The sequence below is a fragment of the Silurus aristotelis genome, assembly GCF_946808225.1.
Source record: "Silurus aristotelis genome assembly, chromosome: 29".
NCBI lineage: Eukaryota > Metazoa > Chordata > Actinopteri > Siluriformes > Siluridae > Silurus > Silurus aristotelis.
Window position 1 is genome coordinate 2,657,509 of NC_139602.1, and position 72,089 is coordinate 2,729,597.

Sequence of the window (72,089 nt, forward strand, 5' to 3'; positions counted from 1 at the left end):
GGACATGAGAATGTTTATGTTGTGAAAAGACGTTTTATATAATCATTATTATAATTATTAATATAATCTTTTTCCACTAGCTCACTTCTCAAAAGGTCATGAGTTCAAATTCCAGCAATGGCATTAGGTACGTATTGACAACATGCCATTGTACACCAATTTGTGTGTGTGTGTGTGTATGGATTGAGGGTCACCATGTGCCCTTCAGCCTCGAAAACAAGAAGACGCGACATGCAGTCCTGCCAAACCGAATACCGTATCAAAAATACAAAAGAGCTGCTGCACCTTTATACCCATATCATTCAATAGGCCTAATCCTTTCATCATTCCACACCTAATCCCCATTAAAGCCTGTTTTGTGTTGTAGCACCAGTAATACGCATCAGCGTGGCTCACTGCGTCTGCACAACGCACACCACGTACTGTACACCGTTCCCTGGCACACGCATCGCTGCGTCTGAACCTACGGCGGCTCGGTAAAGCGAACAGGAAGTGACATATGAGAGAGTATTTACACAGCCAGCATTTAGACCAAACCAAGGAGGTAAGACGGGTTCGCAACTGCCCGAATAACAGCCTGAACAATCATTGGATCATAAAAATTTCGAGACTAACCACCTCAAACCATCACACACCAGGACACAACACTGCAAACCACCAAGAATAGGTCAAAAAAGAAAAACGCCACAGAATGTAGGTCATATCCAAAAAAAAAAAAAAAAAAACTACAATCTGTTACAAACCACAATAAACCACCATAAACCACCACAAAGCATCCCACATCTCTGCAAACTATCCCACATCTCTACAAACCACTACAAGCCACCACAAACCTTTACAAGCCACCACAAAACACTAAAACCACCATAAACCATCAGACATTTCTACAAACTACCGCAAACCATCACAAACCACTAGAAACCAGGACACCACTACATACCAATACAAATCAGCATAGACCATCGCAAAATAACACAAACAACTGCAACGATATAAATTATTGCAAAAATCTACAAACCATCACACACCACTACAAACCATCACACACCATTACATACCAATACAAATCAGCATAAACAATAGCAAAATAACACCTACCACTGCAACCATATAAATGACTGCAGACATGTACAAACCATCACACAACACTACAAGCCACCACACACCACTACAAGCCATCTCACACCATTACAAAGCCATCACACACCACTACAAACCACCTTACACCACTACAAACCATCACACACCACTACAAACCACCTCACACCACAACAAACCATCACACAACACTACAAACCATGAAACACCACTACAAATCATCACACACCACTACAAAACACCTCACACCACTACAAACCATTGCACGCCACTACAAACCACCTCACACCATTATAAACCACCTCACACCACTACAAACCATCACTTACCACTACAAGCCATCACACGCCACTACAAACCATCACACACCACTACAAGCTATCAGACACCACTATAAACCACCTCACACCACTACAAACCATCACACACCACTACAAGCCACCACACATCGCTACAAACCACCTCACACCAATACAAATCATCACACACCACTACAAACCAACTCACAGCACCACAAACCAGCTCCATGAAGACATGCTTTACATGAGTGGAAGATCTTCTAATATAGAGTTCAAACCCTACTGAACACCTTTGGGCCTCCCCAGGCCTCCTCACCTCACCTACAGCTACATCAGTACCTGACTTGCATATTAGAGCTAGCATATCAGGACCCTTCTACAATAACAGTATGGCCGCTAGCTTAGCCTTGAGGCCCTAAAAATCAAAACGCCATGAACAAAAAATAATCACAGAGTTTAGACTAAAGCCTGGCATTCATTCAGGCTCGTTGAGCCCTGTGTCTGGCACCACACTCATTTCCGTGTCTCTCTCTGACATGCCAAACAAGAACACCACGTCCATGAGAATGGCCTTTGCTGTGAATGACCTGTCACTTTAGTTTGGGTGTGTGTTCCCAAAAGAGTGCATACACACAGATGTGATTAATAACATAATGCCCTGGGAATTTTTATTTTCATTGTTGGCATTCCAGAATGACTCGACCAAAAGTCTTCAATATGAACAGTTATAGCTTTAAGAGTAGCTTTAATAACCAAACATTATCATCATTATAACCTGCAGTACATTACATACACCTTTATATACAAAGAAATGTTTTCTATAGGGAGACGATCACAACCCGATGCAATCCACTATAAATGATTGCAAAGCAGACCATTACAACCCACCATAAACCACTATGATATACTGCAGACCACTACAGTCCATCACACACTCTTATAAACCACCACCTGTTGTGCTTATTCTTATGTTTATAGAAAAATTGTTGTATAATAAAATTTTGCATTTGCAACTTGGAAACCCAAATCTGTTCTAGCGTGATGATACCCCTTTGCTCGAAACGAGCTCCATGAAGATATGGATTACACGGTTTGGAAGGAAGATCTTAAATGGCCTGCTATTGAGCTCTGATCTCAACCCTACTGAACACCTTTGGGATGAATGTGAACGCTGAGTGAACCTCAAGCATCCTCACCTCACCTATAGCAGTACTTGAATTTACTAACATCCTTGTGGCTGATAAACACAAATGTCCACACTTCAAAATCTAGTGGAACATCACATCTTCTCAGAAGAGTGGAGGGAATTATAAGAGTAATTTTGACTAAATGTGGAATGCGATGCTCAAAAAAAACAGGTGTCCACAAGCATAGATCGTCAGCATTATAACTACCGTCTCTCTCTACCTTTTTTTTCTTTCTATCACTTAGTATTAAATCGAAAGCATGTGTTTTTGTGTGTCAGTGTATTTGCATGTTTCACGCAACCGCACTTTCACTCCGGGAGCGGATTTCCATCTCAAAGCCTTAATGGCGTAATCCACAGGTCCTTCCTGCTCTTCTAATGTACATTCGACACGGGGAAACACGATACTTCAAGGTTGATCTCCTGACGATGGTTAGCGTTGGAAGTGGGTCATAGAACTGAGCGATCATTTCAATTTCCTGGTTCTTGTCTTAGTTTAGTTGTCGTCGAATATGTTTATCCAGCAGATGCTAAGCATTCTGAAGAAGACCTTGAATGCTGTTACAATCCCTTGGTTGGTACGCCTGTTCTCATAACAATACGGGTGTAATGTACACTACGAGTGTGTACCAGCATGTACTCCCGATGTCCCAAATCCGTGCATGCATGAACATGGACGATGTTCTCCAAAACAAGCCTTACTTCTCCTCCCACACACACGTCTTACACCTGCATTTATAAACACACACACACACACACACACACACACACACACACACACACACACACACACACACACACACACACACACACATATATCCTGCTGTTCAGGCTGCAGCTTCAGTGTTGTTCTTGTACAGGTAAATACGGGTAAGACCGTATATCAACACGTGTTTGGAGGTGTTTAGGTGGAGATATTTCTCAGGGCATGTCCTGTCATTGATAGCCTACAGCAAAGGATGAGACACTGCTTTTTTTTTTTTTGTTTTTTTTTCTGTAACCAGTTTGTTGTCACCTGGAAAATATCAAAAAGTGACTTGAGATTTGTTGCTTTGGAGTGTTTCAGAAAAAGTCAAGTTCTTTATACCATCATAAGGATGTTATAAGGGCATTGGCAAAAGTCCAACAAAAAAATTAGTCTATATGGCTGAAAGTTTGTCTTTGTCCAAAAGTTTTTTTTCCCTTCCTGGGTTAAAAACAGGGCACTAAATACAATAGTTCTCATGTTCTCAGCTACTGTTTAAGAGGTTTGCAGAGAGCAAAATATTCCACTGCTGTATAAAAGAGAGAGATCATTTGAGAGGGTTTGAATAATTATGAAAAGTATTACATTATTTTTCTGGTATCAGTACTTTTTTATTAAATTTTTTGTACTTTTACACAAATGTTTTTTTCTACTTCTCATATTTTCAAACCAGGCTCGTTACTTCAGTTTTAATCTATTTGGTGACATTTATTTTTCAATCATATTTAATTTTTTTAAATTGTGTCATTTCCTGGCTCTCACACACCACTGTAAGCTAATTTACAACGCGGACAAGAAGCAAGAAAGAAGTCAACAAGAAGTATGAGGTTAACGTGGATGAGACAGAGGGAGTCAGTGATGTAAACGTGACTCAGAAACATTCCTGATCATCTGATCATCATCATCTTTCCTCTGCTTGTGTTCTATATGGTGGATGTTCAGTCTGGATACATTCATTAGGCAACACAATTTGAAATTCGTTTTGTATGAATCAATAACACAAAAAATAATAACAAATAAACGATTAAATAAAAATGTATTGACGCGTGAGTAGCGCATTTGTTATCAAAAAAATTGAAATAAATTCATATAAAGCGCAACACACGTTTTTTCATGACATCCTCTCCTTAATCAGAGTTTTGTTTATTTTTTAATCACTAAACATTTGTTTTTCTGATGCGTCAAGTCTTAAATCAGCACCAAAATCCACATGGATGCACACATTTTACCCTCTGGGGTCGACAAACTCGCAGGCGTGTTTTGTGGCATTTTTTCCTGATTACGCCGAAACAAACTTAAATTACTATTTTTTGATCGTACAGATAAGAGCAATACATCATTGGACTCTGTAAAGGGTCTAGTTTTATTTTGTATACACATAATAATAACAAAACGCTGTGCTTTTGTAATATAAAGAAAACAGACAGGGGGCGCTCTCTGCCATCTCGCTTTACAAACACATCAATAATAAGCAATCTGAATCTTAGTGAATATTTGCCTCACAGACATAATACATATATGTATAGAAAGCTCGAAATGTCTACTTTTAAATAAACCAATTTACCAAAACCAAATTATTTTCTGATTATGTAATCCATATGAAAGTTAGAATAGGTATAGTTTCTCCGGTATCACCTCATTACCCGTCCGTGTGGAAACAGCAAAAGTTCCGTTTGGTGTCCTGATGATTTAGGTTTAAGTTACGTTAAAACACAATAATTACTTTCAATTATTTACAAGAATATTTCGTTTTCATGCTCTACGTTGAGTTTGGTTTCAATAATAATTAACATACATTTGCATAAAGCGTCCATATTTGTCCATACCCATGTGTATTAGTGTGTTGAGTATTGAAAACACGAAACGTATTAACGTATTATTGTACGGGACACTAAAACAAGTAGTAGTAATGGTTACTTTTTTACTTAAGTACATGTCAAAGCCCAAACTTCTTTACTTTAACTTGAGTAAACAAGTGTAGTTAGTACCTTAACTATTACAAGAATATTTCAAAACATGAGTATCTGTACATCTACTTAAGTAAAGAACGTGTGAACTTTTGCCACCTCTGTCAAACACACACTCATAAACACACAGAAGCACTCGGAAATCTGTCTGACAGAACAGAATGTGTGTTTATGCTGGAAACACAATCAGGCTGATTATTAACCAAAACACAACGATCCTGACAGGGCTGTAAACTGTTATAGCCCAAAATAAGTAACATGTCGATCTTTTGCCAGCTTTTATGTTTTAAGTACTGTTTACACAAAACACAGGTCCATTCATTCAGAGTCAGGAAGCACCTTATTATATCTTTATCCTGGTTAGGGTTGGAGCTAGGGCAACACCAGAGGAACACAAGGTGGGAATACAACCTGGATGACAAGAATCTGTCTTGTCGTGTATATTTATCCTGGTCAAGGTTGTTCCAAAACCAGTGGACGCATGATGTGGGAATACAACCTAGACGGGATGCCAGATCATCAGATCATACCTTGAGAACTGTTAATACACTCCATAGACTCAAGTATCTGGCCACCTGACCATTAAATTCATGTAGTTTTTGAACATCCCATTCCACATTTAGTCCCATTTGCACTTATAATAACCTCCACTTATATCTGCCACTAGCTTTTGTGGTGCACATTCAGCTACAAGAGCTTAAGTAAAGTCTACAGTGATGTAGTTGAGGAAGTGATGAGGCCTGGGGCCTGAGATGGTGTTCCAATTCATCTTAAAGGTCTTCAATAGGGTTGGAGCTCTATAGCAGGAGATCTTTCATTCAAACCCATGTAAAGCATGTTTTCCAGGTATGGCTGGAAAAAGTCCAGTGGGGTTTGAAACAGCATATATATGTATTGACTGATAACTGCCTCTGTAGCCTAATGCTAACTTTTTTCATATAGCTAGCAAGCTCATGTTTATTCAAACATCTGGCCACATATTCAGCCAAAATTTTACACATGATCCTTAGGATAAATGTGACACACACATTCTAACCAACAGGTTTAAAATCCTCCAGGACTAAATGCTAATATTTGAGATCATAATATCAAGAGATCAATATATATATTAGCATTTCCTTATATCGTGTTCTGTATATCTGAATGTGCTGAGTGGCCGTTAGGGAAATTCAGTCATTCTTGCTCCATGCGGATCAATCGCAGGCATTTGGCCAATCTGTTCCGTCACCTTTGCGACCCAGAGAGATGACTGTGCCTTTGGGAGGTCCGAAATCGAGTTTCAGCACAACGTTCATGCGGTTATTCAAACAGATTATACACATGTAGCTTCTGACAACCCGATTTGCTTCCTATAGCCCTGGCAATCGGAATACAAAGGTTCATTGACTGATCTTTGAAACTAATTTATCTTGCATGTACCTGATAAGGGAAAGAACTGGAGCTGCGTTGGGCAAGAGCTTTATCTTCTTTACAAACCTTGAAGATTAGTTTTTTGCTTAGGATTTGGAGCACCTAGAGTATTAGATCTGAGTCTGTAATGTTCTCATTATGGAACACTCTTAGGAGTCTCCAGTAATCAGGAGATGATTGGAGCTGGAGCTTAGGTGTATTTTTACTAAACTTTGTAAAGATCCTTTATGTGGTTCTTCAAATGTTCTTCATGTGCCATCTCCATGAACATGAGAAAGTCAGGTAAAAAGTTTGGATTTTCAGAGAAGGACAATAAACCTCTGTGAATACAATCTGGAAAAACATTTTCTTTCCGAACGAATCTCTCTATCGTTGTATTTGTTTAGCTAAAAACCAGGTGGTATCAAAAAGTTTAAAGACTGGCTCTGTTTACAAGAAAGTACATTATTTATATGCCAAGGTTTACACACTATCACGTTCGAAATAGTCCTCTTGTACAGCAATATAGCGCTCCCAGCATTCCTGCCCCTTCTGGATTGCCTCCTGGAAGTCTTTATTCCGAAGCACCTTCGGAAATTTGCACTGGATCTCCGAAATGGTGTCAAAATGGCAATTTTTTTCGCTGGAGCTTCATCTTTGGGAAAAAGGTGAAGTCCAAAGGAGCTAAATCTAGAGAGTAGGGTAGGTGGGAAAGTGAGATTGTGTAGACACATCATCATGCACAAATTGCTGAAAGGTTTCGACATTTTTGGGGGTTGAGCTCGTCGAAAGTCTTCCTGATCCCTCCAGTGATGTTCTTTCGCTTTTAAAGCCCTCATTACTAACCTGTGTTCTCCTCCGCTTGCCTTAGGAGACAACTTTCAGCACTCTAAAGTTAAGATTCCCCATCCTCAATACAATGGATAGTGGATAATGGATTTCTCTATACAACAGAGCTCCATAAGAAGTCCTTGAGTGGAGGTGGGCAGTTTTGCCGCATCAAACCCACGGAAACAAATGTCTGAACGAACGCAAGCTGATCGAGTGACACCTATTCGCTATTGTAAATGATATTCTTAACAGTTTTCGAAAACGCTGTGCGTCAACGCAAAGCAAGGACTTTAAACAAAAACGAATCCAAAATAATACGTCTGGTAATGTGTCCTTGAGGAGATGTAGATGCTACGTTTTTAGATAATTAAATCAGACTTTTCAACGGAACACCTCGGTCCAAAATTGAGAACGTGTCCCCTGCTTCCATCCTCTCTTCACCAGACATCATTCTCTCCTCCCTGCTGTCAGACAGACGCATCCCGATGCGTTAGCATGACTGGATCAAGTAGCCATAGTGACAGATGTACTGCCTACTGCTTTGATTCATTTGATAACGACGAGCTGAGAAGGACGATGAATAATGGCGTCCGAGGCGACGGTATTAATAGAAGTATACACTCTATACATGCAATATGTTCTACGTGAACAGGTCTGCCCATGCAGATGAGAATGTAAATAAACAAACCGAGTTTCCTTGAAAGAAATGCGGCGTTCTTATCGAAATAGCCAGGAAACAGAAACCAGGAAACGGCGGTGCACTGTGCACTTTTTGCCGTCCGTTTGTCCCTCACTTTAAAACAATACTTTAAAGTGGACTATTAGACTGTATGTCTATACACTTTATGGACAAAAGATGTGACAATGTGTGGACACAAGATTGTGATATTTGAGCATCCCATTCCACATTTAGTGCCCATTCACTATTATAATAAGTTCAACTCTTCTGAGATGTCTCACTAGATTTAGTGAAGATTTGTGCTAATTATGAAACAGATGTTGAGCTCTAAAGGAGGAGATCTTCCATCTAAACCCATGGGAAGTATATCTTCATGGAGCTGGCTGAGTGCACATTGTCATGATGGAAAATGTTTGGGTCTTGTCAGATATATATATTTATATACATATACAAATAATGGGATACTTGTAGGAAAAATGTACAAAATATTAAGCAGAAAAAGAAGCAATGCTAGTCCTGGTTTCTTTCCAGCCCAGACTATCGATTCATGCAGCCTTTCCCTGACAGAACTTTTATCTATTATTAATTATTTTTATTTGTTTGCTATTAGAAACAAGACTGTAAAGTGTTACACACTTTAAACACGCTGTTTTTCGCACACATCGTTATTATTACACCATCACTTCGAGAGACAATGCACTGCTCGTGCTTATTAGATTTGTTGTCAAGCTAATGGTCGATATTAGATTATAGCCTCCGGGCTAGCTGAGCTGAGGACGTGTAAAACAGCCACTCAGACAGCTCATAAAGGTCATAGAGGAGGGCTTGCTTTCTCAACCAGCATTTCAAAGTCCAAATATTGGAAGTGTAAGCGTGGTAAAATGGAAAAAAAAAGTATTAAGAGGGAAACTATACTGGACAAGTCTCACGGATTAAAATAGCTGTAGGCCCACAGACTTCTGAATCTAAGTGGGTGTGGGTAAAATGATGATTATTATTATCATTAATTAAAAAAAATAATAAAATCTGAGATTTCGCCCATGGTTGTATGCCTGTTTTTTTTGTTTTTTTTTTATACCTGTCCACAATTTCTAATATCATTAGTACTATTTCCCCACAGCGTAACAAGATTAGTACTAAGACAAGTTACGAACGATGCTGTCAATGCATTATGCAGTGCTGTTAGCAAACTCAACGTATCCACGTACCTCGTCATTACGACACCAGAAAGCGGCTAAGGTAACCAAAGATCGAGCGACGCAGCAGTGTGTGTCGTGCCTAGTTCAGAGGGTACCTAATTCCCGCTAACTGAGAGATGACATTAGGTCATGGTGCCACACAACGCGCCAACAATCACACTTCCTTTCGTTGTGTTATTCTACAAAAGAGGATATAAAACAAAGCTCAGCGAAAACAAGGCAGCAGGACAATGGGAAGGCTCAGGGCTGACCCAGTTTGCTGAGTAATCACAGAAGAACGAGAGATAGAAAAGGGCAGGGAGTGCAAAGGAGAGTGAGGAAAGCTCAGAGGAACGATACGTTCATGAACATGTGATCAGGTCACAGGTTAAAAGAAAACACTTGTTTCACGCCTGACTAATAGGTTATATGGTGGTACATAGAGTACAGGATATGTTGACACTAAATGCTTGCGTCCCATGGGGATCTACACTACGTTAATAATAATAAAAATAATGCAAATACAAATATGGAGTGAAGTTAGTAAAGTTAAAGCAAAAAATTCTCTCCAAACGGAAATCCTTCAGTAATGTAAAACACAGTTAAGGGCCTTGCTCAAGGGCCCCAAGTGTGGCAGATTTCCAATACCAGAGCTCAAACCCCTGACTTACAGATCAGTAACCCAGAGCCTTAACCACTATTCTACCACCTCGATCACAAGTTTTCTAGCTTTGAATCCCAGCTAACAGCTAAACCTTTATACTAACATTTCAGCTGATGAGACAAAAATGGGTCAGCCACCAATCCTGTTAATCCGATTGCACCATCATGACTACAGGCAAAACAAAAGCATTAAATCCTGACTTGATTCTTAATCACACTTTATTTTTCTGCCAACTCACAGCCATCTGCGACTATAATAACCCACACGGTGATAACTCATTACTCCTCTACTGCGACGTTCTCAGGGGACTTTGTTAAAAAAACATGTTATTCACAGGCATTGGAACCGTTGGGAACGTGTACGGTGAATAGGAGCACCCTGGATGCGCACGGTACGGAATAGCAGCAGGTCCCGAGGTAACGACCAGGGCTGACTCGTTAACGAACACGACACGGAAAGCTTAACATCTTCAGTACGAGTATTAAGAATGAAAAAAACGACGACTCAGCGCTGACATGTTTTGTCTGGCACTTGGACAGACTTATTTCCTCGGTACATATCGTGCATTCATCGCAGCATGTGTGCATATCTGCACGTTAATGCAGCCTCTTATCTACCTTATATCGCCGCACTTATCACTCTTGCTTTGTGACACGGGTTTTATGTGTTGTGTTTGAATGGACGGGATCAAACGGGTGCAATAAGTATCGAGTCATACTAGTAAACAAGCCAACGGTAAACAACTTGCACAGTGGATCATTTTGTTTAATGTATTTAGCGTTTTCTTACCGATTTGGATAGAATTCCCATCTCATTTTTAAACATCATCCAACATGTTTCCTCTGAGACATGAGAAACCGGCCAATCACGTCTTTTTCTAACTTTTTTCATACTAGGAGAGTGGTAGCTCAGTGGTTAAGGGGATGGATTACTGATCGGAAGGTTGGGGGTTTAAGCCCTGGTATCGCCAAGCTGCCATTCTTGGGCCCTTGAGCAAGGCCCTTAACCCTCTTTGCTCCAGGGGTGCCGTATCATGGCGGACCCTATGCTCTGACCCCGGTTTCTGAGCAAGCTGGGATATGAGAAGAACAAATTTCACTGTGCTGTAATGAATATGTGACAAATAAAGGCTATTCATTTGAGCAAAGGTTTTTCTGTTACGTCACTCAAGCTCAAGAGATTCAATATCAGTGGGACTAAAGTTTGCATGGCTTTTTTTTCCGTCTACGTTCAAGCCCAAAGAATAATTGTGGCTTAAGGGTCTTGCTCCAGAAGCTAGCACAGAGACTAAGAAACGTTCCCAGCACGATCCTTTTGGAGCAAAATGCTCTGTTTTCTAGTCGGATATAGTGGATTATAACCAGAGGTGGAAAGTAACGAATTACATTTTCTTGCGTTACTGTAATTCAGTAGTTTTTTTTTTCTGCACTTGCACTTTTTAAAATCTGTAATTTGACTTTTACTTAAGTAGGTTTTGTATTGTACCTAACTACATTTGAAATTGTATCTGCTACTTGGTAAAAAGAAAAAAAAAGAAAAAAGAAGAACAAACACGTTAAACTCACAATAAAGAAAGATGGAGATGGACAACACAGATTCCAGTATCACCGTATGATAATAACCTCTTGTGTTTATCTTCACATTTGCACCTTACACAATATTACTGTAATATATATTGCACCTCGGCACTTGTTACGTTTATTGTATATTTGCATATTTATATTAATTTATATACATGGCTATATGCACTTCTGGTTAGATGCTAATTGCCTTTTATTGTCTGTGCAATGCAAATAAAGTTGAATCTAATCTAATCTAAAAATAAAAGGACTGTAAACAAAGAGGGTACTTGTAAACATGCTTGTACATTTTTGTATAGCGGCAGTTGGTGGCGATTTGAACCCCATATCCTCAACGTAATAATAACTGCTGTGATAAAGATTAAAGCTCATGTTCACCATCAGTATGTTTTCCACCATGAGGGAGTCTCCAGGAGAGACAACCATGTGCCTTTCTGCTTTCCGAGTACCATGAGGCTCATCACTGATTATTTTCTTTTAACTGCACTTCCTGTGACGGTATATTCCTTGCTTAATTCATTGGCTTGAACAGTGTGGGCAAAAAAAAGATAAATAATATACAATCAGTAACTCTTGTTATACCACAAGAGCATTAGTGAGGTCCAAATTGTTCTCTATTTCACTTCCACTCTGGCCTTGTCTTCTTGGAGCTCAATTTGTGCATGTTGGGAAATGTATAAAACATTGTCTATTTTGGGGGATGAACCACTTACAGTTGTGATGTGATGATCAGGTGTCCTCACACTTTGGGCCAGATATTGTATTTTTTTTCTAAAACAGAAAAAAACATTTTCATGTTCATGTTGCTGGTAAAAGGTTTCTGGATTCAGCTTCAGGTCAGCCTCTGGTTCCCTGTTTTTCGAAAATGGAAATACATGAACATATAGCAAATCATGGCTCATGTTTTGTGAAGAGAAAACGTGTTCAAGGTTTACGGTTCTTCTTGGTCACATACATGTGATACAAAGTAGTGAAAGGTTTTTTCTCCTCTTAGTTCCTCATCTCACAGACAGAAGCACACCTAATTTGGTATGATCACTGGTGGCAAAAGCTGCACTAATGTCAAGAGAAAAAAAAGAACAAGCAAGAAGACAAGATCTTGATTAGAGTCCAGCAGTGATCCTACCTAATTAAATGTGCTAGATCAGGAACCCTCTGATTCCCTGCTTCTGAACTGTTTACCTAAAGTATGGCAAATCGTGGTTTGCAAATTTGATGGATAGATGGATAGATAGATAGATGGACGGATGCGTTTTTAATCCCAAAGGTAATTTCCAATGTGTTCTCCACTAGTTAGAGATTTCTTTCTGACCTTGTGATCCAGTTCATCCCATAACAGTTTATGATTTAGGTGCAGTGACTGGGCGGGCTACTCCATGATAACACACCAGACGACTCTTTGCTCTCTGATAATGCTTACAGAGCTCAGACGTATGCTTCGTCCCATCGTCTGGTTGTTTGGTGAACCCGGTTACGATTAGCTGCAGTACAGATGGAATTGTATGGCGTTTGTTGAAATTGGTTCAGGATTCCTTTCACTTTATGGAATAAGTCCCCAACACATTTCAGGACTCATCTTGTCCATGTCCATTTTTTTTTTGCATTATAAAAGGGACATGCACGTGTCTAAAAAAAAGTATTTCCAGGTTTTTTCACACAGGCACATTGCATATATGTGTATACTAAATATGCAACGTATGAAGAAACAATGTGTTGCAAGGATTTTAATAGTGCAAAATGTTGCGAAACTTTTTGGTTTGGTCTTTTATGTCCCTACAAACATAAATCGGATGCAGGAGACACATTTGGGAACAATAGAAATCCAGGCAACGAGCAAAAACGCACTGAATATTCTGTCCTCCACGTGACCACGCCCCATACACATTCAACCCCTCCCTCCTTTCCTCAAACCACGCCCATATCCATTTTCACCCCTTCGCCCTCCCCCATTGCAGCCTGTACTTTTCCGCAGGCGGGGCTTGGGCAAGTGACGTCACCAACGGCTCTGGCTTCCTGTTAAAAAGCGCGCGCCTCGCCCCTTTCTCTAACCTCCACGAAAACGTGTCTCTCTATTTCGCGCGCGCACACGTTTTCTATCGCACGTCGGTCTCGCGGACACAGGAAGCGGAACCGGAGCAGAACCAAATCGGAACCGAATTGTCGCCCTCCTGTCAGTTCGACGTTTTCTCGTTTTGTCCGACAACCTCCGTGTTGAACCCAAATATGTCTACCATCGCCTGCTGGCAAACGGATCCGGTAAGAGCGCGCGCCGTGGATGAATCAGTTTTTTAAATTTTATTTAACATTTGATAAAACATTAATATCGATGCGTAATACGTATGTTTTGATGGTTTTTGTTAAAATAATTTTTTTTTAAATAAATAAAATCGTTGCTCAACGACGGAAAGCCTGGTGTGCGCGCGGGCTGGCACGGTCACGTGGTTTCCTCTCGAGTTTGCGTATTTGCATGTGGAGGATGAGGCAATAGTCAAAGAAGTCATTTCCCGCAAAACTTTCTAAATAGCCTTTTTTCCATAATTAAAAGATACTAAATTGAGGATGAAATCACGTATTACGCACTGTTTTCACTTTTTTTTTTTTTAAAGGAAACACGCGTTACAAACCGGTGTGATTACATGCATAATGTATGCAATTATTTTTTTTATCTAAAATTAAAATAAAAATTTTATTCTAGAGAACTTTTTTTTTTTTATAAATAATAAAACAAACAAAAAATACAACTAAATGAACTAAGCTTGAGAAGGCCGTACACGGTATACGAACTTGACGGATGATTGACAGTCGTTCTGACCAATAGGATTGCTTCTCGTTGACCAGCACTGGCCTATCAGCATTCAAGAAGGGGTTGCTATGCGGTCTGGAATGGGATTCTATTCTTGTTCTATACAAATCAGGGTGTCGAGGCAGTTTTCCTTTGTTTTTAGGCTTTGTAATATATTATTGAGAAATAATACGAGTTTAAGTCATTTGATATTTCGACAATTCGTACAATAGCAGAACAATAGCTAAGGGTCTCTGGTCTTCAGTGCGCATGCGTGCAACGCACGGCCAGACAAAGACTGGAGTATACTGCACCACTATGTAGCGTGTTGTGTAATGTGTGAGGATTGTTGTTGGGTACACTACATTCATGTGATCTGTTCATCAAATGGTCCCAGAATGAGGCATAAAGGTTTCTTTGAGATGAGATGCGTGGGTTTTTTTTTTTATTATTGGAAAATGGCAGGCTCATTAATTTCTATAGCAAGATCTACAGATGTTCTTGGAGGGTTATGTGTTTTTTAAATACCAATTCTTGCAGGTGAAGGGGCTGGAGAAGGAGAAATGCGAAGAGAAAAGTCGGACACGTTGGGGAACCCAAGACCTGAAATATATTTAAAGAAAAAAAAGTTGTGAATTGCTTTGCAGGAAATGACCCGGAAATGTTGCTTCAAGGTCAACCTTATATTAATGCACTCTTTCTGATACGTTATCATTTTTCCGACGTGTAATTCGAGTCGGCCGATAAGCCATAATACAATACAAATGGTGATCTAACAAAGAAAATGAGTTTATTTAACGTCCAGCAAACAAAGGAGCCTCTGTTATCAGTGTTTTGAGACGTTCCACCTCATTGGTTTGTCTTGAAGGGGAAGATAAATCGTGAGAACACCTGTTTATAGGTATTATATTGTGAATAATCGGTTTCACAGCCTTCCACAATGTTAAATCTAACTATGAATTGGATTTGTTTCTCTGGTATAAGGGGAATAGAACGCAAAATACACTAATGGTGTACGGTTATTGACAACAATGATCATCTCTTTTCCCCAGTTGCCTTTTATTTCGTACTTCATATCAAAGAAAGCGCTCTCTAACCATCCTGATCGATACCTCAAGGCGCTGTGAAAGCTACCCGGCGCTTCGCACTTCCCCAGCAGCACTTAATATAAGTAATCGAGGGTTAATAAAATGCTGATCCTGTATTTAAATCAAATGCTTCTTCTAGTAGTGCGCTACAGTAACAGGCGAAATTGTATTTGTTTTGGTTTTAAGGATGGAGCTGGTCCTGTGAGCGAATGGGGGGGGAGAAAATGCAAATATTGGCTCCTGGTGTGCAGAATTTTGTATTAAATTTATTTATATATATATATATATATATATATTTTTTTTTTCTCCCCTATTAAAGGGAAAAAAATCGTTTGCATGCTAACATCTATTTTTATTTAATTTAAATTTTTTAAAAAATTTTGTGGTTTATTTTAATCGTTCTGGAAACTTCTCGTTTAGGCAAGTGATAAAAGTCTACCCTGAAATCTGTTCTCTTGAATTTACTTATTTTGTGGAAGAAGAGAAAAATGTTGCAATTATTTTTTTTTTTGAGTAATAAATGATTCACTTCCACTACCTCATCTTTTTGCCCGCTCTGTACAGTCTGTCCTTGCTCTTTATTCCCCCCCTTTTTTCCTTTCTTTTGTGTTGGAGTTGCATAAGCCTGGCACGTATTTAAAAAAGCACATGCGATGCAGGCACGAATGTTTTTCCATGCTATCGCTCCAATATGAAAGCTTGCTCTTTGAGATCAGCCTCAATCCCCCCTGAAATGTTTCTTGAAGCAAACCTGTAAATAATATATTTTTTTTTTTCGCACGACAGCAAGCTAGGAAGGAGTTTTGAGAGAATTGGAAAAAAAAATCCTACGTGGGCGTACGAGTAGCCTGAGGAAGGGTCCCATGGTAGTGATTAGTATAATTACAATCACACGCGTGCGTCTGAGCGAGTTTTTTTTTTTTTTCGTTCGTTAGGACATAACGTTCCGCTCGTGCTCATCATTTCACTGTTTTTCTCCCACGTCGCGTTAGTCTTGACTAAATTCTTTCAGTCAGCAGAACAAGTTGCTCTTTATGTCCCTGTTCTCCACAATGCAACGCTTTTGAGGTCAAAACCACAATGCAGAAGGATGCACAGTGACTCTACTTCTCTAGAACTGATGTTTATTCTCCTGGTTTCCTGTGGCCTTACTGTGATCTCTTAAACAAAGAAAAGTTTAACAGCATTCTATACTGTATAGGTAAAAGTTTGTGGACACCTGAGCATGCTTCTTTCTGAACATCCCGTTCCATATGTTTTTGGGAAGATGATCCACTAGATGTTTTGTAGAGATTTGTGTAAAGTCAGGTGTCCCAGTACTTTTGTCTAGAGTGTATATGTACTGTATGGTGACTGATTCGAGACTTGAGTATTTTGTGCGTTCATGCCAATCGATGTCTTTAACACGTCTTGCGTGTGGGAGGAAATTATCTACTTGCTCAATAATGGCTTTTTCTACTCTCAATTTTGCTTGAGAATTATATAAAGTGCAGACTGGGTCTGAGGAAGCTTAAGACGTGATCACATAAATGCCCTTTTATTTTTTTCCCCCCTCTTTCCTTCCCCTTTGAGCGGTTGCACAATTTTGTAATTGCTTGTGGAAATTTTTCCGGCTAAGAAAAGAGTTGAAGGGTGTGTGCGGAGTGAGTAAGGTTGTTGCACGGCCAATCTAGATTATGGTGGTGTTAGTTTTGTATTAGGAGTAGGATCTTAATCCCGATTAGCGGCTTGTTTTGGTGTTTGAGGCACATGGAAAATGGCGTGTAGAAGCAAATTTAAAATTCCCTGTATGGACAAGTTTGTGGACACCCGAGTATGTGCTTCTGGGCCATGCCACTCAAATTCAGCCATGTGGTCTGAGATGCATCCTATATTCAGCCAATTTATCCCAAAGGTGTAGAATAGGGCGTGAGCTCTATAGCATGAGATCGTGCTTTGTGGGTCTCAAAGTTCAAGTCGAGGGGAAATTTCATAGTCCTTTAAAGGCACCATATATAATTGTGTGGCTATATTTCGGGGAGGAACCACAAATGTTTGGAAAAGTCGTCCCAGTCTATATAGTGAATATTAAAAAAGGATTAGGTTGCTACACAAGCAGCATCACGAGTTCACTTCAGGTATCTGCGACAAACAATTCGCCAGCGTTCTGTATAAACGTTCAACCACCAGGCTTGATGTGGAAACGCAACAAACCGATCGTATGAGGAGTCGTAAGGGAATAACAATTTTTTTTCTTTCCCTTTTCGCAGGTTATAATACACGACCAACCTAGAAAAGGTTCCATTCTATAGCCAACGGGATCCCGAGGACTTGATTACAGTCGCTCTAAGCCTGAGAGTTTGCGTTAGTGCGGCCGCCCGCCCTTCCGTTCGCTCGACGCTCGCTGGTCCCGTGGCATCACCTCTGCCAACTGCTCAGGAGGGGAAGGAAAGACCTGGTTGTTGGAGACATTTTCTACAAGGATTACAAAATTTCTGATTAGGTGAGAAAAATAAATGTGGTGCCAATCAAGACATTTAAATTTAAAGTATGGGTAGTTTTAATTTTTTTGGTAATTGAATGATTAAAAAAAAAAAATTCCCCCATTTTTAAAGGCGTACCATCCAAAATTGCAAAAATGATTCCGAACGGATATTTGATCTTCGAGGACGAGACGTTCCTGGATTCCACAGTCGCCAAGATGAACGCCCTTAGGAAAAGCGGACAGTTCTGTGACGTCAGACTGCAGGTAAAAAAATAAATAAATGGGAGAAAAATAATCGAGAATGGAAGCGTTTAAGTTCTCCTGATTTGCTTAGTTACCTTTTCCATAGCAGTTTTGTTACCGAGTTGTGTTGCTAGCCCAACGCCCACCCTCCTCCCTCCTCCTTCCCACAAGTCTAATTCCTTACCCACTAGGCTCCTCCATGTCTTTATTATAGAAGGCAATTACTCAAATTTAAGCGCTCATAAAAGCAGAAAAGGTGTTTGCTGTAAAAATAATAAATAAAAAAATTCTTCTCACAACCACATCAGATTCACGTGTAAATCTAGTCACTATTTGAATAACCAAATAATTCACTGGCTCCCAGGGTTACAATGCAAATGTGAAAATCTGGAGTAAGTGTTGGAACATTTACGAACAAACGCACATCTATTCAAAGAACGGAATTGTTCTATATGTAGCTGGATCTCTACAGATGTGGTGTATGCCCTTAGATTTTATTATTTAATTTTTTAATATAAACGCTGAACTCCATCGGTTGCTTAGTTTGTTGCAACCTGGGGTCATGTTTCGCTCGCAGCACGCCGCGTGTCTACAGGGTTAAGCCGAGTCGATCCTGAAATACGGAGCATTGTAACAAATGACACGAGGGACAAAAGACGAGCCTTTCTTTCAGTAGACCGGCTTCCCGGAACCCTCGGGTGGCTGTAACCCAAGTGCAGCATGCATTAGGTTGCTAATGAAGGGGAAACCTAGAAAGGCCTGCCCCAGTTCTTAGTAGAGCGGTTACACAAGCATGCTGGGAGGCACACTTTTTTTTTTTTTTGTATCCCAGACTGGTTGGCTAATTTTCTCATAACAATGGAGCTGCTGCTGGGAACTGCTCATATGTGATTGGCTTTTTGTTGACCGGAACAATCGTTGTGGGAATCTGGAACAATTAATAATTGCACATGTATTTTGAATTGACTCTCCTGAAGCCCCACCCCCTCCTTCCCAACTCCCTAATAGTAGCTGTGCATGATTTTAGTATGGACTCACTGTAAGCCCCACCCCTTTCTGTTGTCTATTAGTAAATGAGCGTTTATTTAGATTTTAAGCCCCGCCCTATCCTGCAGTTTCATATTAGTAACCACGGATGCTGATTTAAAAAAATAAAATGACAAATAAAAACCACCACTGTACCACTGAGTGTAACTCGTATCTAGCGGTAACCTTTTGACCCTTGTCCTCCTCCAGGTGTGCGGTCACGAGCTGATGGCGCACCGTGCAGTACTGGCTTGCTGCAGCCCGTACCTGTTTGAGATCTTTAACAGCGACCTGGAGCCTCATGGCATCTCCCATGTGAAGTTTGAGGATCTGAACCACGAGGCTGTGGAGATCCTTCTCAACTATGCCTATACTGCTCAGTAAGTATGGTTGGGAGATAAAGGGGGGCTGTCTATTACCCCAGGGTAGAGGAGGATGGAGGAAAAGCATGGGTATTTCTAATTACAACCATATAGTGACATTCCCCCCCCCCCTTCAGATTGAAAGCAGATAAGGAGTTGGTTAAGGAGGTTTACACTGCAGCCAAACGTCTTAAGATGGAAAGAGTGAAACAGGTAAAGAGCTAAAATTGGTCCTAGACCATGTAGTTTCTCATTGTTATTCCTATAAAAAAAGAGCAACAATTTCGTCTTTTTTTTTTTTTTTTTCTCCCTCAGATTTGTGGAGAATACCTGCTCTCTAAGATGGATTCCCAGAACGCCATTTCCTATCGCAGCTTCGCCAGCAGCATGAGGGATCCTCGTCTGCTCGCCAAGATCGATTGCTTCATCCAGGAACATCTTTTGGAGATCTCTGAGCAGGAAAATTTCCTCAAACTGCCTCGCCTGAAGGTGGGAGTTTAAATTTTTTTTTCTTCTCCCTCTTGTGCCCTTCCCCCATTCTTGAATGTATTTGTTATTGAATGTGTGCAGTTGGAGGTGATGCTCGAGGACCACCTGAGCTTGCCCAGCAATGGGAAGCTGTACTCGAAGGTGATCAGTTGGGTGCAGCGCAGCCTGTGGGAGAACGGGGAGCCGCTAGAGAGACTGATGGAAGAGGTCAGTACTGTGCTCCTCTTTAAGCGTTTCCTCTTCTCTCCGTTCCCCCGCCTTCTTCCAATCACCGATTCGATGTTCACGCGGTCTGTTCACTCATCCCACAGCAGGCTTTTCGATGCTTTGGTTCGATCTGTATTCCATGATTTTTTTCATTTTTCATTCCTCTTGATTTTTTTTTTTTTGTCTTTCACCACAACCCCAGATGTTTTTATTTTAGGAGTATATATTTTGCAATAGGTACAGTGCGGGGCTGTTACACACTCTGCAAAGTTCAGGTGAGCAGAAAAAAAAAACTAAGCCGCCTGTTCGGGCTCGGTGTCGTACAGTAAAAGCTCAAAGCGACCGAGAGCCTTTTGTTGTCTCAGATTTTTTCCCAGGTGTGTGTAAGAGTGAGTGTGTATGTGTACACTTCGAGGGCATCCAAACTAACAAATCTTCCTCCCCGTCGATTTCTTTTTTTTTTTCTTCTCTTTAGGTTTATTAGAGAAAGCAACTGCAGGACTCTGAGCTGATTGAAGAAACCACGGCTGGGGGCCTGTCCAGGGTAATGAGTCAGGAAAAAGAGAAAGAAAAGGCAGGGAGCCACAGCCAAAGGAGAGCTGAGCTCCTGTCCATTTGACGCAACACACTCAAGGGTCCTGTTTAGGACACAGCCCACTTAAATTGGGGGAAAATATTCAGCAAGTTCTTAACGATGCGCCTTCATTTTAGTCGGGTTCATGACGTCTGTGCATTTCCATTTCGTTTTCCTTTTAACGCCGCTACTATTTGGCTGTATTTCTTTTGTTTTTGACGATATCGCTCGAAGAACCACGTCCCTGCGGCTATACATGAGGCGGTCAGTTTCTGGATTGATGTATGATCTCAGTGTATTTAACCTCCTCAGTTGAGAAGAGCTGAAGGGTTTTCCACCTGGTGGCCATCCAGTCTACAGCCATCCCCCCCTCCCCCCCCTTTTTTTTTTCTTTTTTTTTTTCCTATCTGCAATCTTTAAGTACTTCATCGGTTGCAAAGATGCCAGCAGTGTGTGCGTGTAAGATTGTGTGTATCTGAGTGAGTCGACAAAAAAAATACCGCAGCGCGAGAACCTTGGAAGCGCCAAAGAAGAGCTTTTTTCTTTCCTCCTCGCACTTTTACGAACAAGCCTCCAAACAGAAGCCACATTGTGTACAGGCTTTAAAATGGATTTCTCAGCGTTCTGCAGACATCTTGCGACGTCCACCCCCCACCCCCTCTTCTCCCCCTACCCCTCCATCTACACAGCTCCCCCCTTTCTTCTCCCTTTCTTCTCCTCCGGGTGTGCTGTTGCCATGGAGACCGCCACATGGGTTCTTGTGTCGCTGTGTGTCTTGCAGGTGCAAACGCTGTACTATTCGGCCGATCACAAGCTGCTCGATGGGGGCCTGCTTGAGGGCCAGGCCGAGATGTTTGGCGCTGAGGATGACCGCGCTCAGTTTGTGCAGGTAAAAAAAAAAAAAAAAAGGCACCAGACCGGTTTAGCCCTGCCATACAAGTACAGCGAACGCTGATAAAAGATTTTGAATATATAGTCTTCATTTGTGGCAAAGATGAGGATCTAGACTGCCCTTTTTTTTTTTTTTTCTTCAGTCACCGTAGTACCTTCAGCCTGATTTGTGATCGTTAGTACAGAGATTTTGTCCTACGGTTGCGCTATTGTAGGGTTTTTTTTTTTGGGCCTCAAACGTAAATGTGACTGTCGGAAGGGTCTTGGGAAAGGGTATCTGTAGCTGCACTGTGCATTTTTTTAGAAAAAGACCCCGCGAGAGAACGTTCACAGGCAGCTGAGCAACAGCTCTTCCGGCAGCCTGTCGCCCGGTTCGGCCAAACAGGAGTGGAAGTACATTGCCTCCGAGAAGACCACCAGTAAGTGTCCTACTCCAGTAGAACAGATTTTATATGAAGCTCTATATTGATAAAAAATGACCAAGACAGACAAATTTTGTTTACGCTTACAGACAGCACGTACTTGTGCTTGGCGGTGCTCAACGGCGTGCTGTGCGTCATCTTCCTGCACGGCCGGAGCAGTCCCCAGGCCTCGCCCTCAGCCACACCCTGCCTGCAGAAAAGCTTGAGTTTTGAGGCTCCGCCCCTGGAGGAGGATCAGGAGCGGGTGATGGCGCCCATGCACTACGCCCGCTCTGGTCTTGGCACCGCCGCGCTAAACGGCCGACTGATCGCTGCGGGTAGGTGGATGTGAACTTCGCCGAGCACTTTATAAACAGGGTTTCTGCGGGGTCTTAAAGTCTAAAATCTAAAAATCTGGCTGTTCCCCTCTGACCTCTCCAAATAACAAGGCAATTACATGCCCCAAATTGCTCCTCACTTGTTTGTTTTTTTTGGTCGTAAAATCTGTGTAAATTCCAGAGTTTAAAACAGTTTTTGAAATGCTTTGCTCACATACCTGGCAGTCATGTCCCCAGTCTGATGTCTGAACTTTTGGCCTTTTCACGCATTATTCTGGTACCATTAGAATGCAGCATGAGCCATCTCAATGAAACTCTCCACCTCTGCATAAAATCTATTGATACAAAAAGTGATGGATGGAAGGAGTACAAGTTGTAGAACCCATTACAGTAAAAGTCTGTACTGCTTGTCAGGTGGTTATAACCGTGAGGAGTGCCTGAGGACTGTGGAATGTTATGACCTGAAGACCGACAGCTGGAATTTCATCGCGCCAATGAGGACACCTCGGGCCCGCTTTCAGATGGCTGTGCTTATGGTACGTATCACCAACACAAGGAATTGTGCCGATAGTGGCGTAGCGGTACACACAACTTATGTACCTCAGTTTTTAACTTCCAGTTCAGTACGTTATTAATTTTTAATTAACATTTATACAGTTTACATTTTAAATAAAATGCCTGCTTGGTTAAATATATAAAAAGTTTATAAAAATAAAATATCAAATGAATGCAAGAAACTTTATTGATTAAACTGACACTGACTAATAATTTATTTTTATTTTTAACCCCTGGCATTGTTGTGTATGCGTAAGTTTAATAATAATAAACAAAACAAAGTTAATCTGTGCTCAAAGAGCACGTCCGTCACTTAATACGTTCGTGAGGGAACTTTATGGACTGTATTCCATATATAAAAAGAAAAGATTGCATACGAAATGGTTTGGTATGAATGTGCAAGTCATCAATAAACACTTCTCCCCAATCAGGGTCAGCTGTATGTGATGGGTGGCTCTAACGGTCACTCGGATGAATTGAGCTGTGGGGAGATGTACAATCCAAATTTGGACGAGTGGACCCAAGTGCCAGAGCTCCGGACCAACCGCTGCAACGCAGGTATGTGAACAATGAGGGGTGCCCTGAAATCAGAGGGACCAAGAATCCTCTTGTTTTGAACAGCTGTTGACTTATTTTTTTGCCCCAAGGCGTCTGTTCTCTCAACAACAAGCTCTACGTTGTTGGTGGATCCGACCCCTGCGGACAGAAAGGTCTGAAGAACTGTGACACTTTTGACCCTGTGACCAAGGAGTGGACCAGCTGTGCCCCTTTAAACATCAGTGAGTGTGTTTCCTGGCTTCACGTATCTCGTGGTCCAGTCCAGCAGGCTAAAATCAGTGTTTATTTGCATAGGGAGGCACCAGGCAGCTGTTTGTGAGTTGGACGGTTATATGTACGTGATCGGAGGCGCAGAGTCCTGGAACTGTCTGAACAGCGTGGAGCGGTACAATCCCGAGAACAACACCTGGACCCTGGTTGCGCCGATGAACGTGGCTCGGAGGGGTGCCGGCGTGGGCATCTACGCAGGTAAATCTGTAAAAACTCACTACGACATAATTTGCGCCTCCTTGCCTAGCAGAAGTCCAACGTAGTGTTTGTCTTCTCTCACAGGAAAGCTGTTCGTCGTGGGGGGCTTTGATGGCTCCCACGCCCTGCGCTGCGTAGAAGTTTACGACCCAGCCCGCAACGAGTGGAGGATGCTGGGGAGCATGAACTCGGCGCGCAGCAACGCCGGCGTGGCCGTGCTCAACAACCTCATCTTCGCGGTGGGCGGATTCGACGGCAACGAGTTCCTCAACACGGTCGAAATGTACAACCCGGAGCTAGACGAGTGGAGCACGTCTGCCGAGGCTTTCAACAGCGCCTGATAGACGTGATCGAGCGTGGGGTGGGGGGGGTGTTGCTGGGGAAGGTCGCTCTCAAACTAACAGGCTTAGTGACGTAATCGTGCTTCGTGATGTATATGTTAATTGGGGGGGAGGGGAATGGGGTGGGGCTTTTGGAATTTGTGTAGGTTATCAGGGAGGATGTGGTCTTCAGTGAAGACTAGAGATCAGTAGGGTGGGGGTAAGTTCAGGGAAGGGGAAGAGGGCAGAAACAACTTGTGCTGTATATATTGTTTTCAATTTTTCCTCCTTTTTTTTTTTTTTATTTGCAGAGACTGCCAATCTATACTGCATCATACATTTGATTGTAACAAATGAATCTAGTGGATATTTAAGTTTTGAGGGGAAAAGAATTTACCAGGTACTGGTAGGAATGTTAAGTCTGTTTTTTGTGCGTTTTATTTTTCTAGCATATTAGCTTAAACATGGTTACTTTAAAAAAAGAAAAGCCTTATTCAACAAGAGAAAATCGCTTGGGTAGCTTTCGTTTTCGCATCAGCCGTTATGCAGGATCGTTTTATTCAGTCGCTAACGATGGCCTTTTTTAAATATATTTTTGATATACTGCTGATCGATTAGATGAGCTACACAGACTCACGAACCTTAAATCAGTGCCAGTTTGGTTGAATGAGTGTAAACACACACACACACACTTCAATGTTCCTGCTAACTTAAATCTGCAGTTAGACTAACTCATCTTTTATTTAGATTTTTTTTGTTAGATTTTTGAGGTACATTTGATATATTTTTTTTTTTTTTTACTGAAAACAATGAGCAAGATTCTGTACATCACTTGTTGCCATCCTATATTAACAAATAGACCATTTCAGCCTCAAACTTGTCTCGTCCTTTTATTACGAACCGGCTCATGGGGGATGTGGGAACACAAAAACTATTATGTGCACCGTAATGAATAGATTTTCTTTTCTTCCACGATGAAGCAGTCTTAATGCAAACCGTAGTTACGAGAGGATCTAATTTAATGAACGTGTCCTTTTCATGAAGGCGCACGTATTTATCAGCCAGGAAATGTGCGCTTGTACTGTTTATTTATTTTCAGAGTGGTGCTTATCAACCGCCCCCTCCTCAGTTGCACTCATTCAGTAGTATTATATCTCGCTAGGCAGAAGTGACGCACACACTGGTCGCTCTAGGGGGAATTAGGCCACAGTGTCAAAGCCGTGGGTTAAAGGGATTGAAAAGGATGTTTCCGAAAGGCCGTCCCAACGACCGAGAGGCACTCTGATGTAGCCACATACCCAGGGGATGAGTCATGAAAGCACTCGAGTTGCTTTGGGTCGTTTTAATGAACCCTTTTTTTTTTTTTTTTTTTAAATGACACCTTAACATGGGATTTAAGTGCTTCTAACATCGCATTCTCCAGCTATTAATATTAATCCTGCTTAGGGTTTTCCCAAAATCAATCATTGACACACTTTTTAGACATTTTACCACAAAGTAGGATTGCAAAATTCCTATTCTGCACCTTTATCAATCACATGCTGCAGGGCGACTGAGGCCATGCCCCCTACACACACTGCACATTCCCCCATAATGCAATACATAATTTCTTGAATCCTGTCCGTCTGGGTGGGAACTTACATAAATATACATTTCTGTTTAAAAGTGCTGTGAATACATTTGATCAATCAAGTCAACAAAATGTTTAGCTTTACTTGTATATGATAGTTTATATATCACCAAATGTTCTAATGAATTCCCATCAATTCCTAGTAAATTTCCAAAAATTCCCCTGATGAATTTCCCTTGGAAGGTTTCGAACAGTAGCAACATTTTTGGGAAGTGAAAGAAACCTGGTGGACCTTGAGAACTGGTAATAAGCTGCACAAACAAAAGTATGCGGACACCTGACTGATGTGTGTGTGTGTATATGTGTATATATATATATATATACATATATACACACACACACACACACACGTCATATTTATTCCTGATTTCCCCTGCATTTGTAATATTTCTAATTTCTGAATTTACACCCAAACATCGTCCACTAATGAGCCTCTCAGATTATTTACACCATAAACATTCCTGACGTTCTTTTCCTGCCTAAGTGTGAACACGACCCTGATGCCAATAAAGATCCTGATCTCGTCTCGCTCGTGTCAGAGATCTTACCGGTGTTCATGAGAGTCGGTGTAATCTCCAGCACCCCTCCTGATCCTTTCAGAGCAAGCGTTTCTAATACTCATTTCCTCAGGAAGCAAGTTTGATGACACACACACACACACACACACACACACACACACACACACACACACCATATAAAGCATAAATAAATAGATTTACTGGCAAAATTTTTCAACCAATACAAAATATATTGTAAAAAAAAAATAATGAAATTTTTTTTGACATTTTTTTAACTTTTTCCTCACGTCTGACGATCGGCGCTAACCTTTGAACGGATTTTTATGTAGTGCAAATGCAATTTAATTAAAGGCAAAAGTCTGACAATAAATAAACAATTAAAAGGCAACGTAAAAAGTGAATGGTTACTGAATGAACCCGAATTGACTGAATTGTCTTTAAGGCTTTAAAACATGGCTGCCTTTTTCTTTTAATTCTGAGGTAGTTTCCGGATACAAAAAGTCTAGGAACACAATCTAACAGTCGTATCAGGTGTAGATATCGGATTTGTTTTACAGTCTGGTCCTCAGACATGCAAAAAAAAACGAACACACAACACCTTGAATGATTAACTTTACCTCACACACTGACTGGAAAAAGACGTGCTGTAACGGCGGTCAGATCATGAGGTTTTTCTCAGAGCTCCTGTTATAAAGTCAGCAAATATTTACTTACAGTATTCATCAGATGAATATGAAGCAGCTGACTGGGAAAGAGCATGTGGGCTTATTTGTAATAAATCTGGGCTATAACAGAGAAGGTGTATTGCAGACGGTGGCTGCACACTGATGCAGTTTCCCTCGCAGTCCCATCAGCTGCGTTCCTCCTACAGACAGCTTCTCCCTGGATGGAAACACACATGGATAAAAAAATGTTCTCATGGTTGGACCCGCAATTTCATTGTCAAGTTGCTACGACACCATGAAAATGCACAAATGGGAGGACGGCTACCTCACAAACACCACTAACAAGTCCACCAAAACCATTACAATCAATCACTATCACCAAGAACACCTCTTTACAACCACTGTCACTGCTAACAACAATTACACCAACAGTACCAGCACCTCCACGATTACCACCACTAAGACCTCAACTCTACCACCAAAACCACCACCATTATCACTGGTATCATTACCAGCAAAACCTCCACAACCACCACCATAACCAACAACACATTAGTACCACTGCTAACAACTTCAAAACCAATACCATTACCAATACCACTTCCACTGCTGTCAACAACTCCACCTCCACCATTACCAACACCACCGCTAACAGCAGCTCCACCAACACCACTACCACCCTTTATTAAAAAAAAAAAAAAAAAAAAAAAAACACCACTCCAAAGTCTAAAGTTAAAAAGAGCAAAGCTCCACATCCACCCTGAAACAACACACGTTTCCGTTTCACACCAGGAAACTGGCGTACACAGGAAGTGTTAGAGTCCAAGGTTAGTCTGAAGATTCTTCTGTTTAAGATACACTACACGGTCGAGAGACGGTACAGAGATTTGTGGAAGATGTTAGACTAGATTTTGTGGAATATGTTCCAGTAGATTTTGCGGAGATTTGGGTTTAGGTCTCCTACTTTGACCTGCAGATCTTCTCTCTCCTGTTTCCTCTAAGCAATAAGCTTTCTGTTGAATGGTACATAAGACAAAAAAAAATATCGGAGGAGGAAGAATTCAGAGCAGTTAATTTTTTCCCCTCATGATCGTTTATATAACAGCTGTCTATAGAAAATAAAGGCAAACTGAACCTGGGTATGGTGCTGACCATGTTTTGTGCAAAAAACGAGGACTGGTTTGTGTTCTATATGTGTGTGTGTGTGTGTGTGTGTGTGTGTGTGTGAGTGTGTGTATGCAAAGACAAAACAAAGACACAACAAACCACCTACAAAGAGTACTGAACACAGATAGGGGCGGGACACGAGCTGGCAGGCCGGGTCACGATAAAAAAAACTTAGAGAAAGCACTTTCCGAAGTCAAACACAGTGAAGGGAATTTTACTTTTAAATTTTGATGCAAAACAAGCAAAAAGATGACACGGGTGGGGGATGCAAATTGGTGACATCAGTTTTGGAACTGGGCGGAGCCACCAAGACCCTCCCAAGACCAAAAAAAACCAGTAGATAGAGCACAATGGAATGTACCAATAGCTGACAAGAAAGTATGCAAGTAAGAAAGTATCCCGTCTTTACACCTCCTGTAGAGTTCTGTCCTATCGTCCATCCTTTAACCAATATTTATAGATTTATATATAAATATTAAGGCTGTCAATCAAAAATTTGAGTTGCAATTAATCGCACGATCGTCACGAGTTAATTCCTGATCAATCGCACATTTCAGATCTGTTCTAAATGTAGCTTAAATTAATACTTTAAAGGTTTTAATACTCTCATCACCAATGGAATAGACAAATATGGATGCTTTCGGGAAAATGAATGTTTATTGTTAGTAAAACCAAACGCAACATAGAGCATGTAGAGTAGACGTGTCCAAGGTCATAAATGTTTTTCGAAAAAATGTAACATAGAAAAATCGAAAGATCCTATTACTACTCTTCATATACACTGATCCAATTGTTTGCCAGAACATTTTCAAATGCTCGCAAAAATACGCTTGTAAATGTTTTGAGGTCATTTTGGCGTTTTTAAATGACGTAAATCATCAGGAACTTTTGTTTTGTTTCCACACGGACGGTTTTAATTGCCGGATGCCGGGTTTTGAGACTTGGTGCATTGGTAAAAGAAATGTTTAGTGATTGAAAGTAATTTTCCTGTGAATTTCTTACATTTATGTAATATCTGAATAAAGAATGTATGTTGTGAAGGTTTTTTATATTTACTTATTTAATCTTTTTTATAAAACTCGAGATTATCGCGAACGCTTATTCTCCACACGAAAGTCTTTCTAAGCGGAAAAGCTCCACGTTCCTCCGCTGACTAAAAGGTGCAGGCCGGACGCTCGAGCTGTGATCCGTGATGTAACCCTGCATTAGCCATGGTGACCACACGCCAGAATATCGCCACTGCACGCATCTACAGTCAGCTTCACTTTCTCACCTATAAGCTCCAACAATGCCCTCGATGTAGAGACTAAATTGCTCTTGTAGTAAAGAGCAAGAGGGGGAACGGCAGAATGCCTGTGCACTTTTTGTTAAACATCAAACGGTCTGCTCTCCTGTCGAGCGAAGCTTTGTGTGGACCTCCGGCTGCGATCTCCGGACACCGCTCTGTCATCTCCCACTGGGGGAAGGGGCTAAATATAACGTTTGCTAAATTATTGCTAGTGCGCTCGGGCTTCTGAAAACGCACCTGAGGCCAATGCTGTGCAGCAGATTTCTGAGAATCGCAAACCCGAACGCACTCAAGTTCTTATTTTAATACAATATATAATGACGATTCTTAAATGACGAGGAATTCTTTTGTTAGTAGCTCGGGTTTAAAGTTTTCACATAACTAATTTTAAGTTAAATAGACGAAATCGGTTGCTTGGAATACGTGTTTTAATACTTATTCTTTCAAATTATTTTTTTCAAATATATATATTTTTTTCCTTCTTTTTTCTTAAGTTATACAAACATAAAACTAAAGAATTTTTTTCCCCCCGAAAAACAGGAGTAAATTTGGATTAACTGGATTAAAAACCTTTTCAAAAGTATCAACAGAAAATTAAAAAAAAACATTTCTTAAAGGGGGTAAAAGTGTTATAGTTCAGCAAAATGCGTTTACTGGACATTGGATTCTGACAGGATGGACAATTTAAGGGATTTTTTTCCTGATGATAAAAAATCGTGTGTTAGTTTTGAGTGTCCATTCTGGCATTGTGTGTAAATAAGCTTGAATCCAGAGATTGCTAAAATGAAAATGATGTTTTTTATGTTGTTTCACCCACAATATCAAGATTTATTTTAGGTAGATATGTTTTCCTATTTTAAGAAATCTTACCAAGTAGAATTATCTTAATATTGTTTCTAGTCTGTATTTTCTTGCAATCTTTTTGCAGTGGACTTGTGAGACAATCGAATCCGTCTGCGACTTCACGTATGCAGGAAAACGCTTTTCGTGCCTGTATGCGCCACTTCCCCATTGCTCGGCATGTCTTAAAGGAAGCACGTGTTGTCCCTCATCCTAGTTGTTGTATCACTGTTTTTATTGGAAGGAGGCCAAACTGGGGGGAAAAAATGGGACTTGAACCAAGCTTTTAATCGCGGGTATGCTGATCTCTTTCCAAGGCCACCTGTGTGATAAGTGCTTTCCTGTGAATATCATGTTGTTGCCATGTGAGCGCTCTGGAATTGTTTGCTCTCTGGTAACAATGTACACCTGCGACAGCGATTCTCACAATGACAAAGCCGTGACCTCAGCAATCGCAGCAGACCGTGGTGGAGGGGGTGGGTGGGGTTATGTAACCGTCTACGAGCAGGTTAATGGTTACACAGGGAAAGAGAGAAACAGACAGAGGATACGACTAGCGGCTTTGCAGTGTGTGTTCGTTGGTGTTAAATATCAGTCAGCTCGGACAAAGCACATGACAAGGTCAAGACACGACGGGTGTCTCTTAGAGGTGTAGGTTTTCGTAGTGTGTTTGAAAGCAAAACGGCGTTTGGACGAGTTTATTGCAAAAACACCAGAAGATTCATATGTGCTTCTTTATTACTTTTAGAGTCAGTGGTGGACGAAGTAAACAAAATATGTACTGGAGTTGAAGCAGAGATACAATAGGTCGAATATTACTTCAGTAAAGCTGCTCTCTTTAAACTTTCACTTGAGTAAATGTACAAAAGTATTTGCCTTCAAATGTAATCAAAGTACTATTTAGTACCCTGAATGGAAATACTTCAGAAAAGTACAGATATGCAATTATATTTACTTCATTACTGTCCACCAGTGTCCACTCCAACCCATGGAAAGCATATCTTCATGGAGGAATAAGTGAAAGAAATTTTATCATGGTTGGGGTGGAGCTAGAGGAAGGAGGGAGGTTCCTGTTCACCCGAGGTCGTCTGAAATGAAGGTGAACGACGTCTCGTTTAGTGTTTGTGTTTTGGTAACACAAGGAATCGACCCCCTGCGGTTCTACAGCAACCAAAAACAAAACAGTGCAGCCTGGTTGAAGAATTCCTCCGGTCAAGACGGCAGATCTCGGCTGTCGAAGGTCATACCGAGGTTGCTGTACTTTCAGCGCAATGTTTCCAGCCTACGCTACGCATCATAAAACGTCTACTCTTATCACCTCTTCTCACATTCTTTCTGTAATTATGGGAAAAAAACATAAAAAACAAGGTGGCTTTTCAAGATTAGGAATTCCAAACTACTACACTTCTTTCGAAACTAAAGTTGCCCAGTTCCAAGGAAACACAAGAAAATATACACTGTAAAGACGGAAGCACTGGGACACCTGACTTTTCCAGCCGTACGTGCTTTTTACGCAAACTTTTACCGCAAAGATGGAGGCACGCAATTGTACAGGATTTCCCATAGAATTTTCCCTACGCTTGAACTACAAGAGCCAAATCTGTTCCAGCATGCCAATGCCCCTGTGCACAAAGCCAAATCAATGAGAAATGCTTTACATGGGTTGCACTGAAATGTTTTCAGTGGTCTGCTTTAGTGGATTCAAGTCTCAAATCAGAACGGAGCGTATCCTGATGTCATTATCTAGGCAAAATGCGTACTACAGCCCTGTAGATCTGTTTAGAAGAAGTCAAGACATTTAGAATCATGGAAATAAAATCTTCCCAAGGTAGCATGGACTCTTAGTTCAAAAAGAAGCAAATACGAATCTTATGGTCAGGTGTCCACAAACCGTATATTTTCCCTGAACTGGGCTGACGCTCATGGGAAATAACATACAGGAAATGAGGACTTATTCTACGCCCACATGCTTTAGAAAGAAACGCATTCATATTAGCCCTTGGATGCATCAATGTCCTGTGAAAAGAATAGTGGGAAATATTCTCCTGTTATATTTGGAAACCTTGACTGTGGAAGGAAAGTATCTACCAGTGGTGGACATTAATGAAGTAAATGTATTTTGTTTCTGTACTCAAGTAGTTTTTGTACTTTACTTAAGTATTTCTATTTGGGGAGACTTTTGCTTTACTAAATTTTAAAAGTCAAATATCTTATATTTTAACTCAACTACATTTTGCAAAATTAGTCGTCCCTTTTAAATTATGAGTGGATAAAAACTTAACTGGTCAAAATAGCAAGCCACCAATCAGGGCTCTAAAACCTATAGACCTGGATCTATTCAAATCCAACTTTTATCCAGCTTGGTTGATTCTAATGCACATTATTAAACTGTTCAGCTAGAAATCTTCATTTCAGGTGTCCAATTTTATTATTACCATGTTTAATCCTGAAATTTACCTAATAATCAAATTTATTTTTGACCCATTGACATTTGGCTTCAACCCAATGCAAATTGAATGGATGCATAACTGTGTGCTCACTCATCTAACCTGTACTCCTGGTGAGACAGGCACTCAAACAGGTCCTCGGCAGTGAAGCGTGGTTCCACGGCAGTGATCTGAAACACAAAGGGTTTTTTTTTCCACTGTTATAAACCGCACGCTGTTTGTCAGCTTCACCAATAATATATTAATCCTGCTTTTGGCACGAGGCTAACTGCAGAGACTTCCGAACACCTTTTCCCCCCAATTAGTGGTGTACTGTGTAAACAGTAGGTCTTTTGGGAAAGCTATAATGCATGGTCATTGAAATGGCACAACCCAAATTGCACTGGATTTTGCACGTGTATTTTGAATCGGATTTAAACGCAAAGGCGGATATCGAAAAAACACATACTTGGACCTCGTGATGTTTTTTACTGTTTATTCGGGTTTTTTATAGTAAAATATAGTGAAGTGTAGGGTTGCAAAATGCCAGGAATTTCCAAGACTGGAAACTTTCCATGGGAATTAACCGGGAATTTACAACATTGCCTATAAAAGAGAACTTAAGTATAGTCTTGCAGGATAATTTTGGTTAAAACAACCAGATTGAGTGCAATTTCAGTTGGATTTCTACCCCTCTACATGCACTCTGCATTCCTCCATAACATAACACACATTTCTTGAATCCTGCACGTCAAAAAATGCCCATCTTGGCGAGTATTTACTTAAATGTCAAATGTTACATACATTTATGTTTAAAACTTCTTTGTGCTGTGTGTAAGATATTGTGCAACAAAATTATACTAACAAACAAAATGTCAATTTTTAAAATCTGTATGTTTACCTGCATGTCAGCTTATGACCAAACAAAATGATTTATGTTTTTATATAATACAGTTTATATTTCCCAAAATTTCTAATGAATTCCCAACAATTCCTGGTTTCCAACTTGGAATATTTCCAAAATTCCCCAGATGAAGTTTGTGGAAATTTACTTGAAATGTTCCACCCCATTGCAACCCTAGTAAAGTGGCATAATCTCCAATCAGGTTTAGCGCTACACTATATAGGCAAAAGGATTGGGGCACCTGATTTTCTAGCCATATGTGGTTCTCGAAAACAAAATTTAAATCACACAGTTCTACAAAAAGTCATTAGATGTAGTTTCATGAAACTTTCCCTTCACTTAAACCATGAAGATATGCTTCAGATGGGTTGGAGTGGAAGCTCTCCTGCTTTAGAGCTCCAACCCTATTGAACACCTGGTGGATGAATTGGAACACCATCCCAGGCCTCATCCTCCCCTCACACTACATCAGTATCTGACTTTACAAACACCCTTGTGTCTGAATGAGTACAAATTACCACAAAATCTCCAGGAACATCATCTCATTTGGGGACTGAATGTGCAATGATGCCCAAAAACTTTTGTCCTTATAGTGTATTTACATTTTTTATAACTAGCTTGATTATGTAATTGTATTTTACCATTGTATTTTAATGTAAGGCATAATTCAAATAATGTGAAGCAAACTATTACACACACACACACACACACACACACACACACACACACACACACACACACACACACACACACACACACACACACACACACACACACACTTAAACAGGCATTCTTTACCTCTTAAGGTGCTCTCAACTTACCTTTAAACCCCAGAGGAGGCTTAAACTAGATGCCCTTATTACACTGGGACATGCATTCTTGATAAAGTTCTCAGTTGGTTGCTTAATGTTACTAAAGTCTTATATTTAGAATCTATTTCACAGAGATTTACAGCATGCAATACCAGACAGCTCAAACTATTTTATATATAAAGATGTGTGTATACTAAATATATAAATCTGCTCTACAATGGGTCCATCCTTCATTTCTTTCTAGGTCTTTCCATCTCCAGCTCATGTCTTTGAATTTTTACCTCAGAAAGCAACTCAAAAGTTGATGGACACCTGACTAAAAGATTTCTGTTTGCTTTTTTTTTAACATTCCGTTTCACAATTAGTCTTCATTTGCTGGTATAAGATGCAACTCATGTCTATGAATTTTTACCTCAGAAAGTAACTCCAGAGAGTTTTGACACCAACTTCAGGAAACAAGAAAGGATTTGAACAGTTTTTACTTGCTGCCCTACATTCACATTAACGAGTTTCAACTGAGAAATTTTGGCTTTGTCTCCACCCCACTGTCAATCATAATGATACTAAACAGTTTTGTGAGATTATATCACATCATATTCATATAAACACAAGGTAGCACCTCAGAGACTTACAAACTGCTCCTTTACCTGTGAATCTTACCTTACTAGTGTGAATGAAGGTAAGTAGAGCCTGAGCATCTTCTACAGTGCTGCCCACAGACAATAACCTGTAAGAGAAAAATTTATTTAAACTTCATAATCGAAAACACTTGGTGTTTGTACAGTAATACCTGAGCATTTGTAGGCAAGGTTCTGGAACTCGTGGCGAGGACTGAGCAAGTAGGGGGTACCACTTTAGGACCCATGATTTGGGTTTAAAATGCACAGAAAGCAGAAAAGAAAACACTATGGGACTGTTTGAGAGCTAAAATGAGACTCTTCGTGCATCTGTTTTACCGCGAAGACCAAGTGCCATCGTGAGAGTAGGTGTGCGAAACAGTCAGTCGCCATAACGTGACGAGTACCAAATTCGACAAGTTCCGCAGCTGACGAGTACTGAGCTATTACTGTATTAGACATGTTTGTGCAGGATGAATAGGACAGTGATGGAAAAGGAAGTGGGTTGGAAAGGAAGTGGTTTGACTGTGCACAATACGGACCAAAGTATTGGGACACGTGACTTTTCCAACCATATGCGGTTTTTCCTCAAAATGGTACCACAAAGATGTTTAGGATATCTTTGGCAAAGGCAGTTCCATGAAGATATGCTTTATAAGGATTGGAGTGGCCTGCTATAGAGTTTAAACCCTATTAAAGACCTTTGGGATGAATTGGAATGGCACCTCAGGCCTCTTCACCTCACCTACATAAGTACCTGAAACACCCTTGTGGCTAAAAGAATGAGCACTAATCTCCCCAAAATCCTGTGGAACATCTTCCTAGAAGAGTGGAGGTTATTATAACAGCAAATAGGGACTCAATTTCAAAATGGACCTTAATCTAGCTACCATTTTATAAAATACGCACATAATACTGAACCGTGAGACGGACGAACTCGAAAAATCAAATTGAAATTTACGCCTGTGAGCCAAAAACAGAAGTTTGAGGCGACATTGGACACAGAGTGGCTAAAAAAAACCCTGTTTTCTGTATCACAAAAAGAACCAACAATTGAAAAACGAGCGCAATAAAAAAGGTGTTTTAGCGGGGAAAAAACGATAAAAAAGAGTGAAGGAATACATGAAGACGAGGCGAAGGAGAAGTGGAGAGGCATTTGGACTGCGCTTTGTTGTTTTTCGAGAGGACGGTAAAACCGAACAAGGTGTTTGTGCGCCTGTCTGATGAGTCATCTCTGCTTCCAGCACATGAACATGAGTCGAACCATATCCATGGTAACAGCAACACCCTTTGCTCTTTTTTTGCCAGCTTGCAACTGTAACAAACACCGAAATCCGAACAAATACAATGCTGTGAAAAAGTATCAGTAGAAAAATCAAATTTTTTTTTTTGCATGTCATAAATGAATCAGCGAATTTTATATACGTTTTTATTAATGAGGAAAAAATAAGCTCTCCAAACCTGCCTGGCCCTATGTGGAAAAAGTAATTGCCCCCTACACCTAATAATAACCACTGCATAAATGAGTCTTTCATATCATTTTGGAGTAATTTTAGCCCACTCTTCTATTGCAGAATTGATGTCCAGACATGGACTAATGGCTGGACATTCTCCTTTTGGTAAAGCGTAGAAATTCATGGTTCCATCAACTATGGCAAGTTGTCCAAGTCCTGAAGCCACAAAGCAGCCCCAGAACATCACACTACCCCCACCATGTTTGGCTGTCAGCATTCATTTAGCAGTTTTTGTCTCATCAGTCTACAGAATATTTGCCAAAAAGTCTTGGGGATAATCAAGATGTTTTTTGTGGTAAATGTATTCTTGTGTTCTTTTTGGTCAGCAGTGTCTTGGAACTCTCCAATTGAGAGTACCATTTTTGCCCGATCTCTTTCTTATTGTTGAAACATGACATTTACTGATGCAAGTGAGTGCTGCAGTTCTTTAGATGATGTACTGGGTTGTTGTATGAGCTCATGGATGAGTTGTCATTGTGATCTTGAAGCAATTTTGGTTGGCCTGGCACTTCTCTGAAAGTTCACCACCTTTCCAAGTTTTCTTCATTTGTGGATAATGCTCTCGCCGTGGTTCGCTGGTGAGACCTTGGAAATAATGTAATGTAACGAATGTAATGAAATTGAACCATTTAGGGCAGGCAGGTTTGTACAGCAACAGTTTTTTCCTCATTAATAAAAGAAATCATCATTTAAAAACTGCACTTTGTATTTACTCGGGTTATCTTTATGTAATATTAAAATTTACTTGATCTAAATAATGTAACTGTGACAAACATGCAAAGAATATAAAGAAAAATCAGAAAAGGGGGCAAACATTTTCCCACAGCACTGTAACTCATTGATGGGCATCAGCTTATACTGTATGTATACAGAAAATCTAGAAATCGACACAGAAATTTGGTCCAATTCAGTCAAATTCCGACTCTCGGGAATAGGTGATCTCGACGGAACGCTGACATTTCTTTTCAAATTTGTGCCTCCTTTTGTCAAAATGAGATTAGATAACGATGTGAAATTTGTTATGAGCAGCACTTCCCAAGAAATTGCACAACATCCCGCTAACTGCTTAACGCTCGCAAACACGCCGAGGCATGCAGAGACTCAACTAGAGCATCCTGACTTTTATAACATTCAGCATAGTCATCGAATTCCGGTTTTTGCTACAGCTCTCAACGTCGAGGTGGATTATTAACTCCTTTTTAATCCCACATTAGCAGGTGTGGATTCATTTTCCTGTAACATAAATAACGTTTCTATTATTACACTCAAATTTGTATACAATATCAGCAAAAGTTTGTGGACACCTGACCATAATAATGGTATAATGGTCATTTTACATTAACTTCCTGTTATAATAATCTCCACTCTTCTGGGAAGATGTTTCACTAGACTTTGTACTGCCAGGTACTGATGTAGGTGAGGTGAGGAGGCCTAGGGCTTCCACTTTAATTCATTCCAAATAGGATGTTCAATAGAATTTAAGCTCTATTGCAGGCCACTCAAGATCTTCCACACACTTTGTCATGCAGGAACAGGTTTGGATCTCCTAGTTTAGAGCTACCACCTCCAAAGACATACAATTGTGTGCCTCCATCTTTGTCGAAACATTTTGAGGATGAACTACATATTGCTTGAAAAGTCCCAATATGTTTGCCCATGCAGTGAATGCCATCATTGTAGAAATCAATGTCTAATTATAAACAAAAGTTGTTTATAATTGTTGTTTAAAGTATGAAAGGATGTTTGGGTACCGTTGAAAAGCTTCGAGCAGTTGCTCAACAGCAGCATGGAGCCTGTGGAGGCAGCTGAGGGGGTCCTGGGGGGGCGACATGGAGCATGGCTCTACTGGACCCACTGAGTCTGGAGAGTAGCCAAGTGCTTTGAAAACAGCCGAGCTAATGGAGAAATTGAGCGAGAAACACAAGAGCAATATTTTTATCAGCGCCCTGCTACTTTTAAAGATGCTATAATTCATGTCGCTTTACAAATTAGATTTATGAAATTTCCAGGAAAAGTTAAACCTCCAGACTAAACTTGAAGACGTCATCGGACATCCGATTCACCTGAAGTTGCATAAGTTATGCCAGATGCTCTCGAACAAAGCCCACACTTCCTGTGGAGAAATTTGAGGAGGGGGAGCTACATCTTCAACAGCATCAGCCATCACAATGTCACTGTCTCGATCATCGTCTGGGGATTTCTGAGTGTGCAATCCAGTACATACACACACACACACACACACACACACACACACACACACACACACACACACACACACACACACACACACACAGTTACTTCTCTTTAAATAATCAACAACAGGATCCAGCCGTGTTACTGTTACCAACACAAACATTCATTTCTAGAAAAATCTTAACAAGAACTAAAACTTCTCATCCTTATTTTGATTTGCCTTGTTTGAGATCGGTGCCAACTACTCCTCCATACAGCCTGCATTTTCTTTGCTTTCTTTCAGGACAGACCAGCACACATTTCTGATAAGCCCTTATGTGCTAAATACATTGCTCATATATTTATTTCAAGATATACTATATTGATCCATGTGCAATCAGAGAAAAACGCTATCAGGGGCTCTATTATGGATAGTTAAAGAATTGAAAAAAGGTGAATTCAAACCTTAGCCACATCTGCTACTCCTGGGCCCCTGAGCAAGGCCCCTAACCCTATAGCTGCTCAGTTGTAGAAATGAGATACTAAATGTAAGTCACTCTGGATAAATGTAAATGAATAAGCCTCACCCTGGCTTGCAGTCTGTTCCTTAAGTTCTTCAGACAACTGAGGGAAGAGTCTACATGGCCACTGTATGGAGACCTGTGGCGCAGCGCAGTAAGAAGCTCCTCGGCTGTAGACACTGCATTTAGAAAGGAGCTGCACTTCACGGACACATCTACATGAAAAAGAAAGACGTGCACATTATGGTTTGAAATGTAGAGTTGATCTTATAATTTTATTTTTTTTTATTTTTTTTTTTACCAAAAATTTGATTTCTTTCATTATATCAAAGATCATTTGAAAATAACGTTGCTTTCGTTTTGTTTATTTATACTACTTGAATCTTCCAATATTGTTATCTATATATATATATATATCTATATATATATATATATATATATATATATATATATATATATATATATATATATATATATAAATGAAGGTCAGTCAATCCAAAAAATCTCAAGGACTTTAAATGCATCACCAAGTGCACTTTTCAAAACCATCAAACACTATGATGAAACAGGGAAACAGGCTCTCATGAGGACCGTTCCAGTAAAGGGTGCCCAAGAGCTACCTCTGCTGCAGTGGATAAGTGTATTAGAATTACCAGCCTCAAGTGGCAGACATAGCAGTGGAGACTGCATGAGTCAGGCCTTCATGGATGAACTGCAGCAAAAAAATACTTTGGAGGAGCAACAAGCAGAAAACACTTGCTTGGACCAAGAAACACAATTTCTACCTGCAAGAGTTAAAACATGAAGACAATAAACACTGAAAGAACGAAATAACTCCCCCGTAATGAAAGCCTTTTATATCCGACACACACACACACACACACACACACACACACAGTCGTTAGAGATCATTCAAAGATACATTCCCCACCCACTAACTCACACACGCAAATGCTAGGCACGCAAAAGACAGACCAGTACTTTTCCACTCCGCTTACAAACTCTTACAATGCCCCTTTTTCTTTTTTCTTTTTCACTTTGCCCACTTTCCCTCCCTCGCTCGCTCATTCTTTCTCTCCCTCTCACTCGCTTCGTCAGAAATGGCTCCCAGCCAAAGGAAACTGAGGAAGGAAAGCAGAGTCATGCTTGCACAAACTAGATGAACAAAACCAGGTCTTATACACAAGTCAGTCCACACAGACAAACACACACACACACACACAGACAAACACACACACACAGACAAACACACACACAGACAAACACACACACACAGACAAACACACACACACAGACAAACACACACACACACACACACATACCTGCACATTATCACTCAGTGTTAAATCTTAAGCTAAAACTCAAGACCTAAATCGGTTGATTTCTCCGTTTGATGCGAGTGGTTATGAAATGGGGCTAAGCACCAAGAATGGCTCATGGTGCATTAAGCCTTCTGGAAACTTCTATTCAAAATATATACATACAAAATCATCATCATCACCACCACCACAACATTTATGCCTTCATTCGCAAGAAGCATCAACATACGATGTTCCTTGCACCAACACTGTTGTTTGGCATCTTGATTAACGGCCTCTGGACCCGGACCGCAACATGTGCGGCACCTATCAGTAATAGGACGCGCTAGCCGCTTAGTATTGCGTGTAGTACTGCCGGGCTAGCATCCATTAAATACCTGTAACATTCAAAGACTCGGTTTGATGTAAACGCACCAGGTAGTAAATAAGCAGACTTAAAAAAACTAAAAAACTAAGAAAAAAACATGGACACAGTACACAGACACACACAGACACACATATACGCACTTGTGCGGAAAAAACTGCTAAGCGTCTTCACGCAATTGATCAGACTTCTTCTGAGAATGGCTCCAAACACAGCGATCCAGTGCTTCTCGAAACACTGAAACAAAGCCTCGAGACTCCAGGGAGGCTTCACGTAGACTATCTACAAAAAAAAAAAGAACACAATTTTTATGTAATAAAACATACAAATATTTCAGCTATTAATATTAGAAATAAACTGAGAGCAATGTATGAGATAAATAGCACCAAGTCCACTCTATGAAGAAGAGTATTGGGACACCTGATGTTTCCAGGCTTATGTGAATAAAATCTTTTATTGTTGGAATAGAAGCTCTCCTGCTATAGAGTTCTAACCCTAATAAACGCCTTTTGGATGAATTGGAACGGCACCCCAGGCCTCCTCACCTCACCTACACCAGTACATGACTTTACTGATACCCTTGTGCCTGAGCAATTAAATCCAGTGGAGCTGATTATAAAGGAGACTAAATGTGAAATATGTTCAAAAAACCCTATTGTCCACAAACTTTTGTTCATAGTGTATATTTTAAAACGATAGAACGACGGGGACAGAATAAAAATCTGTCATTGCTCCAATCAAAAAAATAAAAATAAATAAATAATGGTATAAAGGGTGTAAATATATATGTTTTCCTGTATATCTCTATTATAAAAACGACAAACAGCCTTCACACTTCCCACGCAGAATAATCGTCTCGTTTCGGTCGATTTTACACGGTAATTAACATTCGAGTGTTTCCGTGCAGGAAGGGCGGTGCTTTAGAAAGTGGTTATTGCCTGCAGGGGGAAAAAACCAAAAAACCAATCATTCGGTTTCTTGGAAGGTTTACGGTTCCGATGAACGGGGAAATTATTACCTTCCTTGGTGAGTCAACCATACAAGAAGAAAAAGTGTTCAAGATTGCAATCTGCATCTATATAGAAATATGGAATATATCTTAAAAAAAATTATAAAAAATAAAAATAAGGCCACCATTAATATATTCTAGTGTAATATTCATAATAATGTTACTAACAAAAATAAATAAATAAATAAATAAATAAGTATTTGGCAGTTAATTATTAATGTCAGAACTGGTACAACAAACCGATAGGGTGTGTGTGTATGTGTGTGTGTGTGTGTGTGTGTGTGTGTTTGAACCAAGGTCACCTCTAGCCACAGCTCTTCATACGCAGCCTCCATCTCCTCCTCCAGGACGGCCGACAGGGCGCTCTGCAGGCTGCTCTCCAGCAAAGACACGCACTCGCTCAGTTCCTTCTCCGTCTCCTTTCTCCTGCTCTCCTCTACCTCTCCGCATGACCTTTCTGCCTTTTCCGCTTCGACGACTGCGGAAAAGAAAATCGTTACCTACTCGTGAAGAGAGTGTAAGAAATAGAGAGCGCATGTATACTGGAAATAGTGATGCATGTCACCTTCCTGAGGTGACTTAAAGGGTGCTGAGTGATGTGGAGAAGCAGAAGTGTGGCCGTAGCGCTGATGTAGGAGCTCGGGGTTCACTTCCGCTTGCTCCTGTAGATCGGCTTTACTCGAGGCCTGAATTCCGCTCAGCAGCGCTTTACTACATAGGTTCTTATCGTTCCTACATGGAGTGGAAACGATGAAGGAAGTGGTGTCAGAGAACCAACTTATGATGAAGATGTGTTCCGATGACCCCATTGTAGCTTGAATTTGTTAATAATGAAACAAATTACGGCAAATAATTTAGCACACACACACACACACACACACACACAAAGACCCTTGTTTGAACGAGCACCAATCTCCACAAAATAGAGTGGAACATCTTCCCAGAAGATGATTCATAACAGCGCTATCCGACGGCAAGGCTGCCAAGGTCAATTCACACCAGATGTTTTGATAAAATACCTCAGTCAGGCCCGATAAGATTATTTATTTCATTATTTAACATTAAACTAATTGCTGCCGATTGAGACATTTTTATACAAACAGCAAGTTCCAGATGTTCTACAACAAGAACAGACACGTCCTCTTAAAGATGCCTGAACATTTCTATGTCTGGGATGCACAGCTTACGTGCACAGCATGATAGTGCCCTCTGGATACAACATCTTGTACTGCAGGCAGCACTGCAGCACTCGGTCATCGTTATTCTCGGCCTTCAGGCCGCCTGTAACAGGGTTAACAAACAGCGCCATCAGCTGGTGAGCTGCTGCATGAATTCTTACAGAAAAAAAATAAAAAATAAAATACAACAGCTCACAGGCAGCTTGAGATACTTCCTGCATGGATTGGCCCCAGAGACGCGGCTCTTGATTCTTCAGCGAGGTGTAGATGTAGTCAACAGCTGGCCGGGCTTTTCTTTCAACGTTCTTAGACAGTTTACCGCTTTTCAACGAGTCGAGCTCCTGAAGAACCACCCAGGGAACCAGGAGTGTTGGGAATCCCAGAGCTGTATCACAAAAAAAGGAAAATCTTCTCAAATGTGACAACAGGTCAGTAGGATGACTGAGTGTAAATAGTGTAGCTTAGAGTAACAGAGTCTCTCAGAAGTTAAGATGGGCAGAGCTTCACCAATCTGTGAAAAACTACAAATTGTGGAAAAATGTCAGAATAAGGTTTTTCAATAGCTCATCATTTATTGTACAAAATATAATTAAAAGATTCCAAGGATCTGGAAAAAATCTGTGTACGCAAGGTATAAGGGTTAAAATCAATATCAGATGCTTGTGATCTTCAGGCCCTCAGGCAGCACTGCATTTAAAACAGCCATGATTGGAAATGGAAATGCAAATCACAGCATGCGCTCATTAACACTTCCAGAAGTCATTCTCTGTAAACACACTTTGCCTTGTCATCCACAAATGCAAGTTAAAACTCTATCATGCACGAAGAAGGCATTCGTAAACATCATCCAGAAACATCCTCTGTAAGCCAAAGCTCATTTAAAATGTACTGAAGCAAAGTGGAAAACTGTTCTGTGATTTTGGAAACCATGGACACCACGTCCTCCGGACTAAAGAGGAGCGGGACCGACTTGTTTTCAGCTTTTAGTTCTACTCAGTATCTTTCTAGAAGAATCTGACACCAGACATACTCCCACCCATACATACTTCCCACACTCACTGACCACTTTATCAGAAACATGTGCTCATTCATGCAATGATCCAATCAGCCAATCATGCGGCATCATTCAGTAAATTGAATCGCACAGATACAGCTTCATGTTACTGTAACCATTTAGACAGTGATTTGGACACTCCGACGTCCATCTAGCAGGTGTCCAATAACCGACATTTTCACATCCTTTGATTGGATGGTCAGAGAGCTCAAATATATTCGTGTGGATTTAATAGCTGTTTTTTTATTCCACAACAGCTGACGGAGAAGCCATTGATTTTTTCAAATACTTTTTAAGAGAAAAGGTCGTCCAAAACTGTCTGTACTGCGTTTCTCTTTTATATTGATGGTGTCTATAGTCGTGGTTTAATAATGACACCATTAAGAGGTGGATTCATTCATTCAGGACACCCCCTAAAGGCCTGGTTGTGAAATGCATGACCCGATATCGGTAACCACTGTATCTTACCTCCAAGCCCATGGGATCGAATCTTCTTCACAAAGTCGAGGTGGCTGAGGAGAACATTGGTGTCGAGCACGATGAGCAGGTCCTGGTATTGCTTCTGACCTGGAGATCATACACACGAACATATCACAGACACACATTTTACTCATAAAGTACTTATTTTATAAAAGCTTGATTTTTGCTACATTTTTATTCAAGGAAGATTATTATTTATTGAATTGTATTATTTACTTATTCGAGACACAAAACCGAGTGCGATGGTGGAGCTCTCGGTTGCTGGGTCGACGTCCATGCTGGTCAGCTCTCCGTAACTTTTCTCCACATTCGTATGCAGTTGTTTGTTAGAGCGGGCCAGGTGCAACTCTTCAGCTATCTGCATCTATAGATGTCAAATAGCAACGGAAACCTCAAAGTGACTCTTTAAGACACACATTATAGCCTGAAGAACGGATAATTCCTTAAAACCTACCTCGAAATCGTCATTGGTGGTTCCCGTGCTCTCTGTAGAAACATCAGGACAGCTAGACTGGAGAAGAACATGCATTAACTACATTGCTAATTAAATGTGATGTACACAAAAGTATTGGGAGGTCAGACTTTTCCAGCCATAGGTGGTTCTTCCTCAAACTTTTCCCACAGACTTGGAGGTAAACAATTGATTTTCTTTTTTCTCACAGTCTAGATAACAACTCTCTTATTTGTCAATAGTTACCTCATCTCATTTTTTTTTTATTTGACAACAGGCATCATCTGCCACGCTTATCTCCAAAATGTACAATGCTTTCTCGTTATAATGATTTTATGGTGGCAAATCACTTTCATCGTTAGTTTTAAAAAAGAATCAACACATCGCAACACAACATATCAAAAAGTATTTAATAAACAAAAAGAAATAATGTGAATGTGATACAAAAAGTACCATATAGGATGAATTGGAACATCACCCCAGGCCTCCTCACCTCACTTCCATCAGTAATTGACATTACTAATGACCTTACTAATGAAATGTCAGAAATCTCCACAAAATCTAGTGGAACATCTTCCCAGAAGAGTGGAATCAAATGGCATGACTTACATGTTCTACCGAAGCGTTACTGCTGCTCCGGGTCTCGTTCATTCTGCTCGACTGCTCTAGCTGGACTGGAGAAGAAGCATAGCAAGGAACCGGAGAAGGAACCGGAGCAGGAACCGGAGAAGGAACCGGAGAAGGAACCGGAGAAGGAACCGGAGAAGGAACCTCTAGGAACCTTGTAGACCTCAATCTAGTGTGTTCCGGGGTAACCTTCATAGCTGGAGAGTCTATAATTTTCGAAGTCTTGCTGGTGATGGGAGACTTTGCAGCATTTTTCCAACTCGTCTCTACTTTTACAAGGCTAGACTTCTTCGGGATCTTGAAAGAGATTTTAAGAGAAGAAGAAGAGGAAGAAGACGGTGTTAATGGCTTGTCACTGGAGGATGAGGGTGACTCAGGGAGACCTTTGTCCTCTGTTTTCAGTCTGATATCTGGTATAAGTGAAGACGTTATGTGTTTAGACGTGTGTTGGCTCTGAATTTTCTCACGACCGCTGCTTTTCCATTCTGCGACACGTTCTTCATTTGGCCTCCTGCACCCCTTCTCCACTATCTCAAGTCTCTCTGGCTTGCCATCATCTGCTGGTTCTTTGAGAACATTTGCTGGTTCTTTGCGAACATCTGCTGGTTCTTTGCGAACATCTGCTGGTTCTTTGCTGGATCTTCGCTTGTCGACTGGGTGATCGTCTTCCTTTGATGCCCTTCGTTTCTTTCTCTTTTCTTCTGACTCAGCTGCACTCTTTCCAGGCTCACTTAAAGTAGACCTTCTCCTACCAAAGTCTTTGGCTGGTGCTTTAGGGATTTGGCTTCTGGAGCTCGTTCTTGAGGTAGATGTAGAAGCTTCTGAGGAAGAGTCCTTCACTGAGCTGCGCTCTCGGCCACGAGAGTCTTTGTTTACTTCCGATTTCGCCTTTCTGCTTTCTCCCTCTGAAATTTTGTACTTTCCACTTCTTGTCATGATGTCTTTAGATGATCTTGGACAGTCTGGTCTTGTGCTATGGAAAAAAGAAAGACATATTCTGGGTCAAGACCTATTGACAGTTAGGTCTGAAGACACATTCCAGAAAGTATTAAACACAGGATTTCTGCAGGTTTCACAAAGTCAAATTTGAGACACTTTTTAAGACCATTAAGAATGAAATTTAAGACCACTAATTTTAGGTTCGGTTCATACTGTATGTGTACCAAATGCATTCCTTTTTACATGCAGGACATAGTAAATATCCGAGTTCCCTTTAGGAACATACTAAGTGGCGGACCGCAAGTTTGTTTAGTTTCCGTCTCGCACTTTTATTCATTATTATTTTTACTAATAAAGATACACAACAATGCCATGGGTATAAAGAAACTAGAGTTAGCGCAGTGTCATTGTGGCCACTCGCTCTGTACCGGAAATAAGATTTGTTTAGCGCATGCATAAAAACGCTATAGCACTAGCCCCTAACCAGGAAGTGGCTAGCGGCTAACGCTAGCGCTATGGATTCTTTCGAGTTTTATGTCCAGCTTCAAGAATTTCTCTTAAAAGAAGAAAATCATGACAATTTCACGTATCGAGGAAGCGAATTAATGAAAGATAAAAGGAATGAAGACATTTGTAGACGAGTATGCTGAAATAAGCTCTTACATACACGTCTGTATTACCAAAATAGGGTCTAATAAACTATTTAATTTAATGTTTTTATTTATTATCAATTTGATATATCAAAATATATTATCAATTTAATCAATCAAATTAAAAGTGTATTGCATTCATTAGATTTATAATTATATATAGATATATTTAATTATATATTTATATACTTTTTTTTTCCTCCCCCTATTTGTATTTATACATTGTAACTGTGTATATACTGTTATTGTAGTACATGTATATTTCTCTTTTTCATATATTTGCATTTATTTTTATTTCTTTGTCTTGCTGCTGTAACATAGAAATTTCCCCACTGTGGGACGAATAAAGCTTTATCTTATCTTATCTTATCTTATCTTATTTTATATGTATATCTCACCTTCTCACATGCTTGCTCTTGTCCCTGGTACTGCCTCTGTGTCTCTCCATGTCCTCTTTTCTCTAAAGCAACATAATCACAATATAACAAATAAAACTTTTGGTAAAAATAAACTGTACCAATGTAATGAATTAGGAATCTCGCCATCGTTACCTGATCCTCGCTGGACGACGGCGATGATCTGCGTTTCTTTCGCTCTTTCTTATGCTTCTTGGATTTGCTCCTTTTTCTGGACATTGCTGCTGCCTGTGAGGGAAAAAAAAGACAACAGTGTGTGTATGGATCTAAATAAAATCTATAGTTGTGGGACAAATTAGAGGGGACCAGGTTTTAAACATGAAAATATAGATTTGATTTAGTGGGCAGATGTAACATATGAGAGAGAGAGAGAGAGAGAGAGAGAGAGAGAGAGAGAGAGAGAGAGAGAGAGAGAGAGAGAGAGAGAGAGAGAGAGAGAGAGAGAGAGAGAGAGAGAGAGAGAGAGAGAGAGAGAGAGAGAGAGAGAGAGAGAGATACTGTAGATGGATGGATAGATGGATGGATGAATGTGCAATGTATGTTGTTGACAGTGTGAAGTGTTGAATGGGGAGGCAATAATGGACAAGCAACTCTCCATTGTTTGTAATGTTTTTATGATCACACTTATTGTGTCACCCAGATGAACATGGGTTTCCCTTTTAAGTTGAGTTCCTCTAAAGGTGTCTTCCTCAAACCATCTAAGGGAGTTGTTCTTTGCCATAGCTACCCCAGGTTTGCGCTTTGGCATGCCCAAATCAAAAAAAAATCAACCTACTGTTGTTGCTATAGCCTCAAAATTCCACATTTACACCAGGAGAAAGCACTAAACCACCTAATTTGCTTGTTTCCATGGTCCATACTTTCATAGTGATACTTAAAGGTGGTTTACAGCAGGTCCCGTAAAGTCCTGAGATCCTTGACACTCGCCGGACTCACAATAAACCCAAGAAAGTGCACAGTTTTGTATCGATTGACGTTCAGGCTTCCAGAAGCGTCAATAACACAGCGGTGATTGGAGACTAGTTCCAGGAGGTAGAAATGAATCTTGCTTGGTGGATCGGGAGCCTATTCTTGGAATCCCAGGTGCATCTTCACCATACACACGTGATCACACACACCTTGGAGTACGTAACTGACCATAATCCACGTACCTGCATGTTTTCAGTAGTTGAAGCCACTGGAGAAGTGAAGAAGTTCTAATAAGCAATAATCGTGGAGCTGTGAAGAGGCAGAGTGCATGTTACTGTGCATGTAGGTGTACGAACAATGTAGGTCGTATATGTAATTTATAGAAATGATGGTATGGACCATAGATAATGTGGAGGCTTCATAGGAAGCTTCTGGAGCTGGTTTATAAATTGGTAAGGAAGTTATGGTGGGTGTAAAGTGATATTCTATGGTTTTAGGGTGTTTTTCTGCATTTTTATAAGGTGTTATGGATAAAATAACATCTGAGTGGACGACAGATTGTCGTCTTTCTACAATTTCAAGGTTTGTTTTGGGGGTATGAATGAAAGTGAGATGATTCACACCCATACTCTGGTCACCCCATAACTTCGTTTCCTTCTTCTTCTTCTTCTTCTTCTTCTTTCGGCTGCTCCCATTAGGGGTCGCCACAGCGGATCATCCGTCTCCATACCACCCTGTCCTCTACATCTGCCTCTTTTACACCAACTACCTGCATGTCTTCCCTCACCACATCCATGAACCTCCTCCTTGGCCTTCCTCTTTTCCTCCTACCTGGTGGCTCCATCTTCAGCATTTTTCTACCAATATAATTCATGTCCCTTCTCTGCACATGTCCAAACCATCTCAATCTCGCCTCCCTCACCTTGTCACCACAACATCCTACATGTGCTGTCCCTCTAATAAACTCATTTCTAATCTTGTCCATCCTCGTCACTCCCAACGAAAACCTCAACATCTTCAGCTCTGCTACCTCCAGCTCCACCTCCTGTCTTTTACTCAATGCCACTGTCTCTAATCCATACAACATCGCAGGTCTCACCACAGTCCTATAAACTTTCCCTTTCATTCTTGCAGATACTCTTCTACTCTTCTATCACAAATCACCATAACTTCGTTTCCATCTTGCTAAAATGAAATCTTGAACATATAAGTACTCAAATGTGCTCATCGTTTTACCCAAACTTTCAATTATAAACGTTTTCTACGCCACTTGGATTTAAAACAGAAAGAAAATATCACTTGCCAGACTTTGAATCTCTTTCAGCTTCTCCAATGTTACTCTCCTGCAAGCCACTCGTACACAGGATTGCGATGTAGCCCTAACAGCCAATGAGAGCGCCGCAAAATTCTGCGCTAACCAATTACAGCGGTAAGGGCGGGATTATCTCAATGTGGGTGGGAGTTAAATAACAAAAAACCTGTTTCGTTTTCAAGATTGTGATTGAGCAACTCTGATGTCACGTGTCATACAAGGAGGCGTAAGATTGGCTAGGTTGAGATAGAAGCGTGAACAAGGAGGATTGTGATTGGAGGCATTTTTTTGTAAGTGAAAAAGTCAGTGTTTCGTTTATTTTTAAAATATTATTTTTTTTATTCATGATCATATATTTCCAAACAACAGCATATATATTTTTGTAAAAAAAAAAAAAAAAGGATGAAATATAAATGAAATTCGAATTCGAATACTACTACTACTACTACTACTACTACTACTACTAATAATAATAATAATAGATAAAATGTAAAGAAAATAGATTAAAAAAAAAATCAAGAATAAATTCAACAATAATAAAACAAATACAATAGCAATTGTATTTAAGTGGAAAAAAGAAAAATAATAAGATATAAGATATATATAATAAAACTTAAACATTGTACGTTGCTACTGAAGAAATTCAAAATAAAAAAAAATGGATATGGAATTATGGAATTAAAAGCGTGTTAAATTACCCAGAAAATGTTTCATATTTTCGAATCTTTAAAGTAACCACATTTTGATTTGAAAGCACAAATCAAATGAAAGCATCAAATGAAAGCATTTACACATTCTTGGCATTCTCTCGGTCACCTGGAATGGTTTTCCAACACTCTTAAGAAGTTCCCACAGGTGTTAAGTGCTTGTTGGCTGCTTTTCCTTCACTCCTCAGTCCAACTCATTCCCAAACAATTTGAACTGGTTTTAGAATTTTGATTGGGTGATTACGGAGGCCAGGTCATATGATGCAGCACTCAATCACTATGCACAAAGTAAATAAATAGCTTTTATGCTGTATAACCCAGAGGTGTGTTTGGAAACCTTTGCTTGTTGAAAAATAAATGATGGTCCCACTAAGTGCAAACCAGATGTGACGACTTGTCGTTGTATTAACAGTGTCTTTAATATTAATGTACAATGTTAAAAATAATAAGCATAAAAAAAAATGAAGGAGAAGGTGTGTCCAAACAACTTTTTCATAATATTGAGATGAAACACATTTCTGCAGCTGGAGATATCAGACATCCTTGTTTAATACATCTACCGGCCTGGAAATTGTGCGAGGTTCCTTGTAGTAAACAAAATTAACCTTCTAAAACATTTGTAACCATAAACTAATGTTTCATTTGTTTAAAATTATAAAGCATTTACTATCAAATTTTTGTCATGAAGCCTGATTCCTCTTTTACAGATAAATGCGTTGGCTTGTATTATATAAATGCAATTATTTACAGCAAGCAAAAAAATGTAAATGATTATATAAACGAAATTCCACAGCTACTTGTGGCTACTTGTGGCTTCTTCTGGATTGTGCCAAACTCTGAGGAAATCTGGTGGTGCTTCAAAGTTCTATGAAGTTACTGAGCAACTCATGAACTATAAGAATGGATTTATAATGGCATTATAATATTTTTTATTTTTTATTTTCTCATGATCATGACCTAATTTTCTCATGATTTCGATATAAACCGCACCGGGGCTCCACCACAAGCCCACACCCACTGCCATTAATGTATTGGTTATCACCCATGATGGTGCTTCTAGAACATGCTCTTATGCCGAATACACAAAAAGTTGTGATCACGAGAAAACAAGAAACACTGGAGGAAATAAGAAGACATTTTTGTGCCTAACATACTGTGAGTTTTCAGCATTATTTTATATACAGACGGTCCCCACTTTACAAACAACTTACAAACAATTCATAGTACGAACAGTCGTTCAGAACGTAACTCGTTCGTAACTTGGGGAGCGTCTGTATTCACTGTGGATTATTTTGTCATAATGCGGGCGTATTCAGTTTCCTCTCCATCGATGATCTGGACCCGTGTTGCTTCAGCTGTGTTTACATGGGATACAGTAGAGTAAGTAACATCAGGCACATTCTGAGGAAAAACAGAACATGAAAATTATACATAACAAAATATAAATTCTGTGTCTTTTACTGTTGACTCATGAAGATAAAAATGCAGCTGAACCCAAGCCCACATGTGCACCAACCTGATCTTTCTGATTTCCTTTACGATCTGGACGTCCTTCAGTAATCATGTTCTCTTCACTTCTTCCTGCTAAAGAAAAAACACTCAAATCACACCTCTTGTAGGAACTATAGAATTTCACTATGTGAAGTAATCAGGTAAAGTGTGGAAGCTGCTGTTCTGCTTCAACTCACATACATTAATGTTTCATTTAGCAGTAAAAACATCTTATTGTATGACAGTGACTTATTTAGTCACTGACCAACCTGCCCCGATCTAATTCCCAAAAGAACACACAAAAACCTCCACAATAATATTTTGTGTGTGTGTGCATGTGTGTGTGTGTGTGTGTGTCTTTTGTACCTTTGCGTCTCCAACAAATAAACGCCACTACACCGGGTATCACCAACAGTAAAACTGCCACAATGCCAAAAACTGTAATAAAACACAACAAAAATTTTTATTAAGTTATAAATGTAATACAGTTTTATTTGTTAATTGTTGATGAAAAGCTTTGGCACCTAGAAGGAAGCTGCTGGACTGGTTAACTTGTTCTGGTGTTTTTGAGGATGCTGCAGGTTGAGACTTTGTTGTTGTACTCTGGGGCTGTACTGATTTACATGTTGTGTCTGTTGTCCTCGATGTGGTTGAAGTTTTTTGTGTTCCTACAGAAAAGAATGAAAAAACCTGATTAAGTTTCAGATTAGTTGACTCACGTCTCATTATTATCACGTATCATTAAGAAATTTCCCCACTGTGGGACGAATAAAGGTTTATCTTATTATGTTTATGAAAATGGCTTGAGAAACCTTTAAAACACTATGCTTGGTGTGTGTGTGTGTGTGTGTGTGTGTGTGTGTGTGTTTTATGCTTCTGCGCCCCAAAATAAATGCCACTACACAGCAGAAACAAAACCATATGAATGCACAAAACTGTTTAATAAACACATAATATAATGTAAATCTTATAGTAGTGATTAGTTTTTTATTTGTGATTAAAAATTGAAATTATGTCAGAGGGAAACTGAGTGTTTGTTCTTTTTCTGTATTTTTACCTTGTGTTGTTGAGGATGATGAAGGTGGTGAGGTTGTTGTTTTACTCTCAGGCTGTACTGATGAAGGTGTTTTTTCAGTTTTTCTCGATTGTGTTGAAGTTTCTCTTCTTCCTACTGAACAGAATCACAAAAATTAATGAAACTAATAACTGTTTGTATCACTGTTAGTAATATGACACATGACACTGGAGTAAAACATGCTCACAGTCATTAATGACAAAAATGTACCTTTAACAGACAGACTCAGATCTCTGTGATCAGCCTGTGCAGAACATCTGTAGTCTCCCTGATCCTCTTCAGTCAGGTCTGATATGAGTAGAGAGAGGTTTCCTGGAGAGTTTTTACTGACCAGTTTCACTCTGTTACTGTGATGTCCAGTCTGTTTAGGGTAAATTTCCTGAAAGTTGTTTTTATTAAACGTCCATGTTACCATCTTCGGGTCGTTCTGTAGGTCAGTGCAGACGCAGGGCAGCACTACAGACTCTCCTATGAACCCAGTCACCTCCTCTACCCCTGTCTTCTTCACCAGCTCACAGCCTGTAAACAAAACATTTACAGGTAATAATAGAAATACTGCAATTATTAATATTCCCTGTTTGTAAATCACAACATTTTCTGCTGCAAACCAGAAGAGATTTTTAAATAATGTGACAATCAGCTGTTTAAATTCTCTACATGAATACAATATCAGGACTCTGATACCCAACACTGAACTTATACTGGGTTCTTTATATTTAAATAACTGCTGAATCTACAATTATCTTTAACATCAGTTTGTACAGTAATAATAATAATAATAATAATAATAATAATAATAATAATAATAATAATCCAATATAAGATGTACAGACTGTGTTTCTCAGTGTGAATGTTAAGTTATAACACCTCGTCTAGTGACAGATTTCTGTAGACATTAAAAGGTGTTATGACGTTTTTCAGGTCGACTTTCTTTAGATCATTATGTAAAGTGTGTTATGTAGATTTTCTCTGACTGTAAATTACAGTGAGTTTGGGGTTTAATGTTTTGTCACATAACATATAATTCTGATGTATCAGATATTTACATAAACTTTAACTTTTATAGATTTACATTCAAATTCACAAAACAATGTGACAGTGACATCGACTGAAGACTTTATTAATGTTTATGTAGGTTTATGTCTGTTATAATGAAGGGATTATACAGGTGTCATGGAGCTCTATAAACACTACAGTGTTACCAAAATAAATCATAGATTAGACTGAGAAATCTGTCACATCCAATCTGATAGCAGTCCACAGTTTCAGGTCAGTCTGATTTTCATAATCAGTATTTATTGTTATTTATAACTTGATATTCACAATATGAATTTAAATTCCCCTTTAGTTATGATAAATGGAGTAAATATTTTATTACATTTGTAACTATAATTCATTTGAAGGATCATCAAGTCTGCTTTCACAATAAATATCAACTTTTATTGTGTATTTAAATGTTTTACCTTTAACATAAAGCTTAAAGTCTCTGTGTTCCTGTAATCCTGTGCTGCACCTGTAGTCTCCCTGATCTTCTTCTCTCAGGTCAGATATGAGTAGTGACAGATTAGCAGGAGAAGTGTTATTAAACAGCTGATATCTGCCACTGTAGTGTTCATCATTTAACACAGTCCAGTGTCCTGTTCTGAAGGTCTCCCAGGTGAATTTCTGAGGTTTGGAGTGCAGGTCAGAGCAGGAGCAGGGTAACAGCACTGAACCACCTTTGTGTTGTGTGATTTCTTTGTGATATTTAACAGAAAGAGCACAGCCTACAGAAACAAACACACAAAACATCACAATCTACTAAATAAAATACGCAATACAATATTATAAAATGTTTTTTAAAACACAACATGCAAAAAATTGGAAGAAGAAATAAAACAATTTCTGTACATTTAAATCTCAGATCTCGTTTCTCAGCCCAGTTCCTACAGTAACTACTGTGTGTGTTACACTTTCCTGTGCTCATGTGTGTATTATTTCTTTTAAATTCCAGAGTGAAATGTACACATAGGCAGCTCTGGTTAGACACCATGTTACAACTCCATGTGAAAATAAAGAGCACTTGGAGAAAGTAAAACTACACAATGTGCAGATTTCTTTCACCTGTTTCCAGTTAGTTTTCTACAGTTACTTAAACACATTTCTCATCACTATGATCACTTTTTCAAAACTCTTCACAGTTTTCTTTCCCAGTGTGCAGCTCAGTACAGCAGTTAATCTCACATCCATAATGTACTATAACTATCAACCCTTCACCTCCAAACCAACTCATTCTACCAGAACACTAGTAAAGACTCTCTCAACAACATATACTGTACCTGGAGGAAAGCAGATAGGAGAATATGTTGTAGCTGAAATAAATAAAGTTCCAGGTGTGTGTAGTTTAATGGGTTCGTTTTAATCTCTATTTCTTTTTCTTTACATCACAGAAGCGCTTTTTCACAGCATAAACACACTGCATATTTTTACTCACTTCCACAAACTTAACATTTGTAATGTATTTTTTCCCAATACATTAGAAACATTCACATTACATAAACTGTTATTATAAAACCCACATTTAGCAGATACACACACACACACACACACACACACACACACACACACACACACACACACACACACACACACACACACACACACACACACACACAATTTAGCCAAGTCAGTCCACTTACTAACATGTTTGCTCAATTATTTGTGCCACGTTGACTTTAATTAAATTTTTTTTATTAGATTTTTTTCTTTTTCAATTAAAACATGCAAGAATTCAAAGGTTATAAACTGTAACTTATGCATGACGTAGGAAGTGAAGATGGTGGTCAGTGACTGAGAGGCAGCAGAATAAGGTGTGAAATTCACACGCATCTATTGACAGCTAAGACCCGAATAAAGAAGTGACGTATTGTGTAGTTACAGGAAAATGTATCTAAACCAGTCCACTTACTGTTTGCTCAATTAAATGTACCAGTTTGGTTTAAATTAATTTACTTTGAAATTCGATTTTTTCCTTTAAAAATTATTTAAAAAAATAATCTATAAATGTGAATTTAGTATTAAAACATGCAAGAAACCAGTGGTAATAAACTGTAACTTATGCATGACATAGGAAGTGAAGATGATGGTCAATGACTCAGAGGCAGCAGAAAGAGGTGTGAAATTCACACGCATCTATTGACAGCTGAGACCAGAATAAAGAAGTGACAGACTAGATATATAGATATAATTCAGTCAATGTGTAAAAAACATACACTGTAAATAATCTCACTGTAGAATCCTCCTTATTCATTATCCCACCTCTCTTCATCAGTACATTTTACACTGAAGTTAATCAGGAAGAAAAAATCCACATGATCAAAGCTGAACAGGTCTCAAAAAGGACTTTATAACACAAGGCATGATGAGTAGATTTACCTTGTGTATAAAAATAACTGCTGTTCTCTGGACAATTTAACTAGAAGTGCACAGCTATTAATATTATAACACTGTAGTATGTAAAGTTGTTGTTAATTAAAACTCCAAATTAATACATCTGACAGTGTTTGGGTGGTTGTTCAGGAACAGGGCTGAACTACGGCCTACTGTAAACCCAATCTGTACAGAAAGTACATTAAATAAACACAATGCAGCTGAACTATGAACTGTATAATATTCTCTCTCCTTTCTGTAATAGAAAATAGAAAATATCTTCACTCACCTGCAGCCATTTGAAAAACAACAGACAAAAGATACAAGCACTTCATCATTACTGATTCTCCTGCTCACACACTCACACACACACCAGTCCCCAACTGTGAAACTGTCACACTGAGTTTCTCTGTATAATTTTCAGGAAACCACAACAACCAATACATCGTTTCTCACTTCTAAAAATCTTCTGCATCACTCATTCCATGACTCTATTTACATATTATATAGAGCTGATATTTATTCATGTGTGTTTTTATTTTCTGTAATTTGTAGGCTTATTTTCAATGTAATAATTGATCATTGATCTGGTGACAAACTTAAGATGAATGTCCCATGTGTGAGGTAAACTGCAATCAGAGACAAGAAATGAGTGGTAAGTGTGATTCGTTATTAAATTCGAAAGAAATAAAAAAAAAGTTTTATAGTATTTAATGTCTTCAGTTAGTAGAGTTTTAATAACTTAAATATAACCATTGTAAAAAACATTACATTAGTAACCATTGCGTGACTAAATGGCGACACCACGTGGAATAAAGCTGCTACTACATCATCTCAAGCGCTTTACAGTTCCCTTTCAGGAACTCGAGCTGTGTCGAAACGCTATGGGAACGCCCCTGCGTGACCACGCTCTGAACCACGTGTGAAATCTAGCCAATAGGCAAGCCGTGACTTCATAGACAGGCGACGTCGCGTAAACCAGGAAGCTACAAGATGGCAGTGCGGTGGTAGCGACATTAGCTTCTGCTCGTTCAGGTAAGCGCTTTGAGTGTGTTATCTGTGCAGTCATGAGCTTATATGCAGGCAGAATTCCGTCTGCGTGTTTCCTGCTTGCCCCGATTCATTTCGGGGGGGGGGGGGGGGGGTGTGACACGCAGCCGATGTGTTGTTTGCTTAGCTTAGGAGTGGGCTTAGTCGGCTCTCGAGGGTATCGGTTGTTAGCATTTTAGCCGTTTGGCTATGCGCTCCCGGCTGCGAGGCGAGCTCCCGTTCCCCGGGGATTGCGCTCGTTTTGTGGTTCCTTCGCTGGTGTGTGACGCTGTGCTCCGTATTCTTCCTCCGAGGTGGATGAAATTTCGGGAAATTAGGGGAAGCATGCCTGGCAGCTGCTTTTTCTCCCGGTGCGGGCGGCGCAGCATTGCAGGTCTCTCTCTCCAAGGAGGATGAGATGATGGATGCTAGCAAGCCTGCGGACTCCTAACAGCCTGTGCTGTATGTGGAGCTCCTTGAGGTCGTGGCACGGGCCGGACTTAGCTTGGATTTAGCTTGGCCGGTCGTGTGGCAGATGCAGCGCGCACCCAGTGAGATGGTTGTGCGTTTCCTGCGCCCTGTGTCACAGCCTCAGCGCCTTCCCTGATCTGCACACTGAGGTTTCTGGGTCCTGGGAGGCCCGTGTGCGCGCGTGCTTTTCCGATGTTCTTTCGCTGTGCGCGAATGTTGTTGGAGCTAAGTGGGGTGGCTACGGGACGATGCCGCTTGTGGTAGAGACGCTAGCTAGCTATCTCTCCTCGAGTGTTGCGTCTGTGACGGCTATCAGTTTGCCTACGTAGAGCCGCTTGGCTCTGGTGGGTAGGGCTACGCGGCAGGTCAGGCTACAGGTTGCTTCCACACGATGAGTGTGTTGCAGGCATACTGGGCTGGCCTGCTATGGGGGATGATGCGAGCTTCCTTCTGAGCGCCATGGTGTCCCCTCCTGGTCTGACCTGGTAACGCTGTAGGTAAGGGCGATTGCTGGCGGGTTCAGGAGACCGCGGTGGCGTTTCAGTGGTAGTTCCTCGCTGCTCCGATGGGGCTGCTCGGCAGCAGCCTCGCCCTGGTACGTCCAGGCACAGTGAAATAGCCCGGTGAGAGTATTGCCACCCGATTCCCGCGGGGAGGTCCTAGGGGCCCATGGCGACACTCTAAGCACGAGGAGGGGCTGGACGGCCTGAGGGTCGTCCCCGCCTCTAGTGAACGGGCTGTGGTGCGTAGGCCTGATGGCTTGCATCTTGGAGGGCGGTGCGCACCTCATGCTACGGTGCTCGTCCCTCCCTGGCACCACCGGGAGGCCGGTCTGTCGGCCCTGCCACAGGGTGTTCAGGACGCTGCCTCCCTTTAGCGGTTAACTCCCTTATTTCTGCCTGGAGGTTCGTTGCGGATGGGGGTCATCCGCTGCCTCTCAGGGGGCTTCAACAACCGCAGTGCGCTGCTCCTGCTGTTCGGGTTCAGGAGGACTGTCTGCTAGCCCTGCCACGGGTCGTGTTCAGGGCGCAGCTTTCTCCAGCGGTTTGCTCCCCGTATTCCGCCCGTATGGTTGCTGCGGATGGGGGGGATCCGCCGCCTCTCAGTAGGTGTAGTCGGCTGCAGTGCACCGCTCCAGCTGCTCTGAGTGGGTCAGGGGCCAGCCCCGAGGGGTTGGTTCTCCCTGTGGAGACTTTCTGTCAGTCTTGAGGGCTGCCTGGAGTCTCTCGGGGGTCCTGCGTGGAGAAGGGCTGCGCGATTCGGTTCGCGTCTTCTCCTCCCCGGTTCAATGGGGTGTGTCCCACCCTGGTGGGACCCGTTCAGGCTCTGGTCCTGGGACAGGTGGTGCGTGCTCTCCTGAGGAAACGGGCCATCAAGGTGGTTCCCTCCTCCTTGTTCAGAGAGTCAGGCTGCTACAGCCCGTGCTTCGTTGTTTCGAAGAAGGACGGTGGGTTGCATCCCATTCTGGATCTCCACTCCTTGAACCACTCACTTTTGAGGCTCGGGTTCAGGTTTCTCGTTTAGAGAGGTCGTGTCTCAGGTCAAGTCCGAGGACTGAATGGTCATACGTTAGATCTGGAGGTTGCATGCTCCCATGCAGCCGTCCTTCACCGCCCACAGGAGGTTCCTGAAGTTGCTTTCGGGGCGAAGCTTACCAATATCGGTCCTTCCGTTCGGCCTAGCGCTCTCACCCCCTGCCTTCACAGAGTGCGTGCCTTCACCCCGTGCCTTCACTGACCCCGCTGCGGCTTCAGGGCATCGGCATTTTGTATTATTTCAACGATTGGTTGATGTTGCATGAAGGTACTGGGGTTCAGACTGAAATGCCGGGTAAAGTGTACTTTTCCCCAGAGCGGAGAACCGCTTTCTCGGCGTGGTGTGGGACTCGGCCGGGTTAAGGGCACGGCCGTCTCCCGCCCGGTTTGAAGTCATCCTCACTGCAGTCAGGAGGGTAGGAGCAGGCCAGCCAGTCACTGTGAGGCAGTTCCAGAGGCTGCTGGGTCTTATGTTGGCAGCGTCCAGTGTTTTCCACTCGGCCTTCTCCGCATGTAGCCCCTCCAGTGGTGGCTCCGGGGCAGGAGGGTTCTCCCCCTGAGGGAGTCTGTATCGTACCATCAAGGTCTCGCGGTGTGCCCTTAGAGCCTTGGTTGCATGGTAGGACCCTACGTTCTGTCCCGAGGCCCCGTTTTAGGGACTCCTTGTCGTCACATAACGCTAACGACGGACGCTTCCCTCACGGGGTGGGGGGGCGGTCATGAGTTGCCACTCCGCCCGGGGTCTGTGGAGCGGCCCACGTCTCTTGTGACACATAGGTTGCCGGGAGATGCTGGCAGTGTTGTTGGGGTTACAACACTTCCTCCCAGTCCTTAGAGATCAGTATGTGTTGGTCCGCGCGGACAATACTGCGGTGGTCTCCTACATCGACCACCAGGGGGGCCTCCAGTATCGCCCTTGCAAACAACTGGCGCAGGAGGTACTCTTGTGGTTGGATGTCTGAGCAGACGCCCTGTCGAGACAGTGGCTGCCATGGGACGGTCTTGGCCGAGGCTACGCCTGTACGCCTTTCCCCCAGTCGCGCTGCTCTTGGGAGTTCTGGAATGAGTTCGCCGGGAGGAAGTCTGTCTACTCCTGGTAGCACCTCGATGGCGGGCGGAACCCTGGTTCACCCCCGCTCGGGGTTGTGGAGGCTGTGGCCCCTAAGGGCCCGATGGCGACTGTTCGCGTCACGGTGTGAGCACCATGACTTGGACCCAGTTAACTGCCCGGTCGGTTCAGTTCTGGTGTTTTTGCAGGTACAGTTTGCCGCAGGGTTAACCCCTTCGACCCTGAGGGTTTCCGTGTTCGCTGGGTAGGTCCCATTGGTGACATGTTTCCTCCGCGGCGCCCGGAGGCTGTGGCCCGGGACGCGACTCAGAGTGCCTGTCTGTGCTTACCTTCTCTCTTTGCAGAAGCTAATGTCGCTACCACCGCACAGCCATCTTGTAACTTCCTGGTTTACGCGATGTCGCCTGTGACGTCACGGCTTGCCTATTGGCTAGATTTCACACGTGGTTCAGAGCGTGGTCACGCAGGGGCGTTCCCATAGCGTTTCGACGCAGCGTCTCGTTCCTTCGGGGAACTAGGGTTACGTTCGTAACCTAGAGACGTTATCTTATAACATCTGAGCAGTTAATGGTAGCTCAAGAGCCATGTTCAAGGGCCCAGGATCAGTAGTTTGGTGGTGCTGGGATATTAAATACAAAGCTACCACTTCTATATATCTGTCTGGATTACAGCATTTATATATTCATATATTTTTCTTCATAGGAAATTGGGCTAGATCTATCCCACTAGTCATTCGTCAATGTGTATTGCAATTCCCCAGTTCACCACTAGGTGTAAGAAGAAGATTTTTAATGAGATTAATAGGAGGGTGAACAACCTAGAAAGGGGCCACATCAGTGGAACACTGGCCTGCATCTGCTAAATAAAAAAAAGAGAAAATCATAAATCACTCCACACTGGTAGATTGAACACATTTTAATATGTGTGTTGCGAATGAGCACATTGAGAATATTAACATTTAGTCGGCTCCAAAACACATCCAGCAAAGAAACAGGCCATTTTTGTACATGTCCACCCTCCTCACACATATTGTCGTATTCTGGTATTATTTTTATATTACAAATACTGACAGTTCATCAATTTGTGACTTTATTGAATGACTTTATCTCATCATACACAAGCACAGGAAGATATCTGGGTGATTTTAGACAACTCACAGACAATATTCTCATGGTATTTTAATGACATTGTGAAACACTTAAAAGCACAGATCAACTTCTAAAATTACTTTTCCCTCTCTCATAGGATGATACCACAGTATATAGTAGGGGTGTAACGGTACATGTATTTGTATCGAAAGTTGTCATATACATACTCTGGTCACCCCATAATTTGAACTTTGCTTAAATCTTGCTAAAATGAATTCTTTACCATTAAAGTACTCAAAATTGCTCCTCATTTTACCAGAACTTTCAATTATAAACTTTTATCACGCCACTCATATATAAAAACAGAAAGACACTTGCTAGACATTGAGTCTCTCAGCTATCCAATGTTAATCTCCAGCAAACCACTCGTACAGTCAATGAGAGCGCCGCACAATTATGTGTTAACCAATCACAGCGCAAAGGGCGGGATTATGCCAATGTGGATAGGAGTAAAAAAATAAAAAATAAACCGGTTTCTTGATCAAAATTGTGATTAAACAACTCTGATAATAAGGTGTAAGATTGGCGAGCTTGTGACAGGAGCGTACAATTGTTTTTTTAGATTTATGATAATATATTTCCAAACGACAGCATATTATTACAAGGAAAAAGATGAAATATAAATGAAATTCAAATACTACTACTGCTACTATTACTACTAATGATAAACAGATACAATAGGAACTGCATAAAAAAATAGATAAAAAATTTCAACATCAATAAATTTAATAATAATAAAAAAAACAAATACAATAGCAACTGTATTAAATAGAAAAAAAAAACGATAAAAATAGGATTTTATTTCAATATTGTACATTAATACTAAAGGTGAAAATACTGCAATGTGAAAAAATATGCATAAAAAATTATGTAGTAAATTAAAACGTGTTTAATGACCCAAAAAATGTTTCTTCAAAGTAACTACCTATTGCTGTGAAAGATGTACACACTTTTGGCATTTTCTTAGTCACCTGAAATGCTTTTCCAACACTCTTAAGAAGTTACCAGAGGTATTAAGTGCTTGTTGGCTGCTTTTCCTTTACTCCGTCCAACTATCCAAACCATTTCAACCGGATTTAGATCAGGTGGTTATAAAGGCCAGGTCATATGATTCAGCACTCAATCACTGTCCTTCTTGAATAAATACCTTTTATATAACCTAAAACAAATGATGGTTTCACTAAATGCAAAAGAAAAACGTGTGTCCAAACAACTTTTTCATTATATTTTGATGATCTACCAATATGGAAATGATGCAAGGGCCCTTGTGGTAAACAAAACCATTTGTAACCATAAACTAATTCATAATTTAATAAAAATCATAAATTCTTCAATATAATGTATATAACCTATAAAAAACTCCCATACTATACACATAGTATAGTATCATCATTATCGTTTCACACGTATCATATTTTTGTATCACAAAGCCTGATTCCGCTTTTACAGATAAATGCTTGGCCCTGGCTTGTATGATATCAATGCAGTTATTTACTGAAATTAAAAAAAACCTGCTGTGTATGTAAAAAGAAATTTCACAGCTACTTGTGGCTTCTACTGGATTGAACTCTGTCGCCATCTGGTGGTAAGCTGTAATTATTACAGTAATACATTTGAGGCTGTTGATTTCCACATCCTTAAAGCTTAAAGATCCATGAAGTTACTGAGCAATATAAGAACTATGAGTATGGATTTGGACTGTAGGTAACAAAAAAAGCCTCCCACAATGGCTTAGGACTGAAATTTGCATGAACATTTCTGCATTTAACTGCCATCAGTATAGTACACCTCAACTATGATGAAAGTTTATAACCACTATGAGACACTTCATTACTATAGTTGGCATGGCAAACTGGCATGGGAAAATAGCTACTTCCTGTTTCTCACAGCATTAGTAAATACATGTGGTGTAATACACAGAAAAAACTTTACACTGAGTAAGAACATTATTACATAAACCTCAACAAATTATTTCACACACATACAGTGGAGACAGCATTCACACGACAACCACAAACAAGACCTTCTACATTAATCCTTTTTAAAAAAAGAAAAAAAGGGTTTTTGAAGTTTGTGAATGGAGTGTAGAGCTGGAAAAAAAAGAGAATTCAAATACAGATACGTGTACACATGTTACCCAGGCCTGCCTCCAGTTTCCTCATTCCATACTCTGGTACAACCAGAGGGTACACATTTACATTGATGACATTTGGTAGATGCCCTTAAAACCAAACAGCTGAGGGTTAAGGGCTCAGCAGTGGCAAATTGGTAACTGAATAATAAAAAAAAATAATGGGCAAAAACTGCACCACAGAAACTACTGCACTGATTGGTTGATGGTCGGGAGAACAAACGCAAGTGATGCAGACGCAGCTGAAAGTAAAATGCCGTTGAGTTGTTCAATGCATGAGCTCACTGTCAAATTCTGAATCTGCATTTGTGATTAAAAATTTTTCTTTTCTTTTTTGTTTTTATGAACACAACTTAATTTCCTCATGATTTCGATATAAACCGCACCGGGGCTCTACCACAAGCCCACACCCGCTGCAACGAATTCAATGGTTATTACCCATGATGCTGCTTCTAGAACATGCTCTTATGCCGAATACACAAAAATGAAGTACTGATCATGAGGAAACAAGAAACACTGAAGGAAATAAGTAGACTTTTTTAAACATTAACATACTATACGCTTTCTGCATTATTCTATATATTCACTGTGGATTAGTTCGTCATTATGCTGGCGTATTCAGTTTCTTCTCCATCGATGATCTGGACCTGTGCTGCTCCAGCTGTGTTCACATGGGATACAGTAGAGTAAGTGACATCAGGTACAGTCTGAGGAAAAACAGAACATGAAAATTATACATAACAAAATATAAATTCTGTGTCTTTTACTGTTGACTCTGTGATGCCCCATGATGATAAAAATTTAACCCAAGCATGCATGTGCACTAACCTGATCCTTCTGCTTTCCTTTACGATCTGGATGTCCTTCAGTAATCACATTCTCTCCACTTCTTCCTGCTAAAGAGAAAACACTTACTGACTGTATTACACTAACTTATTTAGTCACTGACTAACGTGCCCTGATCTAATTCCAAAAAGAACACACATAAACCTCCACAATAACATTGTGTGTGTGTGTGTGTGTGTGTGTGTGTGTGTGTGTGTGTGTGTGTGTGTGTGTGTGTGTGTGTGTGTTTTGTACCTCTGCGTCTCCAATAAATAAATGCCACTACACCGGGTATCACCAACAGTAAAACTGCCACGATGCCAAAAACTGTAATAAAAGACAACAAAAATGTGTTATAAATGTAAGAATACAGTTTTATTTTCTCGTTGCTGATAAATAGTTTTGGCAGCTAGAAGGAGGCTGCTGGGCTGGTTACCGTGTTCTGGTGTTTTTAAGGATGATGCAGGTTGAGAGTTTGTTGTTTTACTTTGAGGCTGTACTGATGTACGTGTGTCTGTTGTCCTCGATGTGGGTAAAGTGTTTTGTCCTTCTACAAAAAAAAATGACAAAACCTGTTTCAGATTAGTTGACTCGTGTCTCATTATGTTTATGAAAATTGGTTGCGAAACCTTTGAAACACTATGCTTGGTGTGTGTGTGTGTGTGTGTGTGTGTGTGTGTATGTGTGTGTGTATGTGTGTGTGTGTGTGTGTGTGTGTGTGCGTGTTGTGCTTCTGCTCCCCCAAAATAAATGCCACTACACAGAAGTAACACACAGCAGAAACAAAACCATATGAATGCACAAAACTTGTTAATAAACACATAATATAATGTAAATCTAATAGTAGAGATTAGTTTTACATTTATTACTTCTTCTTCTTCTTTCGGCTGCTCCCATTAGGGGTCGCCACAGCGGATCATCCGTCTCCATACCACCCTGTCCTCTACATCTGCCTCTTTCACACCAACTACCTGCATGTCTTCCCTCACCACATCCATGAACCTCCTCCTTGGCCTTCCTCTTTTCCTCTTACTTGGTGGCTCCATCTTCAGCATTTTTCTACCAATATAATTCATGTCCCTTCTCTGCACATGTCCAAACCATCTCAATCTCGCCTCCCTCACCTTGTCACCAAAACATCCTACATGTGCTGTCCCTCTAATAAACTCATTTCCAATCTTGTCCATCCTCGTCACTCCCAACGAAAACCTTAACATCTTCAGCTCTGCTACCTCCAGCTCCACTTCCTGTCTTTTACTCAATGCCACTGTCTCTAATCCATACAACATCGCAGGTCTCACCACAGTCCTATAAACTTTCCCTTTTATTCTTGCAGATACCCTACTATCACAAATCACTCCTGTCACTCTTCTCCACCCACTCCACCCTGCCTGCACTCTTTTCTTTACTTCTCTAACACACTCTCCATTACTTTGCACTGTTGACCCCAGGTACCTGAACTCCTCCACCTTCTCCACCTCTTCTCCCTGCAACCGCATCACTCCACTGCCCTCCCTCTCATTCACACACATGTACTCTGTCTTACTCCTACTGACTTTCATTCCCCTTCTCTCAAGCGCATATCTCCACCTCTCCAGGCTCTTCTCAACCTGCTCTCTACTCTCACCACAAATCACAATATCATCTGCAAACATCAGAGTCCAGGGAGACTCCTGTCTGACCTCGTCCATCAACCTGTCCATCACCACTGCAAACAGGAAAGGGCTCAGGGCCGATCCTTGATGCAGTCCAACCTTCACCCTGAACCAGTCTGTCGTACCTACTGCACACTTCACTGCCGTCACACTGTCCTCATACATGTCCTGCACCACCCTCACATACTTCTCTGACACACCTGACTTCCTCATACAATACCACAACTCCTCTCTCGGCACCCTGTCGTACGCTTTCTCTAAATCCACAAATACACAATGCAGCTCCTTCTGTCCTTCTCTATACTTCTCCATCAACATCTTCAAAGCAAATAAGGCATCTGTTGTGCTCTTCCTCGGCATGAAACCATACTGTTGCTCACAGATGGTCACCTCTTCTCTCAGCCTGGCTTCCACTACTCTTTCCCATAACTTCATGGTGTGACTGATCAACTTAATTCCCCTGTAGTTACTGCAGGTCTGCACATCTCCCTTATGCTTAAAGATTGGTACCAGCACACTCCTTCTCCATTCCTCAGGCATCCTCTCCCCTTCCAGAATCCTGTTAAACAATCTGGTTAAAAACTCCACTGCCATCTCTCCTAAACATCTCCACGCTTCTACCGGTATGTCATCTGGTCCAACCGACTTTCCATTCTTCATCCTCTTAATCGCTGCTCTCACTTCCTCCTTACTAATCCTATCTACATCCTGCTTCACCAACTCCACATCCTCCAACCTTCTCTCTCTCTGATTTTCCTCATTCATCAGCTGCTCAAAATACTCCCTCCATCTTCTCAACACACTCTCCTCATTAGTCAACACATTTCCCTCTCCATCCTTTATTGCTCTAACTTGCAGTACATCCTTCCCAGCTCGGTCCCTCTGCCTGGCCAATCGGTATAAATCCTTTTCTCCTTCCTTAGTGTCCAACCTGTTATACAGCTCCTCATGTGCCTTTTTCTTGGCTTTCGCCACATCCCTTTTTACCTGCTGCCGCATCTCCTTGTACTCCTGCCTACTTTTCTCATCACTCTGTCGATCCCACTTCTGTTTTGCCAACCTCTTTCCCCTAATGCTCTCCTGCACTTCCTCATTCCACCACCACGTCTCCTTGTCTTGCTTTCTATTTCCAGATGTCACACCAAGTACTTTTCTAGCTGCCTCCCTCATCACTCCTGCAGTAGTTGCCCAATCATCCGGCACCTCTTCACCACCACCAAGCCCCTGTCTGACCTCTTCACTAAACCTCACACTACACTCTTCCTCCTTCAGTTTCCACCATCTTATTCTTCTTTCAATCCTTACTTTCCTCCTCTTCTTCTTCGCCTCCAAAACCATCCTACAGACCACCATCCGATGCTGTCTAGCTACACTGTCCCCCGCCAACACCTTACAGTCTCCAATCTCCTTCAGGTTGCATCTCCTACACAGAACATAATCCACCTGTGTGCACCTTCCTCCACTCTTATACGTCACCCTATGATCCTCCTTCTTCTTAAAATACATGTTCACCACTGCCATTTCCATCCTTTTAGCAAAATCTACCACCATCTGCCCTTCCACATTCCTCTCCTTAAAACCATACCTACCCATCACCTCCTCATCACCTCTGTTCCCTTCACCTACATGCCCATTAAAGTCTGCCCCAATCACCAATCGTTCTTTCCTAGGTACACCATCTACCACTTCATCTAATTCACTCCAGAATCTTTCCTTCTCCTCCATGTCACAGCCAACTTGTGGAGCATAGGCACTGATGACATTTATCATCATCCCTTCAACCTCCACCTTCACGATCATCACCCTATCAGAAACTCTCTTCACCTCCACTACACTCTTACTGTACTCTTCCTTCAGAATCACCCCTACACCATTTCTCTTTCCATCCACACCATGATAAAACAGTTTAAACCCACCTCCAATGTTCCTGGCCTTACTCCCTTTGCACTTGGTCTCCTGAACACACAACATATCTACCTTTCTCCTCTCCATCATATCAGCTACCTCTCTCCCTTTACCAGTCATAGTACCAACATTTAAAGTACCAACCCGAACCTCTACTCTCCTACACTGCTCCTTTTCCTGCCATCTCTGTAGACGTCTTCCTCCTCTCCTTCTCCTCCTTCGGCCAACAGTAGCCCAATTTCCACCGGTACCCTGTCGGCTAACAATACCTGTGGCGGTCGTTGTTAACCCGGGCCTCGACCGATCCGGTATGAAATTCTCATTTGTGATCCGCATATTTGATTTGGCACATGTTTTACGCTGGATGCCCTTCCTAACGCAACCCTCCCCATTTACCCGGGCTTGGGACCGGCACTAAGAGTGCACTGGCTTGTGCCCCCCTAATGGCTGGGTTAGTTTTACATTTATTACAAAAAATGTAAATTATGTCACCTAGAGGGAAACTGAGTGTTTGTGTTAAGTGTTTGTTCTTTTTCTGTATTTTTACCTTGTGTTGTTGAGGATGATGAAGGTGGTGAGGTTGTTGTTTTACTCTCAGGCTGTACTGATGAAGGTGTTTTTTCAGTTTTTCTCGATTGTGTTGAAGTTTCTCTTCTTCCTACTGAACAGAATCACAAAAATTAATGAAACTAATAACTGTTTGTATCACTGTTAGTAATATGACACATGACACTGGAGTAAAACATGCTCACAGTCATTAATGACAAAAATGTACCTTTAACAGACAGACTCAGATCTCTGTGATCAGCCTGTGCAGAACATCTGTAGTCTCCCTGATCCTCTTCAGTCAGGTCTGATATGAGTAGAGAGAGGTTTCCTGGAGAGTTTTTACTGACCAGTTTCACTCTGTTACTGTGATGTCCAGTCTGTTTAGGGTAAATTTCCTGAAAGTTGTTTTTATTAAACGTCCATGTTACCCTCTTCGGGTCGTTCTGTAGGTCAGTGCAGACGCAGGGCAGCACTACAGACTCTCCTATGAACCCAGTCACCTCCTCTACCCCTGTCTTCTTCACCAGCTCACAGCCTGTAAACAAAACATTTACAGGTAATAATAGAAATACTGCAATTATTAATATTCCCTGTTTGTAAATCACAACATTTTCTGCTGCAAACCAGAAGAGATTTTTAAATAATGTGACAATCAGCTGTTTAAATTCTCTACATGAATCCAATATCAGGACTCTGATACCCAACACTGAACTTATACTGGGTTCTTTATATTTAAATAACTGCTGAATCTACAATTATCTTTAACATCAGTTTGTACAGTAATAATAATAATAATAATAATAATAATAATAATAATAATAATAATAATAATCCAATATAAGATGTACAGACTGTGTTTCTCAGTGTGAATGTTAAGTTATAACACCTCGTCTAGTGACAGATTTCTGTAGACATTAAAAGGTGTTATGACGTTTTTCAGGTCGACTTTCTTTAGATCATTATGTAAAGTGTGTTATGTAGATTTTCTCTGACTGTAAATTACAGTGAGTTTGGGGTTTAATGTTTTGTCACATAACATATAATTCTGATGTATCAGATATTTACATAAACTTTAACTTTTATAGATTTACATTCAAATTCACAAAACAATGTGACAGTGACATCGACTGAAGACTTTATTAATGTTTATGTAGGTTTATGTCTGTTATAATGAAGGGATTATACAGGTGTCATGGAGCTCTATAAACACTACAGTGTTACCAAAATAAATCATAGATTAGACTGAGAAATCTGTCACATCCAATCTGATAGCAGTCCACAGTTTCAGGTCAGTCTGATTTTCATAATCAGTATTTATTGTTATTTATAACTTGATATTCACAATATGAATTTAAATTCCCCTTTAGTTATGATAAATGGAGTAAATATTTTATTACATTTGTAACTATAATTCATTTGAAGGATCATCAAGTCTGCTTTCACAATAAATATCAACTTTTATTGTGTATTTAAATGTTTTACCTTTAACATAAAGCTTAAAGTCTCTGTGTTCCTGTAATCCTGTGCTGCACCTGTAGTCTCCCTGATCTTCTTCTCTCAGGTCAGATATGAGTAGTGACAGATTAGCAGGAGAAGTGTTATTAAACAGCTGATATCTGCCACTGTAGTGTTCATCATTTAACACAGTCCAGTGTCCTGTTCTGAAGGTCTCCCAGGTGAATTTCTGAGGTTTGGAGTGCAGGTCAGAGCAGGAGCAGGGTAACAGCACTGAACCACCTTTGTGTTGTGTGATTTCTTTGTGATATTTAACAGAAAGAGCACAGCCTACAGAAACAAACACACAAAACATCACAATCTACTAAATAAAATACGCAATACAATATTATAAAATGTTTTTTAAAACACAACATGCAAAAAATTGGAAGAAGAAATAAAACAATTTCTGTACATTTAAATCTCAGATCTCGTTTCTCAGCCCAGTTCCTACAGTAACTACTGTGTGTGTTACACTTTCCTGTGCTCATGTGTGTATTATTTCTTTTAAATTCCAGAGTGAAATGTACACATAGGCAGCTCTGGTTAGACACCATGTTACAACTCCATGTGAAAATAAAGAGCACTTGGAGAAAGTAAAACTACACAATGTGCAGATTTCTTTCACCTGTTTCCAGTTAGTTTTCTACAGTTACTTAAACACATTTCTCATCACTATGATCACTTTTTCAAAACTCTTCACAGTTTTCTTTCCCAGTGTGCAGCTCAGTACAGCAGTTAATCTCACATCCATAATGTACTATAACTATCAACCCTTCACCTCCAAACCAACTCATTCTACCAGAACACTAGTAAAGACTCTCTCAACAACATATACTGTACCTGGAGGAAAGCAGATAGGAGAATATGTTGTAGCTGAAATAAATAAAGTTCCAGGTGTGTGTAGTTTAATGGGTTCGTTTTAATCTCTATTTCTTTTTCTTTACATCACAGAAGCGCTTTTTCACAGCATAAACACACTGCATATTTTTACTCACTTCCACAAACTTAACATTTGTAATGTATTTTTTCCCAATACATTAGAAACATTCACATTACATAAACTGTTATTATAAAACCCACATTTAGCAGATACACACACACACACACACACACACACACACACACACACACACACACACACACACACACACACACACACACACACACACACACACACACACACAATTTAGCCAAGTCAGTCCACTTACTAACATGTTTGCTCAATTATTTGTGCCACGTTGACTTTAATTAAATTTTTTTTATTAGATTTTTTTCTTTTTCAATTAAAACATGCAAGAATTCAAAGGTTATAAACTGTAACTTATGCATGACGTAGGAAGTGAAGATGGTGGTCAGTGACTGAGAGGCAGCAGAATAAGGTGTGAAATTCACACGCATCTATTGACAGCTAAGACCCGAATAAAGAAGTG

General features: G+C 40.6%; 3 protein-coding genes and 3 long non-coding RNA genes across 6 annotated transcripts in view; 2 read left to right on the forward strand and 4 right to left on the reverse strand.

Annotated features, from left to right (window-relative positions):
- Positions 1-13,610: 13,610 nt before the first annotated feature.
- ivns1abpa (influenza virus NS1A binding protein a) lies at positions 13,611-25,258 on the forward strand. The gene is made up of 15 exons (XM_083535078.1): positions 13,611-13,872; positions 17,736-17,968; positions 18,081-18,214; positions 19,430-19,599; positions 19,719-19,794; positions 19,897-20,070; positions 20,152-20,277; positions 21,633-21,740; positions 22,047-22,161; positions 22,254-22,481; positions 22,896-23,017; positions 23,468-23,594; positions 23,684-23,815; positions 23,889-24,062; positions 24,147-25,258. Exons 3-15 carry the CDS (start codon positions 18,104-18,106, stop codon positions 24,401-24,403), a joined length of 1,920 nt encoding a protein of 639 aa, XP_083391204.1. The 5' UTR covers positions 13,611-13,872; positions 17,736-17,968; positions 18,081-18,103; the 3' UTR covers positions 24,404-25,258.
- On the reverse strand, positions 24,698-26,077 carry LOC310722646. The gene is made up of 2 exons (XR_014532436.1): positions 26,034-26,077; positions 24,698-25,763 (listed from the first exon to the last, which is right to left on the reverse strand). It is a non-coding gene; the product is annotated as an uncharacterized lncRNA (long non-coding RNA).
- A 1,198-nt stretch (positions 26,078-27,275) lies between these two features.
- swt1 (SWT1 RNA endoribonuclease homolog) lies at positions 27,276-50,309 on the reverse strand. The gene is made up of 19 exons (XM_083535199.1): positions 50,156-50,309; positions 49,095-49,161; positions 48,079-48,171; positions 47,926-47,987; positions 45,921-46,911; positions 45,315-45,371; positions 45,077-45,224; positions 44,849-44,947; positions 43,523-43,711; positions 43,336-43,429; positions 42,714-42,880; positions 42,451-42,626; positions 41,283-41,421; positions 39,523-39,671; positions 38,827-38,963; positions 38,515-38,658; positions 35,293-35,359; positions 33,040-33,107; positions 27,276-27,412 (listed from the first exon to the last, which is right to left on the reverse strand). Exons 2-19 carry the CDS (start codon positions 49,098-49,100, stop codon positions 27,316-27,318), a joined length of 2,883 nt encoding a protein of 960 aa, XP_083391325.1. The 5' UTR covers positions 49,101-49,161; positions 50,156-50,309; the 3' UTR covers positions 27,276-27,315.
- On the forward strand, positions 28,160-29,402 carry LOC310722635. Its single transcript, XR_014532425.1, has 2 exons — positions 28,160-28,405; positions 28,440-29,402. It is a non-coding gene; the product is annotated as an uncharacterized lncRNA (long non-coding RNA).
- A 1,798-nt stretch (positions 50,310-52,107) lies between the features above and the next one.
- LOC310722481 (uncharacterized protein) overlaps positions 52,108-72,089 on the reverse strand; it is a 211,760-nt gene continuing 191,778 nt past the window's right edge. Inside the window, exons 23-33 of the mRNA XM_083534929.1 lie at positions 70,645-70,947; positions 69,389-69,697; positions 69,161-69,274; positions 57,135-57,194; positions 54,901-55,203; positions 53,648-53,956; positions 53,420-53,533; positions 52,887-53,030; positions 52,729-52,800; positions 52,388-52,455; positions 52,108-52,272 (exon numbers count right to left, since the gene is read on the reverse strand). Coding sequence (XP_083391055.1) covers positions 52,159-52,272; positions 52,388-52,455; positions 52,729-52,800; positions 52,887-53,030; positions 53,420-53,533; positions 53,648-53,956; positions 54,901-55,203; positions 57,135-57,194; positions 69,161-69,274; positions 69,389-69,697; positions 70,645-70,947 — 1,910 coding nt within the window. The 3' untranslated portion in view covers positions 52,108-52,158. The remainder of the gene's footprint in view (positions 52,273-52,387; positions 52,456-52,728; positions 52,801-52,886; positions 53,031-53,419; positions 53,534-53,647; positions 53,957-54,900; positions 55,204-57,134; positions 57,195-69,160; positions 69,275-69,388; positions 69,698-70,644; positions 70,948-72,089) is intronic.
- LOC310722630 lies at positions 64,797-65,385 on the reverse strand. Its single transcript, XR_014532420.1, has 3 exons — positions 65,309-65,385; positions 65,057-65,124; positions 64,797-64,935 (listed from the first exon to the last, which is right to left on the reverse strand). It is a non-coding gene; the product is annotated as an uncharacterized lncRNA (long non-coding RNA).

Excerpts from the sequence above, each read along its gene's own strand:
- ivns1abpa (XM_083535078.1), top strand. The coding sequence starts at position 18,104 with ATGATTCCGAACGGATATTTGATCTTCGAGGACGAGACGTTCCTGGAT. Across the intron at positions 19,600-19,718 it reads AACTATGCCTATACTGCTCA|ATTGAAAGCAGATAAGGAGT; the intron begins GTAAGTATGGTT and ends CCCCCCCTTCAG. Across the intron at positions 22,162-22,253 it reads TGCCTCCGAGAAGACCACCA|ACAGCACGTACTTGTGCTTG; the intron begins GTAAGTGTCCTA and ends TTACGCTTACAG.
- swt1 (XM_083535199.1), bottom strand. Across the intron at positions 43,430-43,522 it reads GGAAGTATCTCAAGCTGCCT|GCGGCCTGAAGGCCGAGAAT; the intron begins GTGAGCTGTTGT and ends ACCCTGTTACAG. Across the intron at positions 33,108-35,292 it reads CCTTCATTCACACTAGTAAG|ATCACTGCCGTGGAACCACG; the intron begins GTAAGATTCACA and ends TTTGTGTTTCAG.